Source organism: Silene latifolia, chromosome 8, assembly GCF_048544455.1.
Source record: "Silene latifolia isolate original U9 population chromosome 8, ASM4854445v1, whole genome shotgun sequence".
Taxonomy (NCBI): domain Eukaryota; kingdom Viridiplantae; phylum Streptophyta; class Magnoliopsida; order Caryophyllales; family Caryophyllaceae; genus Silene; species Silene latifolia.
Window position 1 is genome coordinate 112089477 of NC_133533.1, and position 67661 is coordinate 112157137.

Consider the following 67661-nt stretch of genomic DNA (forward strand, 5'->3'; position numbering starts at 1 on the left):
TGCCAGTAGAAGGAAAAGGTATTGTTGCTATCAAAACTGTACAAGGGGATGTGAAGCTTATTAATAATGTGCAATATGTGCCTGATCTTGCTCATAACCTATTAAGTATCGGTCAATTGATGAGTAGTGGTTATAAGGTTGTGTTTGATGATAATACGTGTGCCATAGTCAATAAAAAATTTGGCCATAGAATTGCAAATGTTCATATGACTCACAATAACATGTTTCCGCTGTATGTGTCAAATATAGAAAGTAAGGCATTGATTGTCAAAGAGAAAAATGAATCAAAGTTATGGCATTTACGATATGGTCACTTGAATGCTCGAAGTCTGAAACTTTTGAGTAATAAAGGAATGGTTATAGGCTTACCCAAAATTGGTGACCTTAATTTCTGTGAAGGATGTGTGTATGGTAAACAAAGTAGAGCGTCTTTTCCCAATGGAAAAGCATGGAGGGCTTTTAAGTCGCTAGAACTTGTTCATGCTGATTTGTGTGGACCTATGAAAACCGAGTCACTAGGTGGTAGTCGGTACTTCTTGTTATTAACTGATGATTATACGCGAATGAGTTGGGTTTATTTCTTAAAATCAAAATCTGAAGCCTTTGAGAATTTTAAGAAATTCAAGGCGCTGGTAGAAAATCAGAGTGGAAACCATATCATTGCTCTCCGAACTGATAGAGGGGGTGAATTTGTGTCCAACGAGTTTAACAGTTTTTGCGATGAGCATGGCATTCGTAGAGACCTTACAGCCCCATATACACCCGAACAAAATGGGATTGCAGAACGAAAAAACCGAACCGTGGTAGAAATGGCCAGAAGTATGTTGAAATCAAAAGGGCTTCCGAACAAGTTTTGTGGGGAAGCTGTAGCCACATCTGTATATCTTCTAAATATATCCCCAACAAGGGCGGTGTTCAATCAAACACCATTTGAAGCATGGAGAGGAAATAAACCGGGAGTAAGTCACTTAAAAGTCTTTGGTTGTATATGTTATGCTTTGATTAATAACCGTTCAAAATTAGATGAAAAATCTGAAAAATGCATCTTTATTGGTTATTGTCTCCATTCCAAAGCATATCGTCTATATAACCTTGTTAGTGGCAAAGTAATAATTAGCAGAAATGTGGTATTCAACGAGGAAGCGTGTTCGCGGTGGAACGTTGTCAAAGATGGCACTGATCATTGTATTTCAGTGGGTGAAGGAGATGGTGACTTAGAGACAGACCGAACAGAAGACGTTACACCAACAAATACTCCACCGTCAACACCAAGACACAATAACGAGTCACAAAATGACTCTCCCATCGACAGTGATTCTCCTGTGAGAAAATATAAGTCCCTGGCAGAAATTTACAATTCATGCAATTATGCTTTACAAGTCACTGATCCTATTTTATTTGAAGAAGCCGATGAGAAACCAGAATGGCAGACTGCTATGAAAACGGAAATGGTTGCTATTGAGAAAAATAAGACATGGGAGTTGGTTGATGCTCCGGAGAACAAAAATGTTATAGGGCTCAAATGGGTATTCCGAACAAAATATAATTCTGATGGAAGTATTCAAAAACATAAGGCTCGTCTCGTAGCAAAAGGATATTCTCAACAGCAAGGTATTGATTTTGAAGAAACATTCTCTCCGGTTGCTCGATTTGAAACAGTGAGAATTATGTTAGCACTTGCTTCCCAACAAAGTTTACCGGTATATCAACTTGATGTGAAATCGGCATTCTTAAATGGTGACTTGGAAGAGGAAGTATATGTGTCGCAACCACAAGGTTTTATTGTAAATAATCAAGAAGATAAAGTATACAGATTAAGAAAGGCGCTTTACGGATTGAAGCAAGCACCACGGGCGTGGTATAGCAAAATTGATATGTTTTTTCGGGAAAAAGGATTTATGAAAAGTGAAAATGAACCAACCCTCTACACCAAACGTAAAGGTAACAATGATTTCTTAATAGTATGCCTTTACGTAGATGATATGATTTATATGGGTTCTTCCGAATCTCTAGTTGTTGAATTCAAGTCTAGTATGATGAAGACGTTTGAGATGACGGACTTGGGATTATTACAATATTTTTTGGGTCTTGAAGTGAAACAAGACATAGATGGAATGTTTGTGTGTCAAAAGAAGTATGCGGTGGATTTACTTAAACGGTTTAATATGTTAGACGGCGAGGTTGCATCGACACCAATGAATGTGAATGAAAAATTACAGCATGAAGATGGAACACATGAGGCTAACTCAAAGTATTTCAGAAGTTTAGTAGGTGGTTTGAATTATTTAACACACACTAGACCCGACATTGCCTTTTCCGTCAGTTTGGTGTCTCGATTTCTCCACAAGCCTACCAAACAACATTATGGAGCAGCGAAAAGGATTCTTCGTTACGTGGCAGGAACAATAGAGTTTGGCATCTGGTATTCGAAAAAATCAAGTCTCAAATTGATTGGCTTTACCGACAGTGATTGGGCAGGAAGTTTGGATGATCGTAAAAGCACGTCGGGTAGTATTTTTAGCCTTGGTTCTGGAGCAGTAACTTGGAGTTCAAAGAAGCAAGAAACAGTGGCGTTATCTTCTTCGGAAGCAGAATATGCAGCAATGCTTGGTTGCGCACGACAAGCTTTATGGCTTAGAAAGTTACTAGCCGATGTTGGTTATGTACAAACAGAGGCTACTGAAGTTTTTTGTGACAATAGGGCTGCTATTGCAATGAGTAAAAATCCAGCCTTTCACGCAAGAACGAAGCATGTGGACATTAAGCATCACTTCATTCGACAACTCGTAACCGATGGAAAAGTGGTTCTAAAATTCTGTGGTACTAACGAGCAAGTGGCAGATATTTTCACAAAAGCACTCCCACAAGCTAAGCATGATTTCTTCAAAATGCAATTAGGAGTGTGTGATTTTGAATCAAGGGGAAGTGTTGAATAATGTGATTCAAAGTATATATGAAACAATGTATCTATAAGTGAAAGGTTGTGACTCTTCATAATATGTATAGTCTACATGTATCCTATGTAGTATAAATATGTAGCATTAGTTTGTTGTAAACAAAAAAAAGAAAACATCAAATAATTATTCATATTACCCCACAACTTCACTAATTATTGATTAGTAATTTTTTCTCATTAATTTCTTCGTCTATATGTTCCTTTTCCAGGGCGTCTATCACTGCTGTCTTTTTTCAGCACCACTTCGAAGCGAATCTCTACTACCGTTTTCATGCAATGCCAAAGTGATCGAAGTGAATGACTTTTGTGGTTATGACGGTTCATCGTTATTACTTTTAGGGCATCTTCTTAGAAATGCGAAAGTCCTGAAGAAGTTGATCGTTCGTAAATGTCATAGCTTTGATGACATGAAGGAAGCACGGCAGTTAAACAAGGATTTGTTGATGCTTCCAAGAGCTTCAAGTGACTGTTCTATGCTTGTATTGAACTACAATGGCGTAACAAGTTCATGAATTTATTTTCCAAGGCATTTTTTTTTTTTCTCTAATGATCTGAGAGACGATCTCTCAATAACGTTATTGAGAGACCTCTCACATGATGGGGTGAGGAAGTTATTGGATTTTTTTTTTCCTGTTATGTCTCCCACTAATTTAATGGAAAACGGTCTCTCATGAGAGCTACTGCTTTATTTATGATGGAGGATTTGATTTCATTAGTTTTGATTATGGTGATTTTTAGAAAATGTTGTCTAAACCTAACAATTTTTTGTCCTTAAACTCAAATATTGTCGTTAGAATTCTGTATTAGTTACCGACCACCGATTTATTTATTTTCCGCATCTCCTTATAAAATTCCTAAAGATGCGTTTTTTTGTCAAATGAGACCCAAATAAAGTCAGCATAATATAAGGCAGAGGATTTGAACCACGCGACTAAGACGTTTTCGGTTACAATGGAATTTGGAGGTTTGCATATATATCACCATTAGTGTCCTAATCATAGTCAACTTCAGTAACCATTAAAATAGGAATAACATATCACCATTAGTGTCCTAATCATAATCATAATCATATCACTATATTTAATCATATAATTTGAGAGATATTGTATGTCTCGAAATATGAGAAAGTCATATATAGAAAATAGAGGGAGTAGTATATCAAAAAAATAAATTGGAAAGTGCACTAAATTTTTTTTGGGTACGCTGGAAAGAAAGTGTACTATAATAGGACTTTGATTCCGACAATAATTCAGTCTTTACTCTTTAGCCCTAAATTAAGATCGCATTAGTCCAAACCAGGAATGCACGATACAAAAAGGTATGCTCTCAATTGCTCGGTTACCGGATTCGCTTAATTGCCTAATGAACTAATGAACAGTGAATGGATTCGGGTGAATTACGAATTCGAATTACATCAATCGTATTATGGTTTATGGTTATTAATTATTATTTGATACGCATAGTACTGCCTTAATTTAGCCTCCAATAATTTTCAGGTTGAGTCCTCTCTAAAGGCTATGGAGTCATCTATGAAACTTGGTAACAATGTTAAAGGACAAAGAAATAAGCGTCGTTTGGATAAAATCAGTAATTTACCAGATGAATTGCTCGTTCTCATAATTTCGTTTCTACCTACATGGTATGCTGTGAGAACAAGTATTATATCGAGGAGATGGCGATACCTCTTTACATTTTCAGATAGTCTCTCTTTTGATGATGTACCATGTTTCAAACACCGGGGAGCAATTACGACAGTCGATACGGCTGGTACTAGAAGGTTTGAAAATTTTGTTTATAAAGTCTTGGAATTGCACCAAATGTCACCCATCAATAAATTTAGTCTACTTTGTATAGCCACCTACGATAAATCACATTTGAATGCGTGGGTTAAATATGCGATACAAAAGGGAGTTCAGGAGCTTCAATATAAGGTTTATGAATGCGAGTTACCTTATGATCTTGTGATGTGCAAAACGCTAGTGAAACTGGAAATGAGATTGTGTATGTACCGTTATATCCAAATTCCTCCATCATCATGGTTGCCGAGCCTTAAGATTCTTCACCTAAATTTTGTTAGATTTGGTGATTATCATTCAATAGAAAGATTGTTATCAAGCTGTAAATTTCTCGAAGAATTAACTCTCAAAAATTGTGCATTGTATACTAGGGGTCATGTAACTATTTCTTTAGGACAACTCAAAGTGCTAATAATAAAAAATTGTAATGTTAGCAATGGTTTCTTTGAGATTGAAGCCCCTAATTTGGCATATTTAACATACGATAGCATTGCTGGTGTGAAAATTGTTCCTTTGTGGAAATATTCATGCTCTCTTGTCGAGGCAAAACTACACTTTGACTGCCACGCAGATGACGACCGTTCACTTGAGGAGCACCGCGGTATTTTAAGAGCTGCTGCCTTTAAGACCACAGAATTACATCTTCGACCTAACTCAGTGCAGGTTTGTGTGTGTACTTTAAATGAAGTATTTGACTTCATTGAAAATGATATTAACATATTTTTCATATTGTCTTTCATGGTACAGCGTCTTTTTATGATAGGCAATATGGAGCAAGTGCCTGATTTTCCTAGACTAACAAGATTACACCTTTCCTACTTCCCTTATGATTCATGGAAATACGTGACAAACGTGCTTGACAAATCTCCGCAACTGAAAACTCTCGTCTTTGTAGCGGTATCATCAACTAAATATACCCTTGTCATTAACATTAACACTTAACTAGTGATTTTTTCTCACTTCATTCATATTTTCTTTTTCCAGGGCCTTCTTAGCTGCCGTTATTTATCAGCGTCACTTCCAAATGAATCTCAAATACTCGTACCGTTTTTGTGCCACGTCAAAGTGATTGAAGTGCATGACTTTTGTGGTCATAAGGGTTCGTTATTACTTCTAGGACATCTTCTTAGTAGTGCGAGATTCTTGAAAAAGTTGATCATTCGTAAATGTCTCTGCTTTGATCAGAGGGAGGAAGCACTGCAGATAAGCAAGGATTTATTGATGCTTCCAAGAGCTTCAAGTGACTGTTCAATTACTTTAGAAACAAAGAAAAAACCATTGTAGACAATATTTACACTTTGTTTTTTCTAACTTTAAACGATAAATAAATAATTAGGACAACTACGAAGGAGTACATTAACTTTGAGTTGGTTTTAGAAAGAGCACATGAGTAAAACGTACATTACTCCTTAACTTTTATTATATTTAGATTGCCTGATTACGATTGAATCCTAACAAATTTTTGTTTTAAAACACGAGTCTTAGGAGATTCACCAAAATTGTTAAGATACGTGCATGATCACTCTATATAGTCCATAACATTTAGTTTAGTACCACTACACCAAGTTCGCATTGACTATTTTTTTTCCATACGTGCATGTTGATACTTATCACATGTAATGAATATTTTATTGCCATAATAAAATTTATTCACAAATTGTTCTATAAGACAATATTTAGATAGGAAAATGAAAAGGCGTCACCGGGTGACACCCAATTTGGCGCCACCCTCTCACATGGGGTGAGTGGGGACCTCTTCAATTAAGAATGGTTGTGAGAGGGTGACACTCAATTTGGGCGTCACCTGGTGACGCCCTATCACTATCGAGATTTAGATAAGACTATCCTAATAACATAAGGTCCAACAAAATTACTTAATAAAAATATTAAACTACTACTCCCTCCTATTCATTTTAACTCTCTCCTTTCCTTTTTCATCTATTCATATAACTCCCCCTTTCCTTGTTTAGTAAAGTTTTATACTTATTTTATCACCTTACCCCAAAACAATACCCCACAATACTCATACTTTATCTTATTTTAATCACCTTACCACATAACAATACTTATTTTAATCATCTTACCCCACAATAATATCTCCCCTCTCTCGAATTACCTTACACCACCACAATACTTTAAAATAAAATAATCTTACACTTAATTTGCGTGCCCTTTTGAAAGGAGAGAGTTAAAATGAATAAGAGGGAGTATTATTTTAATAACCTAATATTTTAAATTAATAACTTACATATTTACATATGTTAATTTTCATTATAAAGTACTCAAATAAAATCAAAAAATTAATATCTAAATGTTTTTATTTGGGCTTTTTCTTCTATTAAGCCAGTATTATGCTATATGGCGGTCCGTTAGGAGAATTACTGAAATTTATTTAATACCAAAAAATAAATTGGAGCACGCGCTATAATAATAGGAATATATGTTTCCAACTGTTAAGCCCTAAATCAACATTGCATTCGTCCAATGTACCCAAAAATAAAAAAACACTAGGTTGAAAGCCCGTGCGTTGCAACGGGTTAATTAACTTGGTTATAATGAAAAAAATGTTATAAAACATTAATGTTTACATCTAATCATTTGTTTAGATATGATTAAAATATCTCTTTCAAAGAAAAAAATTGATAAATACATACACATCTACCGTTTATTAATTATGCGAGAAAAATAAATAATAAATAAATTTTGCTATTAAAGAGATAATAATAGAAACTCTAATAAGAGATCTCTAACAAGACAATACTTAAAAGACTCGAAAAAAATTTGGTTGATATTAAAGTTCCAAAGATGACTCCTATTTATAATCATAGGTTCACCCTACCTTATAGTAATTTTCCGATTTGGGACAATTCGACTATTTATACATTATATATTAACAACACCTACATTATTTTTCAATATGGAACAAATAACATTGTCAGAAATACACTATCTTTTTCGCACCCAGTTCGACATCCAACCCGATTAATAATGAGAAAATACTATACTATGTTCGTACGATTTTTATATACTTATATATATGATATGATGTTTTTTTTCTAAGTATATTATTTGTCCCACATTGAAAAATAATGTAGGTGTGGTGAATATACTACATATAAATAATTGAGTTATCCCACATCAGATGATTATCAAGGTGGAGTTTCCTAAAAATTAATTTAGGAAAGTATTATAAATAATACTTTTGGATGCAAAAAATAAAGTGTGGAATCTTTTATAGATTATAATTATAATTTATTATATTTATTATATTTATTATATTGTATTGTATTCAAGTGATGTTTCTAACTTTTATATAAAAACTTATACATTTCATTTGGTAAAAAAAATATCGTTAAAAAAATATGAAAATAATATAATTTGATTTGTGGCAACAAATGCTATCATTAGAGTATAGATTTCATATAATTTGTTAATATAAAAGATTGTGTACTTCTTAGTAAGTTATATGTCCCACATTGAAACATAATCTAGTGTGATGAATATATTACATATAAATAATAAAATTGTCCCACATCGAAAGATTAGCATAAGGTGAGGTGATCCTATGATTATGAATAGGAGTCATCCTGGAACTTAGATTATATATAATGTATAAATATGTGCAAATGATAAGAAATCTATACTCTAATGGTAACATTTTTTTTTACCACGAATCTAATTATATAATCTTCATAGTTTTTTTAAAGATACTTTTTTGTCAAATGAAATGTAAAAGTTTTTATATAAAAATTATAAACTATCACTTGAGTATAATATAGGAAATATGTGTTATAATAATTAAAACATTCTCCACATTATTTTAATACCATATTAGGGAGATAATGATATAAACTCTTAAGAACTCTCTAAGATAATATTTGAGAGATTCAAAAGATTTTAGATTGATATCTAAGTTCAAAGGATACCTTCTATTTATAATCATATGTTCACCCCACCTTTTACTAATCTTTCGATATGGGACAATTCTATTATTTATATGTTCAATGTGCGACATATAACATACTAATAGTTTCGATATGGGACAATTTTATTATTTATATGTTCAATGTGAAACATATAACATACTGATGGGTGCCTGGTTGGCTAATTTGGAATAAAATGGAATGGATTGAATCTATTCAAGTGTTTGGTTGGGTGATTTTGGAGGAGTTAGATACTCAATAGATTATAACTCCATCTCAACCCCTTGAAACTCACACCCACCTTCTCACCTCCAATAAACTTCATTCCTTCCCCTTATTTAAATTAAACCAAACAACTCTGAGATGGAATGGAGTTAGAATCTCTCTCATACATCTATGATATCATACTCCGTTCCATTCCTTCATCTCGAACCAAACGACTCCTAAGAAGTATATCATCTTTAATATATGCAAATAATATGAAATCTATACTCCAATAATAACATTTTTTTACCATGAATCTAATTATATTATTTTCATAATTCTTTTAACCATATCATAGGATCACCCCGTTTTATGGTAATTTTCCGATGCGGGACATTTTTACTATTTATACATTATATATTAACACCACTAAATTATTAATGTGAGACAAAAAAAACATACTAAGAAGTACAAAGTACACCATCTTTTTTCACACCTTGTTCGACATCCAACCCGATTAATACTATACTATGTTCATACGTTTTTTTTTCTTTTTTTTTTTTATCATAATTAAAATATTTGCAAATGATAAGAAATCTATACTCTAATTATAGCATTTTTTTACCACGAATCTAATTATATAATTTTTATAATTTTTTTTAACGATACTTTTGCAAATGAAATGTAAAAGTTTTTATAAATATCACTGAATATAATATAGAAAATATATATTATAATAATTAAAACATCCTCCACATTAATTTTTTATATCATATTATAGAGATAATGATACAAACTCTTAACTCTTAAGAACTCTCTAAGATAATACTTGAGAGATTCAAAAGATTTTGGGTTGATATCTGAGATCCAAGGATGTCTTCTATTTATAATCATAGGATCAGCTCACCTCATGTTAATCTTTCGATGTGGGAGAATTCTAATATTTATACGTTCAATGTAGAACATATAACATATTAAGAAGTAAATCATCTTAAATATGTACAAATTGTATGAAATTTATACTCTAATGATAGCATTTCTTACCACGAATCTAATTATATTATTTTCATAATTTTTTTAGCGACATTATTTTGCCAAATGAAATGTAAAAGTTTTTATTAAAGATTAGAAACATCGCTTGACTATAAAATAGGAAATATATATTATTATAGTAATTAAAAGATTTACCACTTTATTTTTTTCATCAAAAATATTATTTATAAAACTTTCCTAAATTAATTTGTGATGATGTGAACAGCCTAGAATCGCTCGAAAAAACTCTATTTTATATATATAGATAGATTGAATTCGTCCAAACCAAGATACTAAAGGTAACTAATATTATCAAGATAACCTTCAATTACATCCCCTAATCAAATCACATTACTAATTTAACAAAAACCCCAATTTCTAACCCTAACTCAAATTAATTAACAAAAATGCTAATTAAATTACAACTACATACACTAATAAGCATCACTAATGTATAAATTACAACTAGATACTAAATAAGCATCACAACTTAAACAAAATATGAAGGATTGAAGTAATTAAATCAATTTGAGTCGAAAACAAACCTTTATTAAAAAGAAAAACAAAGGGTCGGTAGTGATGTGGTGATGTGGTGTGCGGATGGCGGCGGCGAGTGGTGGCGTCCGGTGGTCGTTGTAGTTGGTGGTGGCGTCGGGTTTCTTGGCGATTTTTTTTTTTTGGTTGATGATAGAATGAATGAAGGGGGACGGGGTTAGGGATGTCAATGGATCGGGTTCGGGTCGGGTGAAGCCTCATCCGTCATCCATCCGTCCCTTTAAAATCTCATCCAACCCGTCCGTCATCCGTGAAACATATCATCCGTCATCCATCCATCCATCATCCATGGATGAAACGGGTGGATCGGGTGATAAACGGGTGTTGTGTATTTATATGTTTCAAGTTACAAAAATTGATGATTTTTTTTATTCTATACAAAAATAATGATAGATAATTATTTTAGTTTAACTTTTTAATGGGTAGTTTCACAAAATATATATTTTAAAAGTAGAAAATTTTGAATATTTTATATATTAATAATGTATTATATGTTAAAAAAATTAAATAAAAAGTAATTAAATCGGGTGATGGATGGATGACGGGTGGAATTTCTTCATCCAACCCATCCGTCATCCGTCATCCATTACATCCGTCATCCATCCATCATCCATTTAAGTCGGGTTTTCATCCGCCTTTTAAAATCGGGTGGATCGGTTTTTGATCGGGTGCGGGTGAAATTGACATCCCTAGACGGGGTGAAGAAACTGGCAAAAAAAAAATTAATAGGCAATTAGCGACCGTTTTTGGTCGCCAATTTGGCGACGGGTATTGGTCGCTAAATTTGGCGACTGTTTTCGGTCGCCAAATTGGATAATATTCGGTCGCCCTTGGATTTCATACGGATTTTTGGATAAAAAGCTACAGTCGCCAAATTGGCGACTGTTTTCCGTCGCCCGAGTTTTTTTATCTGTCGCCAAATTGGGGACTGTAGCTTCTCTGTCGCCTTTGTCTTGTTTTCTTGTAGTGTAAGCCTGCTTTGTCTAACACGAGAAATTCTCCGCTTGATTTACAAACATTTTTGTTCTGTGACCTCAGATTCACAAAAACGTGTATTATACACTTCTTTTTGAGTCGCTGGTTATTTTCCACGTGTTCGGGGTCGCTTCGTGAGTTACATTATTCATTTTCAGCTCCAAATAAATAATTTTAATCCATTTTCAATGGGTATGCGATTTCCTTCTCTTACTTAATTATAGCATACTGACAACCTGAAATATAATTTACTATTCCTCAAACTTTGTGAAGCTGCTTTATCTGACCCTAGAAACCGTTTATCTGATTTACAGATATTTTTACTACGGGACCCTCTAATACTGAAAACCGTGTATTAGAGACTTCAATATAAACTTCAATTTGAGCCGTTCAGGACGCTCTAACACGAAGTGTTTCTATATCTCCCTGTTTTTCTACCGCGTGTCCAGGGTCGCTTCAGGAGTTATCTTATTTAATTTTAACACCAAATAACAAGTAATAAACCAATTCAACGAGTATCCGATTTCGCTCGACACTAGTTTAACGCACAGCGACAGAAGCCTCAAATGTCATTTGTGGCCGTTTTATTTGACACGATAACCATCCGTGTAATCTACAGACATTTTGGTTTCGGGAACCTGAAATCCAAAAACGTGCATTATACACTTCATTCTGAGCCGTTCGGGAGGCCGTATCGTGCCGTGTTTCTTTTTCTGCCGGTTTTTCTAGCATGTTTCTGGGGTCACTTCAGAAGTTACTCTATTCAATTTCAGTCCAAACAACAAGTATTAAACCATTTTTTAACGATTATCTGATTTTCGCCCGAGACTTGTTTTTTACACATTGGCAGCCTCAAATGACCATTATTCTTTCGCAAATTTGCGAGGTCGGTTACACTGACCGAGAAATCGTCCATGTGATTTATAGACATTTTTGTTCCGATGAGACCCTAAAATCCCGAAAACCGTATATTATACATATCAATTATACAATAATTCAATCTGAGGCGTTCGGAAGGCCGTACCAGGCCGTGTTTTTCTTACTCCCGGTTTTCCTACCACGTGTGATGTGTCAAAGATTGCTTAACGAGTCTCTGATTTTCGCTCATGACTGGTTTATCGCACACCGACAGTCTCAAATATCCTCGAATTTTGTAAGGCCGCATTGTCTGACGAGAGAAATTCTTCGTGTGATTGTTCAGTTAAATATTACCGCAAACATACGGCTCAATTGTAGTGCTTACGGGTCAATCTCAGGAAGGTCAGGGACTAAGTACCAGTCTGTCTTAAATTACGAGTCAACTACGCCGAACAAATATCATGTGATGAATTACTAAAAAAGCAGTAGTAACATATAAAGACAAGCTTACTTAATAATAAAAAGGCATAGGGTTCATATCATTGCTAAACAAGCTTATAATAGTGACACGATTGCTTAATCTATCTATATATCTATATATATATATATATATATATATATAAAAGAGAGTTTTTTTCGAGCGATTCTAGAGCGTCCACATCATCAAAAATTAATTTAGGAAAGTTTCATAAATAATATTTTCCACATAAAAAATAAAGTGGAGAATCTTTTAATTATTATAATATCTATATTTCCTATTTTATATTCATGAGAGGTTTCTAATTTTTATATAAAAACTTTGACATTTCATTTGGCAAAAAAATATTGTTATAAAAATTATGAAGATAATGTAATTAGATTCGTGGTAAAAAATGTTTTCATTAGAGTATAGATTTCATATGATTTGCACATACGAGTATTAAAGATGGTGTACTTCTTTTAATATGTTGTATGTCCCACATCGAAAAACAATGTTAGTGTGGTAATTATAACAAGTATATAAATTATAAAATTGTCCCACATCGAAAGATTAACATAAGGTGGGTGATCCTATGATTATAAATATGAGTCACAATGGAACCTATATATCAACCAAAAACCTTTTGAGTCTCTTAATGATCTCTTAAGTATTGTTTTGGAGAGCTCTTAAGAGTTTATATCATTATCTTCACAGTATGATATATACATATTCTTTCTATAAAAAGTATTATAAAAAAATGTACGAATATTAATAAATAGTATTCCTTCCATTCAAGACCAAATACAACATTTTCATTTACACACTTGCCAAGACACAAATTACAACGTAAATAAAATTACAACGTAAATATCTTTTAAGTTTACATTATAAAAAATTTAAAAATTTGATATTCTCATTGTACTTTATAGGTGAATCAAATAAGATCCCACATGACCATATTTTGTCTTACATATTGCAAAAAATCGTAAAGATTCTATTCGTTCATGAATAGTGTAAAAAAGGAATGTTGTATTTGGTCTTGAATTGAGGGAGTATAGTATTTGCTCATTATTATTAACCCGGGTTAGATGTTGAATTATGTGCGAAACAGATGGTCTATTTCTAAGTATGTTATTTGTCCCACATTGAAAAATATGTTGGTGTGGTGAATATATTACGTATAAATAATTGAATTGTCCCACATCGAAAGTTTAGCATAAGGTGAGTGATCATATGATTATAAATCGAAGGCATCCTTAGAACCTAAAGACCAACCCAAAACCTTCTGAGTCTCTTAAGCATTGTCTTGGAGAGCTCTTAAGAGTTTAATATCATTAACTCCACGATAAGATATATATATGTTTTATATTATGTCAAAGTGATGTTTATAATTTTTGTATAAAAACTTATACATCTCATTTAGCAAAAAAGTAACATAATTTTATTTTTTTTTTGAAAAAATATATAATTAAACTCGTGGTAAATAAATGCTAGCATTAGAACATAGTATCATATTATTTGCACATATTTGTTTGTCCCACATTGAAAAATAATGTAGATGTGGTAATTATACTACATATAAATAGTTGAATTGTCCCACATTAGTTTGTTTGTCCCACATTGAAAAATAATGTAGATGTGGTAAATATACTACATATAAATAGTTGAATTGTCCCACATTAGAAGATTATCATGAGGTGAGGTATCACATGATTATAAATATGAGTCATATTTGAAACTTAGGGGTATCAACTCAAAATCTTTTGAATCGCTTACAAATTATCTTAGAGAGTTCTTATAGGAGTTTGTATTAATGACAAACCTTAGTTACAACAATATCATACAAGCATTAATCACGTAAATATTTATAAAAGCGATTATATATTACTATATTTGTGATATTATAATGTTTATTTTAAGACAATCGATAATATAATAACTTTACTTAAGATAAAATCATAATAAAAAAATAAAATGGGTCCTAAATATACATAAATTGGTTATTAATGTGTCATATAATGGTAATCTCTGCACTAAAATAGAAAATTTAAGAATTATAACACAATCAAGTGCGGCATAAAAAGATTTTGAATCCACAAACAAATCAATAATGAGCTTTTTTACTTTGATAAATAGTATAATTAAATCTTTTTACCTTTCAAATATAGGTAATATTATGCCTCATTACATTTGAGTAACTATAACACATCATAATTTTTAACCATTAATAATAATCGCACAAGAAAAAAAAATTGCATTTGTTTATACATTTTATTGCTCCTCAATTAATCTTAAAAGTCGTGTTAGGAAAAAAAAATGTAATTTAAATCATGTCATTTGTACATATTTTAATTGTGACAAAAAATGGAAAAGAACGTACGAATATAAATAAATAGTATAGTATTTTCTCATTATTAAATCGGGTTGGATATCGAAATAGGTGCAAAAAAGATGGTGTACTTTTGTGTGTGTTATTTGTCCCACATTGAAAAATAATGCAGGTGTGGTAAATATACTACATATAAATTTTTGAACTATCCCACATCAGAAAATTATCATAAGGTGAGGTGATCTTAAAAATTAATTTAGGAAAGTATCATAAATAATATTTTTTGATGTAAAAAATAAAGTAGAGAGTCTTTTAATTATTATAATATATATTTCCTATATTATATTCAAGTGATGTTTCTAATTTTTATATAAAAAATTTTACATTTCATTTGGCAAAAAAATATCGTTAAGAAAATTATGAAAATAACATAATTTGATTTGTGGTAAAAATGATAACATTAGCGTATAAATTTCATATAATTTGTATATATATAAAATTGTGTATTTCTTAGTATGTTATATGTCCACATTGAAAAATAATGTAGGATTATATAAAAATAATAGAATTGTCCCACATTGAAAGATTAACATAAGATGTAGTGGTCTTATGATTATAAATATGAGGCATCCTTGGAACTTAGTTATCAACCTAACATCTTTTGCGTCTCTTAAATAAGATGTTTTGACTTTTGATCTATCTATATAAATGATAAGACATAATATGTAAATATTAAGACCTTATAACTAATTTTCGTTTACTAAGTTAATTACCCCGTTGCAACGCACGGGCATCCAAACTAGTTGTTATTAAAGTGAGGCTACTACGCCTCTAGCATATTAACGATCTCTTCCGAGTAACGATAACTCTTCCTAAATATGTCTAATCCCCGCTCCCGCATGTAAATTAGACACATAGAAGCCGTAGTTTTATCCCATTTTTATATATCCAAAAAATAAATTGGAAAGTGACTATAATAGGAGTTTGTTTCTGGAAATAATTAAGTCTTTAGCCCTAAATTAAGATCGCTTGGCTTTGATGACATGGAGAAGTTCATTGTTCGTAAATTAGACACATAGAAGCCGTAGTTTTATCCCATTTTCATGAGGGTTTGTCATTCTTATCAATGCGAGAGTCCTGAAGAAGTTCATTGTTCGTAAATCTCTTTATTTCTTTGGAAAAAAAAGGTCATTTAAGTGTTCTAATAAGGCTTCTAGCATAGAGACCAATAAAGCTTGAATATTTAACATCATTAGTTCAATCGCCGGCGTCTTATAGTAAACTGAGGTTCTGTGCTCCAAACAAAAAAAAAAAAAAAAAAAAAAAATTAGTACTTTGATTAAAGGTTTGGATTGAATTCTATCAATAAAGCTTAGTTCGCTCACTCATGACAGAACACGGCCTTTAACACGCCTGAGTTCACTACGTGTGACAAGTATAATTAACACTCCTTCCATTCCTTTTACCTTAGTTTTGTCAAAAATACATCATTACGTTACCGGTTGCCGCCCTCGTACTCATGTGCTCAAAGTATATCAAAGTTTGTCGGTGGGCAGCGAAACTTGTAATTAACTTGGATGTAGATTCGAGGGGTAATTATTTTTAGAGTATTATTGAAGACAACTTAATGAGTGAAGCGTTTTAAGTTTGATTTCTTTTCTCGCAATACATTTAGTCGATTTAGATACTCCGTTTACTAAGCTCATATCCTTAGGGAGGACAGTTTTGTTTAGTTATTCCCCGTGTAATAGTTAACAATTAGTTTTCGGGACTTTGTCCCTCTTTCGCACCCAAAAAAAAAAAAAGTCTTACAAAGTTCACCGAAATTATTTGTCATATCCTTAGGGAGGACATTTTTTGGGTAGTTATTCCCCGTGTAATAGTTAACAATTAGTATTTTATTTAAATACATGACCAAGTTTATTGCCATAATAAAATTTATTTAATACCAAAAAATAATTTGGTGATCGCACACTATAATAGAAATAATATGTTTCTGATTTCAGTCTTTAGCCCTAAATCAAATTTGCATTCGTCCAACAATCAGGATCAAAAGGTAACGTAATTTCTTTCTATTTTTTTTTTCAAAATATTTTTATGCTCTCTATTGAAAATTCGATACCCTTAATTTTACTGGAATTTAATGTAATTCACCCTGTATCGTAATTCTGTAATGTTTCTCTTATTACCCTTTTTGTGGTTAAATTTTTCCTGCGGTATTAGGTGATTAAGAATGAAATTGTTGAGGAAGGGGGCGAGTATTTTAATTAGGGCGCGGATACGGTTTTTAATACGGAGTATAAAATTTCAGTGATTTAATTGCACATTGAGAAGGAGGAACATCAAGGGTGATACGGTTTTTAGGGTTAGAACTTAAACGTCTTACACAAGCACTTGTTAGAGAAGATTATACTGTAATCTTCTCTAACAAGTACTTGCGTAATTTAAAATAAATATTTTTACCGATCTGTCACCTCTTTTTATTTCCTTAAGAACGATGTAACAAAAAATTACATGAGATTATTAATGTTATTTGAATTTGTGGGTATTTTACTTCAATCATAAAAATCAAAAATCAAAAATCAAATAATTTTATTGCTTAGTTGTTTTGCTGATTATTTGCATGACATTCCCTTAATTTTGCCACCATTACGTTTCAGATAGTCTTATAAAGGCTATGATGAAGTCATCCATGAAACTTGGTAACGGTGTTGAAAGCCGAAGAAATAAGCGTTGTTTGGATAAAATTAATACCTTACCAGATGAATTACTCGTTCTCATACTTTCGTTTCTACCAACATGGTATGCTGTGAGAACAAGTATTCTATCGAGGAGATGGCGATACCTCTTTACATTGACTGATTGTCTCTATTTTGACGATGAACCATTCAAACGCCGGGGTGATAGAAGAAGGTTTGAAAATTTTGTTTATAAAGTCTTGGAATTGCACAAAATATCACCCATCATGAAATTTAGTCTAGTCCGTCGAGCCACTTATAGTAAATTACATTTGAATGCGTGGGTTAAGCATGCGATACAAAAGGGAGTTCAGGAGATTCACTATCAGTATGATATTGATGAACGCGAGTTACCATATGATCTTATAACGTCCAAAACATTGATGAAATTGTCAGTGATAGGGCATAAACGTCATGGTATCAAGATTCCTAAATCGTCATGGTTGCCGAACCTTAAGATTTTGCACCTGAATTCTGTTAGATTTGGCGATGATTATCATTCAACAGAAAGTGGTTATCATTCAACAGAAAGATTGTTATCTAGCTGTGAATTTCTTGAAGAATTAACTCTCGATAATTGTGTATTGTCTACTAAGGGTCATGTAACTATTTCTTTAGGACAACTCAAAGTTCTAAAAATAATAAAATGTTCTGTTGATAATATTTTCTTTGAAATTGAAGCTCCTAAGTTGGCATATTTAACATATTATAGCATTGTTGGTGTGAAAATTGTTCCTTTGTGGAAATATTCATGCTCTCTTGTCAAGGCAGAATTACACTTATACTCTTCTGCAGATGACCGTGATATTTTAAGAGATGTTGCCTATAAAACCACAGAATTACATCTTGTATTCAACTCAGTACAGGTATATATATATATGTGATTTTTGTTCCTCACATTTTTATCTTCTTATTATAACGACATTATCCCGGGTCCTAAACTCTCAAATGGTCGCACCACATAAGAGTTTTGGAGCTGAAATGAAAATAATATATTTTCTATATTGTCTTTCATGGTACAGTGTCTTCTTACGATAGACCATATGGGGCAAGTGCCTGATTTTCCTTGCCTTTCAAGATTACATTCTTTCTACTTCTCTTATGATTCATGGAAATATGTGACAAGCGTGCTTGACAAATCTCCTCACCTTGAAACAATCGTTTTTCAAGCGGTACATACCATCAACTAAATATGCCCTTGTTATAAACTTTTAACTAATTGATTAGTAATTTTTTCTAATTAATTTCTTCGTCTATATGTTCCTTTTCCAGGGCGTCTATCACTGCTGTCTATTTTCAAAACCACCTCAAAACGAATCTCTACTACCGTTTTCATGCAATGCCAAAGTGATCGAAGTGAATGACTTTTGTGGTTATGACGGTTCATCGTTATTACTTCTAGGGCATCTTCTTAGAAATGCGAGAGTCCTGAAGAAGTTGATCGTTCGTAAATGTCATGGCTTTGATGACATGGAGAAAGCACGGCAGTTAAGCAAGGATTTGTTGATGCTTCCAAGAGCTTCAAGTGACTGTTCTATGCTTGTATTGAACTATAATGGCGTAACAAGTTCATGAATTTATTTTCCAAGGCATTTCTTTTTTTTCTTTAATGATCTAAGAGACGGTGTCTCAATAATGTTATTGAGAGACCTCTCACATGATAGGGTGAGGAAGTTATTGGATTTCATTTTTTTCCTGTTATGTCTCCCATTAATTTAGTGGAAAACGGTTTTTCATGAGACCTACTGATTTATTTAGATGGAGGATTTGATTTCATTAGTTTTGATTATGGTGATTTTTAGAAAATGTTGTCTAAGCCTAACAATCTTTTGTCTTAAACTCAAATTTTGTCGTCAGAATTCTATATTAGTTACGACCACCGATTATTTATTTTCCACATCTCCTTATAAAAATTCCTAAAGCTACGTTTTTTTTGTCAAATAAGACGCAAATAAAGTCAGCATAATATAAGGGAGAGGATTCGAACCATAGGACTAAGACTTTTTCGGTTAATATCGACATTGGAATTTGGAGGGTTACATATATGTCACCATCATAGTCAACTTCATTAACCATTAAAATAGGAATAACATATTACTCCATATTAAATTTCCTATTATTATATATCAAAAAAATAAATTGGAAAGTGCACTATTTTTTTTTTGGTACGCTGGAAAGTGCACTATAATAGGAGTTTGTTTCCGACAATAATTCAGTGTTTAGCCCTAAATTAAGATCGCATTAGTCCAAATCAGGAATCCACGATACAAAAAGGTACGTACCGTAATCTCTTTCGATGTTTTTCCCTAAAATTTTGTTATGCTCTCAATTGCTCAGTTACCGGATTCGGTTAATTGCCTAATGAACAGCGAATGGATTCGTGTGAATTATGAATTCAAATTGCATCAATTGTATTATGGTGTATGGTTATTAATTATTATTTGATACGCATGATCACTGAAATTTAATTCACTAGTCAATAGGGTACTACGTGGTTAAAAGGTAATTGTTGTGCAATAACTAGTCAATTGGGTACTACGTGGTTGCCAATGAAATTGTGCGATAGTGTAAACTAGAAACCAAAAAATTATAACTTTTGATATAAAATTTTAAGGAACATTAAGCTTGATACAATTTCTCGTGTAAGAAGCCTTCTTGTCTTAGTTTTGCCTTAGTTTTGCCTCCAATAATTTTCAGGTTGAGTCTTCTAAAGGCTATGGAGTCATCTATGAAACTTGGTAACGATGTTGAAGGACAAAGAAATAAGCGTCGTTTGAATAACATCAGTAATTTACCAGATGAATTGCTCGTTCTCATAATTTCGTTTCTACCTACATGGTATGCTGTGAGAACAAGTATTATATCCAGGAGATGGCGATACCTCTTTACATTTTCTGATTGTCTCTCTTTTGATGATGCACCATGTTTCAAACACCGGGGAGCAATTACGACAGTCGATACCGCTGGTACTAGAAGGTTTGAAAATTTTGTTTATAAAGTCTTGGAATTGCACCAAATATCACCCATCAAGAAATTTAGTCTAGTTTGTATAGCCACCTACGATAAATCACATTTGAATGCGTGGGTTAAATATGCGATACAAAAGGGAGTTCAGGAGCTTCAATATAAGGTTTATGAATGCGAGTTACCTTATGATCTTGTGATGTGCAAAACGCTAGTGAAACTGGAAATGAGATTGTGTATGTACCGTTATATCCAAATTCCTCCATCATCATGGTTGCCGAGCCTTAAGATTCTTCACCTAAATTTTGTTAGATTTGGTGATTATCATTCAACAGAAAGATTGTTATCAAGCTGTGAATTTCTCGAAGAATTAACTCTCAAAAATTGTGTATTGTATACTAGGGGTCATGTAACTATTTCTTTAGGACAACTCAAAGTGCTAATAATAAAAAATTGTTATGTTAACAATGGTTTCTTTGAGATTGAAGCTCCTAATTTGGCATATTTAACATACGATAGCATTGCTGGTGTGAAAATTGTTCCTTTGTGGAAATATTCATGCTCTCTTGTCGAGGCAAAACTACACTTTGACTGTCACGCAGATGACGACCGTTCACTTGAGGAGCACCGTGATATCTTAAGAGCTGCTGCCTTTAAGACCACAGAATTACATCTTCGACCCAACTCAGTCGAGGTTTGTGTGTATATAGATATAGCTCAAAATTGTTTCCCACATTTTTATTTTCTTTTAATGAAGTATTTGACTTCATTGAAAATGAAATTAACATATTTTTCATATTGTCTTTCATGGTACAGTGTCTTTTTATGATAGGCAATATGGAGCAAGTGCCTGATTTTCCTAGCCTGACAAGATTACACCTTTCCTACTTCTCTTATGATTCATGGAAAAATGTGAAAAGCGTGCTTGACAAATCTCCTCAACTTGAAACTGTCGTCTTTACCGCGGTAGCAGCAATTAAATATACCCTTGTTATTAACACTTAACTACTCGTAATTAATTAGTGATTTTTTCTCACTTGTTCGTTCATATGGTTCTTTTTCAGGACCTCCATGACTGCGATCGTCGTTCTTCAGCGCCACCTCCAAGTGAATCTCTACTACCGTTTTCATGCCATGCCAAAGTGATCGACGAAGTGAATCACCTTTGTGGGCATGAGCGTTCGTCATTATTACTTCTAGGGCATCTTCTTAGAAATGCGAGAGTCCTGAAGAAGTTGATCGTTCGCAAATGTCATGGCTTTGATGACAATGGTGTAACAACTTCATGAATTTACTACCCATGCCATTCGTTTTTTCTTTAATAGAGGACATAGGCGTCGAAGCTAATTGATCACGAAGATCAATTAATTTAGAGACCGTTTGTTGGTTCTAAACGATTTTTCTATCATTTGCCCAATAGGCACATGATAAGGAGCCAATTAAGAAAACACAAATTCTCATTGAAGACATGACATATCCGTCACAAGCTGAAGACGGATACCATTTTACCTCACAATGTACCCACTTTTTCTCTCTCTGCAACACTATTCATGTGGTCCCCTTTCTCCACTAACTCATTTTGTTACCATTTTATTTCACAAAATATCCGTCACAAATGGTAACCCGTCACAAGGGAGACCAATTGTTAAGAAAAATATTACACCAATATATGATGAGATATTGAATTATGTTGTTTTTATTTGTCTAACGAAGTGCGCACTTAGTCCCATTACATTGGAGGGGAGTTGAATTCGAACCTGGGACCTATTATTTACAATATCTTCATGGCGGAGCCAGGATTTCAAGCCAGCGGGGGCGAAAAATTTCAGCGGGGGCGAAAGTGTAATATTAAAAGGGGACCTCGAAAAAATTCGAAAATTTTAACTAAAAAATTCGAAATTTTCAAACGCCAACGAGGACGAGGCCCCTGCTAGCCCCCCTCCCCCCATTGGCCTCCGTCCTAACTCTTAACCACTAGATTAAGACGTCTTAGAATATGTTGTCTTATGTCTTAAGCCTAAAATTTTTTTGTCCTTAATTAAACTAATCTTGTCGTTAGAATTCTGTATTAGTTACTGACCACCAATTTGTTTCTTTTCCGCACGCTTCTTATTAAATTCCTAAAATCGTAGAGTATGTGGTAGCAAGTACTTAGAATTTTTATAACAAAAATCCTATCTTTATTAATTCAGGAGCATTTACTGAATTAATAAAGATAGGATTTTTTTTTTAGGAAATTCAGTTTTTGGTGGGTCCCACTGGTGTGCAAAAGAATTTATTTCTTAAAAATGTTCTGTCAATACAAAAATGCTACAATATCTGGCTTAGAGATAATTTTATGAAATAATTATATAAAATCAGAATAAATAAATTAATTATATATAATCGGAATGAATTACATAATTAATAATAAAAGTACATAATTACAAATGGGAATGCAAAAAAAAAATATTCATAAAAAAACATTCATTCCGACCCAAATACATACCCGTGCAATTTTGCACGGGTTTAAAACTAGTATTTATTTATAAAAAAAAAAAAAAAAAAAAAACTAGGTAAATTCAGTCATTAACCCCTAAATTAAGATCGCATTCGTCCGAAGTCCGAACTCCAAACGAGGTCATAAAAAGGTAAATTAATCTCTTTGGATTTTATCAAAAATTTGTTTATGCTCTCTATTTATAATTCGATTGCGCTGGAATTTGTTTCAATCTGTACTTTAATACGGTAATGTTTCTCTTACGACTTTTTTCACCGTAGTACTCGTAGTTCAATAACTATTCATCAATAGGGTACTACGTGATTGCCCATAACCGATATTGATTGTTGTCGAGGAAGAAGCCGTGGTGGAACTAGAATTTAAAATTAGGACGGGGGTATACGAGAGTGTAAACTAGAAAAAGTAAAAATCGAAACTTTTGATGTAGGATTTCAATAATTCAATGTTGTTTGGAGAAATATTAAGTGTGATACAATTACTTGTGTGAGACGTCTTGTACAAGAACTTGTTTACCATAATTAAAATTATTCAATGTTCTCCTCCTTTTTTTTTTTCCTTCTTAGTAAAGAATTTTATTGCTTAGGTACTTTGCTGATGGTAGTCCTTAAGTTTGCCTCCAATAATTTCAGGTAGAGATCCTGTAAAGGCTATGACGTCATCTATGAAATTAGGTAATTTGCCTGATGAGTTGCTCGTTCTCATACTTTCGTTTCTACCAACATGGTATGCTGTGAGGACAAGTATTCTATCGAGAAGATGGCAGTACCTCTTTACATTGACTGATTGTCTCTCTTTTGATGATGCACCATGGTATGCTAGTAAAAGAAGTTTTGAGAAATTTGTTAATAAAGTCTTGGAATTGCATCAAATGTCGCCTATTAGAAAATTTAGTTTAGTCTGTAGAGGCAGCTTTGATGAATCACATTTGAATGCGTGGGTTAAACATGCGATACAAAAGGGTGTTGAGGAGTTTCATTATCAGGTTAATAAATACAAGTTGCCAGATGTCTTTGCAATGTGCAAAACATTGGTAAAACTGAAAGTGATAGGTTCTCCGTGGGATGTTCCCACGTTTTCTCTGTCATCAGGGTTGCCGAGCCTCAAGGTTCTTCACCTAAAATATGTCAGATTTGATAATACAGAAAGATTGTTATCTAACTGTGAATTTATCGAAGAATTAACTCTCGATTATTGTCTATTGCACAATAGGGGTCATTTAACTATTTCTATAGGATTACTCAAAGTGCTAAGAATAAAACATTGTCATGTTAGGGATGGATTTTTAGAGATTGAAGCTCCTAATTTGGCATATTTAACATACTATAGCAGTGTTGGTGTGAAAATTGTTTCGTTGCGGAAAAATTCATGCTCTCTTGTCAAGGCAAACCTACACTTTAACGGTTGTTCAAATGACCGTTTATCCGAGGATGACGGTAATATTTTAAGAGCTATTGCCTATAAAACCACAGAATTACATCTTCTATCCGATTCTGTACAGGTATATATAAGATTTCTTGCAAAATTTAATCGTGTTATAAGATTTATGTTTCCCGCATTTTAGTTTGGGTGTATTTGTTTTCATTAAAAATGAAAATAACATCTTTTTCGTATTTTCTTTCATGGTACAGTGTCTTCTTATGAAAGACGATTTGGAGCAAGTATCTGATTTTCATAACTTGTCAAGATTACACCTTTCCTACTTGTCTTATTATTCATGGAAATACGTGACAAAAGTGCTTGACAAATCTCCACGACTTGAAATTGTCGTCTTTGAAAAGGTGAGTATCGACTAGACTAGATATACCCTTTTTAACCAACACTTAACTAACTTAATACTTGATTTTTCCTCACTTGTTCGTTCATATGTTCTTTTTTCAGAGCCTTCATGGCTGCTGTTATTTTCCAATAGAGTCACCTCCAAATGAATGTCCAATACCGTTTTCATGCCAAGTCAAAGTGATTGAAGTGCATAACTATTGTGGTCATGAGGCTTTGTTATTATTCTTAAGGTATTTTCTTAGAAACGCGAGAATCCTGAAGAAGTTGATCCTTCGTAAATGTCATGATTGTGACAATATAGAGGAAGAACGACAGATACGCAATGATTTGTTGATGCTTCCGAGGGCTTCAAGTGACTGTTGTATTGAATTCAAGTAGTGTAACAACTTCATAAATTTATTTTTCTTTAATAACTGTGGAAGATAGAAGTGGAAGCGAAGTGATCATATATATGGCAGGAGCTTTTTGAGACGTTTCTCGAAATTTCTTGACATATTTTGAAAACGTAAACGGCCTATCGAAGTGCAAGAGTCTTGAAGAAATCGCTTGTGCTTAACCTGATGCTGATCTGAGTGCTTCAAGAGACTGTTTATAGAACTTTAATAGGGTAGGATTTTTACAAATAAAACCCTAAATATAAGTTACAACGTATTTTTTCGAGGCAATTTCAGACAAAGCATTCGCCTATAGACCATAGTCGTCTAACAACAGTATATGGTTCGACATGAGCTAAGATATGAATTACCACCTTATTAGAGTTTCTACCTACGAAAGAGTAAATAACCGAAATAAAAGAACAAACAAAAGAGGTAATATCGTCCAAAAAAGAAAGAAATGGTTTTGTCCCTCGTTGCCACTTATTAAAGCTTCAACGACCTGCAAACATCCTTAACCACATTATCATAGCCCGCTTCCTTCGCTTCTATCAGTCCTTCGGGTAATGGCTTGAAGAGTTGTTATTGCACAGGCTCCCCCTTACCGTGGCTTGAAGAGTAGTTATTGCACAGGCTCCCCGTACTGTGTGCTGAAATTCCAATTAATGTATTATACAACTGGTTGTATATACAATTTATTCAATATTGTTGAGCTCTGTTACAATGTTGTCGAGCTCTATTAACAAAATTATCGAGTTATGGTACAAAGTTGTTGAACTAAACAAAATAATTATCAAGCTCAATAACTTTGTAAAATAGCTCAATAACTTGTAAAAAAACTCAACAAGCAGTTGTATAATGCTATTATACAACTAGCATTATACAACCGGTTGTAGGATAGTATTTGTGCTGAAATTCCACTTTGTGAGTTTTTGAGGTGAACCATGGATAATTATTCAATAATTATCCATGATAGATGAACCATGGATAATTATTCAGTTTGGATTTTGGAAGTTAGATACGGAGTATTTCATAAATCTTGTAAAGCATTTAAATTGATAAACTCATTTGCCAATTTAATTACGTACTATTGTACTTATATTATTTATCTACCTTTAATTTATGGAATAAAATAAGAATTAAGATGGCTATATAATAATTTGCTATTTGATTAAATTCCTAAATATAACCTATATTCCTAATTTCCTATAATCTTATTTCCTACCCTATTTTTCTACTCGACATCTGATTCTTTGACAATTGAAGTCTCTGTTTTCGGAAACTCTAATTACGGCGGAGGTGCAGTAGTGAAGAGCGACAGTGCACGGCGACTCGACTATCAACCACGCTTGCCTAGACCTACAAGTCTTTGTATGTACTTTTTCTATACCCTGTTGTTACCGTTTCAGTCTGTAACGTTTCTCTTACGACTTTTTTCGTGGTTAAATTTTTCCTGATAAGGTTAAAAGTTTCCCGTAGTAAAAAAAAAAAAAAAAAAGTCAATAGCGTATTATGTGATTGCCAATGAAATTGTATGACATTGAATCAATGTCATTGATTGTTATAAGGAGCCGTGGTGGAAACAAATAAAATTTGAAATTAGGGTAGGAACATACGAGAGCGAGCGAGCATAAACTAGAAAAAAAAAATCAAAAATTTTAATATAAAATTTCAATGATTTAATTGCACACGGAGACGGAGGAATATTAGAGGTGATACCGTTTCTAGGATAAGACGTCTTGCACAAGAACTTGTGTGATGCAAAACAATTTTTTTTACCGATTGTTCACTTTTTTTTCTCTGAAAAACGATCTTACATAAAACTGACTTGAAATTAGTGTCTTTCATCTTGCATGAAATTATTATTGTTGTTTGAAATTATCAACAAATTATATAGCTTAGATGTTTTGCTGATTCTTAGCATGGTAGTCCCTTAATTTTGCCCGCAATTCATTTCAGATAGTCTTGTAAAGGCAATGAAGTCATCTAGAAAACGTGGTAAACTTGTAGAAGACCAAAGAAATAAGCGTCATTTGGATAAAATAAGTAATTTACCTGATGAATTGCTCGTTAACATACTTTTATTTCTACCAACAAGTTATGCTGTGAGAACAAGTATTCTATCGAGGAGATGGCGGTACCTCTTTACGTTCCTCTTTACATTGACTGATTGTCTCATTTTGAACGATGCATGTTTCAAACCCCCGCGACGAAAGAGAAAGTTTAAGAAATTTGTTTATAAAGTCTTGAAACTGCACCAAATGTCACCGCCTATCAGGAAATTTAGTCTCGACTGTCGAGGAACCTATAATAAATCACATTTGAATGAGTGGGTTGAGCATGCGGCACAAAAGGGTGTTCAGGAGCTTTATTATTCGGTTAATGAAAACGAGTTGCCAGATGCCTTTGTAATGTGCAAAACATTGGTAAAACTGAAAGTGATAGGTTATCCGTGCAGTGTTCCCAAGTTTTCTCTATCATCAGGATTGCCGAACCTCAAGATTCTTCACCTAAAACACATTAGATTTGATGATAATCATGAAACAGAAAAATTGTTATCTAAGTGTGAATTTCTCGAAGAATTAACTCTCGATAATTGTGGATTGTATGCTAGAGGTCATGTAACTATTTCCATAGGACTACTCAAAGTGCTAAGAATAAAACATTGTTATGTTAGGAATGGGATCTTAGAGATTGAAGCGCCTAATTTGGCGTATTTAACATACTATAGCGTTGTTGGTGTGAAAATTGTTCCTTTGTGGAAAAATTCATGTTCCCTTGTCGAGGCAAAGCTACAGTTTAGCTGGCCTTCAGATGACTATCGTTCATTCGAGGATGACCGTGATCTTTTAAGAGATGCTGCCTATAAAACCACAGAACTACATCTTCTATCTGACTCAGTCCAGGTATATGTATAATTTGGGCTTCTCACATTTTTATCATCTTATAACGACATTACCATAGATCCTCGTACTCCCAATTGCTTCCGCCAGAGCAGGATTTGGAAGTAATTGAGAGTTTTTTGAGCGAGTATTTGACTTCGTTGAAAATGAAAATCTTAACATATTTTTCATTTTTTTTCCATGGCACACAGTGTCTTGTTATGACGGGCGATAAGAGGCAAGTGCCCGTTTTTCCTAGCCTATCAAGATTACGCCTTCCCCCCTTGTCTTATAATTCATTGAAATCTATGACAAGTGTGCTTGACAAATCTCCTCGGCTTGAAGTTGTCGTCTTTGAACCGGTTAGCATCAATTAGATATACTCTTTTTAACAGTTAACTAATTGATTAATGATTTTTTTTCTCACTTGTTCGCTCATATTTTTCTTTCAGAGTTTTCGTCGCTGCTGTAATAATTTACCAGTAATGTCACGTCCAAGTGAATCTCTAATACCGTTTTCATGCCATGTCAAAGTGATCGAAGTGCATGACTTTTGTGGTTATGATGAGGGTATGTTATTACTTCTAGGACATCTTCTTAGAAATACGAGATTCTTAAAGAAATTGATCGTACGTAGAGGTTATTACTGTGATGATAAAGAGGACGAATTGCCAATAAGCAAGGATTTGTTTATGCTTCCGAGGGCTTCAAGTGACTGTTGTATTAAACTAACTCATCATTAAGATCATGTGGTGATTTCTCATTCTATGTCATTAAGGAAAACTTGGTTACATCGACGGTACCGTAACTATGATTCTTATTCTATGTCATTAGTTCCTATTTCTGGCTTCTATGTCAGCAGTTTAATGGGAGGCCATCGATTTCATTAGTTTTGATTGTGGATAAGTCAGGTGGAACTAAGAGTAGTTGAAAAAACAACATTTTTTTACAATCGATCCACACCGGTGTCTTTGATTAAAATACTCCACCAAAGATTAAAAAGGCAAAATAATTGGAATAAAGGAAGTACTCCTTCTGTCCCGGTCATTTGCTGTCCTTTTCCTTTTTGGGGTGTCTCAGTCATTTGTTGTCATTTCTATTTTAAGAATGAACTTGATGAGTAATTTGATCATTCTCATTTAATTTGTTCCACTTGTCATTTAGTTATTGGTCTTTTCCTCATTCCTTGGTCTTTGTGCCAAAACGAAAGGACAACAATTGACCGGGACGGAGGGAGTATATGCTTAATACTCTCCGACACTCCCACTATTGCTTCATTCGGTGATACTCCCGTCGTTTGTTACGTTTCGTTAAAATATCTTTCCCAATAAATTTAAAAGGTAAATAAATAATTGAGACGGAAGAATCTGGTTTATGTGACAACTCTAGCAGCCAACTCCCCAACTTTAACCGTAATATTATTATGGCTATATTAGGGGCAGTAGATTATTGTTGCAGGCATGGTAATTCTAACGAGTAAGGATCCTCTCCATTTCCTTCTCTCCATTTCTTGTCCATTTCCTCTCACAATCCTATATTATATTAATATTCCACATTTATCTCATCATTCACTTTCACCGTTTGATCGTTTTAAAATCTAATCTGGACCATTAAAAGGAAATGGAAGGAAATGGAGAGGGGAAGAAATGGAGAGAATCTAAATTCAATTCTAACAAAGGGGCTTTAGATTCCATATTTCGGAGCAATCTGACAGCACCGTAATTGTCTTGTCGGATAAGAGAAAGTCTCGTATAAAACCGTTTTAATAAATGAAAAGTAATATAAGTACTTTTGCATGTAAGTAATTTCCGTCGGAGAAAGGTCGTGTACCTATATACTTTAACGAGCAAGTGTGAAAGACAGTCTCGTATCAATATGATTACGTATTATTTTACTATTCTGTATTAAAAAACAAAAGAAAAATATTATATTATCAATATGAAATTTCATCTAAAAATAGAGCGGTTACACTTATTATGCATTTTTTGAACCCCCTTGGCCCTTTACTTTGTTTGATCGTGAGATTTTTGAGCTCGTAAATACGAATTACGGTCATTTAAAGTTTTTGGGTTCAAAAAATTGGGTATTTCGTGCAAACCGTCAAATCTCAGGAGGTACTGTGTGAATTTTGCAAAAACATTTACCTAAATGGAGAATAATCTAGTGAAAGTGGTGTGTTGTAAAATGGAAACAAACTAGAAAAATTATTGGTTTTAGACGGAACATTAAAACTTTGGAGAGTTGTACCCTTTTATATATATTTGGTGACCATTTTGTTGATCGTGACATTCGTGTCTATTTACATAATAAATGTACTTATTTTATCTTTAATCACGATTTGTAACTATTTTATTACCGTTATTGAGAGACCATCTTCTCAGGAGACCTACTCGAAACGAAAAGGTAATTTTAACTTGTTGATTAAAAAAAAAAAAAAACCAAAAAAAGAATAAACAGCTTTTCAACCGAACTCAAAAAACACTACTCTCTTCCCTCAAAAAAAAAAAAAAAAAAAAAAAAAATCACTACACTCGGGGAGTGAAGGCGAAAAGGTAGAGTAATTTCTGTCGATTTTTTCACTTTAATAAATATATTGTTCTGGATTTATCGTTTATGCTTCATTTCTGTTATTAATTACTCTGGAATCTGTTCAACTTAGTACTGTTATCTAATCAAGAGCTCAATTACAACATTTACTGCTATGTAATTGTAATTGTAATATTAACTGTAGCATCAAGTACAAATGAAGTTCAAAAACTAGGCAAATATCGCAAAAAAAATTCCATTTTACTGTAAATTTGATTTTGGGTTCAACATTTTGCATAGATTTTTAGTAAAAAAAATTCGATATTGGGTGTTATTGCTGTTCTTTCATCTTGCCTGACATTATTACTGATACTATTATTGATATGAGTTTGTGGGTAGTGGCGGATTTAGGAGGGCTAACAGGGACGGTCGCGCCCTGGTGCACCTTATGGAGTATTGCCCCCTAAATGCTACTGTTTGTGAGTATTTTACCCGAAGCATGAAGAATTTAATTTACTCCCTCCATCCCAATCATTTTTTTACCTTTGATTAAATTACCCCTCATAAAGAATAAAAAAGGTAAACAAATTACTGGGACGGAGGGAGTAATTGATTATGAGTAGGTATTTTGCATAAGGAGGTCAAATTAGTGTGCTTTCATCCCTTAATTTTGCCTACATTGCAGTTCAGGTTGAGTCCTGTAAAGGCCATGAAGTCGTCTAAGAAGCTTGGTAAGCATGTAAAAGGCCCTAGAGGTAAAAGTCGTATTGATAGGATCAGTGGTTTACCTGATGAACTACTTGGTCACATTCTTTCGTTTCTACCAACAAGGTGTGCTGTGAGTACAAGTATTCTGTCGACGAGATGGCGGTATCTTTTTACTTTGACTGATTGTCTTTCTTTTGATGATGCACCATGTTTTGCTAATTCCGGAGGAAATAAGAAAATTGAGATAATTCGAAAAAGAAGGTTTAAGAAGTTTGTCTATAATGTTTTGGAATTGCACCAAATCTCACTAATCAAGAAATTTAGTCTCGTTTGTCGAGGTACCTATAGTAAATCACATTTGAATGCTTGGGTTAGTAATATAGTAAAAAAGGGTGTTCAAGAGATTCATTATTCGGTTGATGTGCCAAAAGATGGGCTGCCTGATGACCTCTTAGTATGCGAAACACTAGTGAGATTGAATATGACAGAGAATGGGTTACATGCTATCAAAACTCCTCTATCACCAAGGTTGCCGAGTCTCAAGATTCTTTGTCTAGATCATGTTAGCTTTGCTGATTATGATTCAATGCAAAGATTGTTTTCTAGCTGTGAATTGCTTGAAGAATTGACTCTCAAATTGTGTGATTTATATGTTAGTGGTCATGCTATTATTTCTACCGGAGTACTCAAAGTGCTAACAATAGATGATTGCGCTTTTCATGAAGGTTTGTTTGAGATTGACGCCCCTAATTTGGCATATTTAACTTACAAATGTAATACTGGTGTTAAAATTGTTCCTTCGTGGAAATACTCATGCTCTCTTGTCAAGGCAGAGCTACACTTCAACTCCCGTTATGAAGTTTTATTTCACGGTTCACTCGAGCATGACCATGCAATATTTGAAGATGCTGCCTATAAAACTACAGAGTTACGACTTTTACCTGACTCAATAAAGGTATATATATATATATATGATGTGTGATTTCCCCATATTTTTGTTGTTCAATGACATTGCCCAACGGCCTCGAACTCTCAAAGATTCCTTAAAATGATATGCTAGAGGGTTGTATTTAAGCAGCCTTAACCCTGGTTTTAACGTCAGAGAGAGGTTGTGAGCGATTTTGGTGTGTTCCATCATAATAATAATCAACCAAAGAATAGCTAGTCTTTGGTTTCATTGAAAGTGAAAACTATATAGTTTATATTTTTAAAATATTGCTTTTGGTACAGTTTCTTCTAACGCGAGAAGATGACGAGGTAATGCCTGATTTTCCTAACCTGACAAGATTACACCTTTGCTACTTCCCTTATGATTCTTGGAAATATGTGACAAGCTTGCTCGACAAATCTCCTCAATTAAAAACTGTCATCTTTGAACAGGTTAGCAATAACTATGTATACCCTTTTGTTAACTTCTTAACCAGTTGATTACGGATTTTTTCTCACTTTTTCACATGTTATTTGACTATTTCTTCAGGGCCTTCATCGCTACTGTCGCCCAGTGTCACCTCCGATTGAATCTCTAACACCCTTTTTGTGCCATGCGAAAGTGATTGTAGTGCGTAACTTTTGTGGTCATGAGGTTTCACTCGTACTTCTTGGGCATCTTCTTAGAAATGCAAGTGTCCTGAAGAAATTGACTGTTCATAAACGTCGTTCTGATAAAGTGGAGAAACTACTGCAGATAAGGAGGGATTTGTTGATGCTACCAAAAGCTTCAAGTGACTGTTGTATTGAACTCAAATAGTTTCACAACTCTAAATTTCCATGGCATTCAATTTTCCGCTAATAGCAGAATCTAAAAGATTATCTTCGAGAAAGAATACTGGATGCTATTTTTGAAAGGGTATATTTTTCTGATCATTAATATAAATTAAATTAGGAAAAAAAAATCCGCCATCAGTGACCAGTCTGATGGCAGAGAGATTAGAGAGAATCTGATCATGCTCTTTTGTTGGCTGATTTGAACTGTGCGGGTTTTTTTTTGTATCAAGTATTTGACTTGTATGAAAAATCGGCTGGAATCTTTTGAGGCATTGAGGTAGTATTGTGCTTGTACTCTGCGGAAAATAAATTCAAGGCGGATGCGTCAGCAATTTCTTTTAGTCAAGTGATTAAGAGAGCTGCTGATAGATTACTGCATATGAAGGTGAGGTATGCTTTCTCAAATAAATATTGAATACTTCTACTGTGAATGGGTTGTTTCAACCAAGTATATACTTATTTTACTCGCTGTAACTAATTGGTTAGCGATTTTTCGCATTATTGATTGCTTCTGCTGTAAGCCAGTGTCATCTCCAGTTGTACCCGAGATCTCTGTTTCATGTCATATGAAACTGATTGAAGTAATTTTGAATTTCATGCGTGGATTGGATTGGTACTGTCATTAAACACGTAGTTTAACAGCTTCATCTTTACATTTATTTTGAGAATAATTTGTCGCTCCGTCAAGTCTTTTATAATCAAATTAAAGACAATTTTAAGGTCGGGTTACTTCTTGATTGGTACTGACAAAATTGGTGCTAAATAATACGGAGTAATTAACAAAATTGACAGATGAAGACCCTTTAGGTCCGGTTTTTTTCCGGGTTTGGACCCGACCAGTTCTATTTTTAAAGGTAATTTGAGGTGATTTTTTTTTGTTTGGACCGGACCAGAGACTAGTCACAATATTTATATGGACCCGGAGATCGGACTGGATTGTATTCGGTCCAGACCGGATCGGCCCGGGGCTCGGTCCGGTTTACCGGCCCGGTCTACTTTATGTGCAGCCCATGCACACTTTATTTTTACTACTCCGAGCGCTTTATTTTGAAATCAAGACGGGTCTGAGTCAGGTCTAATAAAGTCAATTTGAGTTTCCGTTCACATATTTATTATGCAAATTCCGGTCGGGTCAGTTTAACCAAGTCCGGTAATTCAAGCTTACCCCAAAAGGCATTGATCAAGCCATCAAGGTCGCATTATTCCCAATCAGTTTTCAACTATTCACAAGGTAATCTAATTTCTTGCCAAATTTCACTTTGTTTACGCCCTTTTGTTAATAATGTTTTGTTTTTATCGTTTATGTTTTTTGCTCAAATTTTGTTTATTGATTGATTGATTCCCTGGAATTTGTTTCACCTTATCAGTTATCACTGTAACTTAATCAAGAACTTAATTGTTTTTTTAAATTTGAATAATTAGAATAAGGGTTTTTCTAATATGTGCCCTAATTACAGAAAGTTTGTTGAGAATAAATTATGAAAGATAGATGTACAAACTCACATCTACCATAATTAGTGAAATATTGTCAACAATTTTTCTCTAATTAACTTATAAACATGTGCCCTAAAGGTTTTATGTGATTATGAAATTGTATGTTATTGGCTATTCATCATTTGATTTTAGGTTGAATATTCAAAATTTCATTAGAGTGACAGTTTAATTGATGAAATAAAGTTGGGAAAGGAGGGGTGGTGGAACCGGAATTTGAAGTTAGAGGGACGAATACTTTCAGGAGAATTAAGTAAATCAATAGACTAGACTAGGAAAAGTCGTAAATTTTGAGTTAAAATATTGAAAGTTTTATAATTCAGCAGTTGCTTGACTGTAGTTAGGAAGGGGTTGTGGTATAACTAGGATTTGAAGTTAGAGGTGCGAGTAATTTCAGTATAATTAAGTGATGCAATAGAGTAGGCTAGGAAAAGTCGAAAACTTTATGTTAGAATTTCAAAATTTCGAAAACTTTACCTCTTGTTCCACCACTGGTATGGAGGAAAATTAAGCATGAACAAATTTAACTTATTAGGTATTTTGTCGGTTTCGTAGAGGTAATTAATGAAAATTCTACGATTCTTTTCCCTCAAGAAAAAAAAAAGAAAAAGAAAAAGAAAAAATTCCTTGATTCCACAAAATCAAAGTACTGCACATTGTACAAGGACGTATATCCTGTAATTGGTAATTTTACCTGCATGAAATTTTGCCTTTCAGGTTTACCTGATAAAGTCGTCCGTGAAACTTGGTGAACATGTTGAAGACCCAAAAGGTAAGTATTGTTTTGGATTTATCGTTTATGCTTGATTCTGTTATTAATTACTCTGTAATTTGTTCACTTCAGTACTGTAATGTAATCAAGAGCTCAAAAACAACATTTACTACTATCTAATTGTGAAATCGTATGATTAATTTTTGCATCAAGTAGAAATATACTCCTAGTTCAATAACTAGGCAAATTTACTACCATGTAATTGTGAAATTGTACTATGTTATTGTGAATTTGATTTTTGGGTTTCAACTTCTGTATAGATTGATAATTTAATCCCTCAACTATGACAATTTGTGTAAGGCGGTTTTATCTAAAGGATTGTGTAAAAAATGATCCAAATTGCGATAATATCGTGCCCAAATGCCCAATTTAATGTACAAGTGGTTTTCAAAGAACCCATTTTATAATATAATTGGGTAAGGTATGCCTTTTACACACCAGATAGTCTTACTTGTGACCGTCACAAGCTTGTGACGTCTCACAGCCCTTCTCCCACTTGCCCTTTCAGTTGCTCTCCCACTTGATTTTTGTGAGAGGTCACAAGCTTGTGACGGAATAGTGCCGTCACAAATGAGAATTTGTGTTTACCCAAATAGTAATATTTTTGATTGAAGCAAAAGGTGGTGGTGAAATTATTGTGCTTTCATCTTTTATTATTGTACTCGAAGCAAGAAAAATATTTAATTGATTAGGAATTTTGCAAAACGAGGTGAAATCGGTGTGCTTTTATCCGATCCCTTAATTTTGCTTGCATTACATTTCAGGTTGAGTCCTGTAAACTGTGAAAGTCATGAAGTCATCTAGGAAACTTGGTGAACATGTAGAAGACCGTAGAGGTATAAGAAGTTGTATTGATAGGATCAGTGGTTTACCAGATGAACTACTCGGTCACATGCTTTCATTTCTACCAACAAAGTGTGCTGTGAGTACAAGTATTCTGTCGACAAGATGGCGGTATCTTTTTACTTTGACTGATCGTCTTTCTTTTGATGATGATGATGCATCAAGTTTTGCTAATCCCGAAGGAAGTTGGGAAATTGAACTAGCTCGGAAAAAATGTTTTAAGAAGTTTGTTTATAAAGTCTTGGAATTGCACCAAGTCTCATTCATCAAGAAATTTAGTTTGATCCGTCAACGCACCTATAATAAATCACATTTGAATGCATGGATTAGTAATGTGGTACAAAAGGGTGTTGAAGAGATTCATTATCGGGTTTCTATTCCAGAAGACGGACTGCCAGATGCTCTCTTACTGTGCGAAACACTGGTGAGATTAAAAATAAAGGGGCAGAGGGGGTATGGGATCCTTCATATCAAAATTCCTTTATCAGCGTCGTTGCCAAGTCTCAAGATTCTTTATCTGGGTCATGTTACATTTGCTGGTTATGATTCAATACGAAGATTGTTTTCTAGCTGTGAATTGCTTGAAGATTTGACTCTCAATTCGTGTGATTTAGATCGTACAGGTCATGTTATTATTTCTTTTGGAGTACTGAAAGTGCTAACAATATATGATTGCTCTTTTAATTATGGTTTGTTTGAGATCGACGCCCCTAATTTGGCATATTTAACTTACAAATGCAATACTGGTGTTAAAATTATTCCTTCATGGAAATACTCATGCTCTCTTGTCAAAGCAGAGCTACACTTCATCTACTTTGTTCAGGCATTTGTTAAACCTTCACGCAAGTATGACCGTGCAATATTTGAAGATGCTGCCTATAAAACTACAGAGTTACGTCTTTTACACGATTCAATAGAGGTATTTATATAATGTGTGTTTTCCACATATTTTTTTTGTTCAACAATGATATCAATCATATACTGATGTTAAAATATTGTTTATGGTACAGTGTCTTCTAAAGCAGGGGTATGTCAAGAAAATGCCTGATTTTCCAAACCTGTCAAGATTACACCTTTGCCGCTTCCCTTATGAATCATGGAAATATGTGACAAGCCTGCTCGACAAATCTCCTCAACTAAAAACCGTCATCTTTGAACAGGTTAGCATTAACTATGTATACCCTTTTGTAAACTTCTCAACTAATTGACTAGGATTTTTTTCCTCAGTTCTTCATATATTTTTTTTTCAGGGCCTTCATCGCAACTGTCGTCCAGTGTCACCTCCAAGTGAATCTCTAACACCCTTTTCATGTCACGTTGAAGTGATTGAAGTGCGCAACTTTTGTGGTCACGGGGTTTCACTATTACTTCTAGGGCATCTTCTCAGAAATGCAGGAGCCCTAAAGAAGTTGATCGTTCATAGATATTACTCTGCGAAACTACTGCAGATGAGGGATTTGTTGATACTACCAAGGGCTTCAAGTGACTGTTGTATTGAACTTAAATAGTGTCACGCCTCCGGCCTCTATAAATTTCTTTTCCGTGGCATTCAATTTTCCGCTGATAAGAAGTAGAAGCTAACGGATTATCAATCTTTTTGAAAGCGTATGTGGTTCTGATCAGGACTGCTGTGATGGAGGATAATTTATTTTGAGAATAATTTGTCGCCCCATCGAGTTTTTAATTATCAAATTTTGTTGTCGTTAAGGAGTGATATTTATAATCAGGACTGAAATCCGTCAGCATCAAATTTTTGAGTGGTTTTCGTCTACACCAAGAGAGCTGGCATTCTTTTCTGGTAGTGTTTCCTTCTTCCTCGGCAAAGAATGTTGAATTCAAGAACGGTCTGACGGAGATTCAATTTGAAAAATGATATCACCAAAATCAAAGTGCCAAATAGTTTCAAGAAGCCATCAATCAATAACCTATTTTTGAGGAATTATGTTCAAGCAGTCGAGTCGAGCCTTCTCATGAACAATCCTCTGAGGGATTTATGACCTAGGACTAGACGTGGCTAATGAGTCAAAAGAGTCGTGTGTATGAGATAAGTCACTTTGCATCGACTCTTTTAAGGTCGGGTGGTGACTTCTTGATGACTATGGGACGCCTTGAATAGTTGAATATAAAGAGTGCCAATTTTGGAAATTTACTTGCATATAACACAAATTCTCATTGAATACGGACACTATCCGTCACAAGCTGTAGACGGATAGTGCCCCTCTCAAAATATGCCATAAGCAAAAGCAATGCAAGCTTTATTTTTAATATATTTTGTTTTTTAAAATCACGACTATTTATTTTAATGTATTGAAGTATACATAACTCAAAGTTAATCAGCTGATCAAATGGCCCAAGCACATTGACCCTACCTGACTCAACCCGCGTTTTTAAAGGGCTTGAGCCTTTTGTTTTGGCCCAAAAAATCCCATGGGCCGGCCCAAAAAGGCCCAGCATATTTTTGGGCCAGGTGTTCTGCCCAAATTTTGGCCTGACCAGACCCATATTTATTAATAAATGAATATTTTTTTCATATAAAACCTATTAAAATAGTGTTAAGGTTATAAACAACTTTTTAAAAATTCAAGTATATATTTTTAGAATTATAAAACAATGTGTATATAACATAAATTATATCACGAATGCATGATTAAGCATTATAAAGTAGCGGTATTTGTCTTTATTTTATTTTGGAAAGCAATTCATAAGCATTTCATCATCCCCTTAAACTAAAAGAATAAGAGATCTTCTAAATTTTCCCGCCTAAATGAATTTGGCTATAATTAGGCTTTCATTATTATCATATCTGTAATTGAGCTTTTATTATAACATATCTGTAATTAGGCCTTCATTATATTATTTTTACATATATAATATACTAAACTTTCCCTTTTTCCACCGACTAATACAAAACATTAATAATAATAAATTTTAGAATTAAATTTCAAATTGAATTAAATATCAGTTGTATAATTGTTATTTTCTTTAATATTCCTATCTAAAAAATCGCGCGAATGCGCGGGATCTATACTAGTATTTGTATAATTTTATAAACTACGTGTGTTTTTGAAGTAGTGATTCAAGGTATTATGCTAATTATTTTCTAGGGTAAGTTGTAAATTTTAGGGTCCGAAAAGCCCAATTAGGCCCAAAAGCTCTAATTAGCCCATAAGGACCGGGTTTGGGCTTGCCAAATAAGTCCACACATTTGGTTCGACACACACAAATGGGGCCGTTTTTGTTAAAAAGGCCCGACCCAAGCCCACATTAGCCCGGCCTATGATCACCTCTAGTACTTTCAGGTCATAAGATCACGATAAAAACTACAAGCCCGTTTTCGGTCAAATTATTTCTCAACACAATCAGGTTTAAGACGGGTTGAGTTTCGGGTCACATATATATTACTCAAATTCATTAATCTATTTGTATACACAAATTCTCATTTAATTATCGGTCTTGAGTTTAGGAGACTAGCAAAAGGTTTGTCTCATCTATGCAAGTGGGGTGTTATTTGACCCGTTTTATTCTTAAAACGGATAATTAAATAGGGACAAACTTAAATTGAACGAGAGGAACTAATACGAACCGTGATACACTGATACATCATAATTCATAGCCATAATGAAATAGTGGAAACTAGTATAGATCCCGCACAAATGCGCGGTTTTTTAGATAGAGATATTTGAGAATTAAACTATTTTACCACTGTAATAACTCCATTTGAAATTTAAATATGAAATTTACTTTTAGATAGAGATATTAGAGAATTTAAAATTTTTACCACTATAATAACTCCATTTGAAATTTAATTAAGAAATATATTATTAAGAGGTAGAAAAAAGGAGGTTCAACACTTATACTCCGCATAAGAGTAACTTTATTTTAAAAAATATTGTTATTGTATCATTTTGTTCACTAAAGGCGTAATATAAACGTGAAGGAATGACATTGAGAATACAATCAGATAAAAAATAAAAAAATATTTTACATCATAGATCGGGTGCTGGTTTTTCTTTTCAAATGAAGGGCTTCTTAAAAAAACCAGAGTTAGGCGAGTAGCTCGAGCAGGAGTGTTTACGAAAAGCTGAAAAATGGAAGGATATGTGTTGTAATAAATATATTTATGTATATGTTAAATTAAAAAATTTAAAAAATTAACCAAAGTTTAAATGTTCACATAGTATGGAGCAGAGATAGATATTAAGTTAAATGGTAATAAAACAAATATTATTCATAAGTTTTCCTTTTAGAAGTAAAAAACAAAAACAATTTATGAATACTCTCAACTTGCAATACGTCTGTTTCAAAAGACAAAAAAATAGAATTAATTAGAATGTATTTGCTTAAAAAATGTTCGTGGCCATCATGTTTAGTTTCAAAAAATAATAATAATGAAATATTTCTATCAGATCGTACTTATAATTAGTGCAATTTCATTTATGTAACAAAATTAAAAAAATCGTTTCAATATGTTCATACAAATTGAAAAAACATTACCCTTTTTAAACGGAATAAAATTATCTATTGCATAGAATAGTTGCCTCAATTGTAGATATAATATAATTTATAATTTATAATGAATATATTTATGGCAAGTCATTTAGGCGGGAAAGTTTTAAGAAACTCTTATTCTTTTAGTATAAGGGGGATGCTCACATTTACGCCGAATAAACTACAAGCCCGTTTTCGGTCAAATTATTTCTCAACACAATCAGGTTTAAGACGGGTTGAGTTTCGGGTCACATATATATTACTCAAATTTCGGCCGTGTCAGTTTAGCCAAGTCTTACTTATAATTCAAGCTTACCCCAAGAGGCATTGATCAAGTCATCAAGGTCGCACTTCTTCCAATCCGTATTCAACTATTCATAAGGTTATATCTAATTTCTTGCGTATTTTCACTTTGTTTATACTCTTTTTGTTGATAATATATCTAGTTTATTGGTTGATTTCCCTGGAATTTGTTTCACCTTATCACTGTAATTTAACCAAGAATTTAATTGTTTTTTAATTTGAATAATTAGAATTAATTAGGGTTTTATGTGATTACGAAACTGTATAGTATGGCTATTCATCCTTTGATATTGGGTTGAATATCGCAAACTCCAAGAGATTGACAATTTAATTGCTAGACTATAGTTGGGGAAGGAGGGGTGGTGGAACCGGAGAAGTTAGAGGGACGAATAATTCAGGAGAATTAAGTAAATCAATAGACTAGACTAGGAAAAGTCGTAAATTTTGAGTTAAAATTATGGAAGTTTTATGAATCAGCGGTAATGGACTAATGGTCCTTGCTTGACTTTAGTTGGGGGGTAAGTCTTTGTTGTTCGGACTCTTCAATATTACCTTGTGTAATTTCAGGATAATTAAGTGCTAGTTGAAGGTAGAGGCGCGAGTAATTTCAGGATAATTAAGTGATACACAAGAGTAGACTAGGAAAAGTCGAAAACTTTATAAGTTAAAATTTCGAAATTTTTATTGGTAGCCCTCTTGTTCTGCCGCTGGTATGAAGGAAAATTAAGCATGAACAAATTTAGTTAAGTAGGTATTTTGTCGGTTTCTTAGAGGTAATTAGTGGAAATTCTACGATTCTTTTCCCTCAAAAAAAAAAACTTGATTCTACAAAATCAATGTACTGTACAAGGACATGTATCCCGTAATAAGTAATTTTACCTGCATGACATTTCAGGTTTATCTGATGAAGTCATTCGTGAAGCTTGGTAAACATGTTGAAGACCCAAGAGGTAAAGGTTGTTTGGATAGGATTAGTAGTTTGCCTGATGAACTTCTCGGTCACGTACTGTCATTTCTACCAACAAGGTGTGCGGTTAGAACAAGTATATTATCCAAAAGCTGGCGGCGTATATTTACATTGACTAGTTGTCTTTCTTTTAATGATTTTGATGGTCCAACTGAATGTTTTACGGAGTTTGTTTATAATGTCTTGGAATTGCACCAAATCTCACCGATCAAGAAATTTAGTTTAGTTTGTCAAGCCACTTATGATAAATCAGATTTGAATACATGGTTTAGTAAAGTGGTACAAAAGGGAGTCCAGGAGATTTATTATTGGGTTTTTGACCAGGAACATGTGCCAGATGCCATCGTAATGTGCGAAACTCTGGTGACTTTGGAAATTGTAAATGTTGAGAACTTTGAAATTCCTCTATCAGCCTGGTTGCCGAACCTCAAGAGTCTTAATCTGGGATGTGTTCAATTTGTTGATTACGATTCAATGCAAAGATTGTTTTCTGCTTGTAAATTGCTTGAAGAGTTGACTCTCGACAATTGTGTGTGTTCTGATTTGGGTTATGTTATTATTTCTGCTGGGTCACTCAAAGTCTTAACTATAAAAAAATGCACTTTTGAGGATGGTTACTTTGCGATTGATGCCCCTAATTTGTCATATTTCACGTACAATTGCAATATTGGGATGAAAATTGTTCATTCGTGGAAACAATCCTACTCTCTTGTCAAGTTAGAGCTAAAGTTTAAGCACTGCAGAGAGGTTTCAAATTACCCTTCAAATGAGTATGACCGTGAAGTTTTTGAAGCCGCTGCCTACCGTGAAGTTTTTAAAGCCGCTGCCTACAATACGACAGAGTTACGTCTTTTATCGGACACAATGAAGGTACAGTTTTTAGTATTTGATGTTTTTGGACAGATTTAGTGTTTTTTTATTTAATTTAAAGAAATTAATTTATTTATTTTTCTCTCCTTTATTACCCTTTTTAACCAACCACTTTCTTATAGATTTTACGTGGTTCATTCCGGATCCTTAACTCTATTTCGGTTTTTAAAAATCGTTTTAATCTTTTCTCTCGATTTAAATTTTAAGTTTTTATAAAAGAAAGACGGAATTCGATTTTAAAACCCCTAAGTTCACCTTGACTTTCCATTACATTTTCGTTCTTCCTTTTTGTTTTTCATCTTCCCTTTTTTTATTCGCATTTTGAGGCGTGCGTTCACCCATGAACGGTTCGAAAAGATGATTCATGTCAGCCGACCCCAAATCATTTTGGGATTAAGGCTCTGATGTTGTTGTTGTTGTTGTTGTTGTTGTAATGAAGGTACAGTTTTGAGTATTAGGCTTCATTCAAAATGAAAATTACATATTTTTCATATTTTTATTTTTGTTTTTTCCATGGTACAGTTTCTTGTTATGCTTGCTGATCAAGAGCAAATGCCTGACTTCCGTAGCCTGACAAGATTACACCTTGGCTACATTCCTTATGATTCATGGAAATATGTGACGGACTTGCTGGACAAATCTCCTCAACTTAAAATGGTCACCTTTGAAGTGGTTAGCATCAATTACTTATACCCTTTTTAACTCTCTACAAGTATTTGGGGAAGAATTTTCTTTATTTTATAATATGTTCTTTTTTTTCAGGGTCTTCATCGCTGCTTCAGGGATCACGCCTCTCCTCCATGTGAACCTCTATTCCCTTTTTCATGTCATGCTCAAATGATCGAAGTACGTAGATTTTGTGGTCATAAGGGTTCACTACTACATCTAGGGCATCTTCTTAAAAACGCCAGCCTCCTGAAGAAGCTGATCATTCATACAAGCCACCTTAATAGTTGGGAGGACGAGCTGCCGACAAGCAAGGATGATTTGTTGATTCTTCCGAGGGCTTCACGTGACTGTTGTATAGAACTAATTGATCCTTAATTAAAATAGATTAATTCATAAACAAAAAAACCAACAATCACCAGTCTCTGACAGAGGATTTATTCTTATCATGCTTTTCGTTGGTTGATTTGTACCTATTCAGTTTGTTTGATTATTAGACACTGAAAATTTGGCGGGAGCCTTTTGAGGCGTTGAGGTAATGTTGTGTTTGAAGTCTTTGAAGAATTAATTCAAGGCTATATGCATCAGCGATTCTGTGAAGTAAATACTAAGAATTACTGATTTTCGTGCTTCTGTTCATTTGTAGATTCTATTTTAGCCGGCTTGGCAAGCATCAGGATCCTTCATCTGAAGAGTGTCGAATTTGAAAATGGTTCTTGTTCATGGACCATTGATTATTATGTGCACATGTAACAGTTCACTTCTTGGATCACTCTCTTTAGGTATGCTGCTTTTTTTCTTTCTTGCTTGTGTTCATTTTGTCGACCTATAAACCTTCCTTTCTGTGAAACTTCTGAAAAACAGACTTTCGGAATGATCGATAAGCAGTTAAGCACTGTGCTTATAGCCCATGGAATTACAAGACATGTGTTCGTTTTTCTTTCCTTACGTTGTAAAGGGAGTCACGACTAACGAGCTTAGTTTCAATATTGGTTGGTTTAGAATCCAGGTCATGAGTAAAATCACTTTATGACTTTACAGTTAGATTAGCTCAAATCGATGACACCTTGGCTCGTAAGCTCACTTCAGGTCAATACTCTCGTCATTGAAAAGGTTAGGAACTGACTATATAAGCATTCTATCGTTGCCCGATGACTGTTCTGTTTTGTAAAACCTGTTGAATTGTATCCCTTGCAAAGAGAGTGCTGCAATTCCCTCTCCAATCTTGCAGAAATGTGTACTGGAACAAATAAGGTAAATGAAACATTTCCTTAAGAACAAATAGGGAGGTCCCTAAACTATATAACTAACTGACGACTCTCTTGGCCATGACACTCGTAAAGCGGCGTCTCTTAATGTAACTTTGTTGGAGAATATTCAAGTAAGACTCTGATCTTGTGAGATTCCGTTTATGGTGAAACTCTGCTTCACCTTACTAAAACGAATTTAAAATTTGCAGAGTACCATTTAGCGATGTGTATTGTGTAGTACCCTTTATTTAAATTCAAGTGTTTGAGGGTTCGTCCACGTTTTTGTGAGGTATTTTAAAGTTGCAGGCACCTTGTAATTAAAACAGATCATTTATTTAAGCAAATAATAATATTGAAATTTCTAAATGTTGATTCTGTTTTTGGATTATATCATAGGTGACTTTAGGTTGATAATTGGTGTTATTTTCTAGAATTTTGTCACGGTCGACGACATGTATGTTATCACTGTTTATTTTCCGTATCATTCATTTTCTCTTGATTCAAGTAGAATGAAACTAACTGACCATTAAAATAAATTAATTCAGAAACAAACAAAAAAACCAACATTCACCAGTCTGATAGAGAATTTATTCTGATCCTGCTTTTTGTTGGTTGATTTGTACTCTTCGGTTAATTTGATTATTATTAGACACTGAAAAATTGACGGGAGCCTTTTGAGGCGTTGAGGTACTGGATGAATCAGCTAGAGAGCTTATAGATTGATACATATGATGGTGAAGGAGGCATGGTTTGCCAAAACAATAATATTGTGCTGATTTCTGATGGAAATAAATATTCAATACTTTCAGGTTTTGGATTACAATTTATATTGTTAAACTGTATTTGCTTCCGGTTATTCTGAAGAAATTGTTCTTTGATGCAATTTTTGGTATTAGTTAGTCGGAAACCGCCTATTTGTATAGTTCATATGGATGATGTCAACCGGATAGACTGGCAAATGTTTCTACCGGATCGGGTTGGGTCAATTTCAGGTTAGCAAGAGTTCAGGTCGGGTCATGTCATTTTCGAGTCAACTACTATTAAGTTATTTATGGATAATAATTAGTTTGCAACAATACGTGTTTGGGTCTAGTCATGGGTCAAACTCAGGTTTTGAGGTCAGGTGTCGGGTCAGGGTTATTCGAGGCAAGCCAGCTTTGCCAGGTCTATGTCCGATTCGCCAGCCTTTTTTGAATGTTTGCTTTGACTTATGTATCAACAAACTGTGATTAGGACGGTAGCTATTTGATAATTTTATCACAAATAGAAAGTTTGTATGGTGGTAAATGGACTTGAAGTTATTGGACAGTAGACGATTATACACATTTCAATTTTTTATTTTTTTCTTCTTTAAAAGTGGTGTGAATTAACGGTAGCATGATATATTTATAAAGAAGGATTCAACTATTCATAAGGTAAATTAATTTCTGAATTTTTCACTCTATTTATGTTTTTTGTTTGAATTATTTTGGATTTTTCGTTTATGCTTTTTGCTCAATTTAGTTTATTGATTGATTCCCCCGGAATTTGTTTCACCTTATTACTGTATGTAATCAAGAGCTCAATTGATTTTAAATTTGAATAATTAGAAAAATTAGGCAATAGGTTGAATATTCGAAATTCCAATAGATTGACAATTTAATTGCTTGACTAAAGTTTTGGGGAAGAAGCGCTGGTGGAATCGGGATTTGAACTTAGAGGGACGGAAAATTTCTATAGAATTAAGTAATGCAATAGAGTAGACTAGGAAAAGTCGAAAACTTTAAATTATATAGTTCAGTGGTCGATGGCTCTTGCTTGACGACTATTGTTTGGGAAGGGGCGGTGGTGGAACTGGGATTTGTAATTTTTACAGAATTAAGTAATGCAATAAAGTAGACTGGGACAAGTCGTAAACTTTAGAGTTAAAATTACAAATAAAATTATTGATCAGCTGTCGATGGCCCTTGTTCTGCCACTGGGATGGAGGAACATTAAGCATGAACAAATTTAGTTGAATAAGTATTTAGTTGATTCATTAGAGTAATCATGCAAATTCTATAATTCTACAGAATCAATGTACCGTACAAGGATGTGTATCTCATAATCGGTAATTCTACCTGCATTACATTTCAGGTTTATCTGATGGAGTCATTGAAACTTGGTAATCATATTGAAGACCCAAGAGGTGAAGGTTGTTTGGATAGGATCAGTAGTTTACCCGATGAACTTCTCGGTCACGTGCTTTCATTTCTACCAACAAAGTTTGCTGTGAGGACAAGTATTCTATCGACGAGATGGCGGTACATTTTTACATTGACTAGTTGTCTTTCTTTTGATGATGAACCTTGTTTTGGTAGTCCAAATGGATTTAGGCAAATTGATACAGCTTGAAAAAGAAGTTTTAGGGAGTTTGTCTATAATATCTTGGAATTGCACCAAATCTTACCCATCAAGAAATTTAGTTTAGTTTGTGGAGGCACCTATGATAAATCAGATTTGACTGCATGGGTTAGTAACGCGGTACAAAAAGGAGTCCAAGAGATTCATTACGAGGTTGCTGAGATGGTGGATGTGCCTGATTGCCTCGTAATGAGCGAAACTCTGGTCTCGTTGAAAATTATAAGCGATGGGAACTATGATATTGAAATTCCTCTATCAGTCTGGTTGCCGAATCTCAAGATTCTTCATCTGAATTATGTTAGATTTGTTGATTGTGATTCAATGCAAAGATTGTTTTCTGACTGTAAGGTTCTTGAAGAATTGACTCTCGATCGTTGTCAGTGTTTTGGATCGTATACTGGTGATCATGTTATTATTTTTGCTAGGTTACTCAAAGTGCTAACTATAGAAGATTGCACGTTCGTGAAAGGTTTGTTTGAGATTGATGCCCCTAATTTGGCATATTTAAGATACAGTGGCAATTTTGGTATAAAAATTGTTCCTTCGTGGAAATATTCCTGCTCTCTTGTTGAGGCAGAGCTGAAGTTTCATTACTGCACAGAAATTTCAGATTACTCTTCACTTGAATGCCTGTACGACCGTGAAATTTTTAAAGCCGCTGCCTATAAAACCACAAAATTATGTCTCTTAGGGCGCTCAGTAGAGGTATACATGATTTGTGTTTGCCCGTTTTTATCATTCAAAATGAAAATTACATATTTTACGTATTTTTAAGTTCTTTTTGTTCATGGTACAGGGTATTCTTAAGCTAGGTGACGATCAGGAGCAAATGCCTGATTTTCATTGCCTGTCAAGATTACACCTTTGCAACTTTCCTTATGATTCATGGAAATACGTGACAAGCTTGCTCGACAAATCTCCTCAGCTTGAAACGGTCGTCTTTGAATGGGTTAGCATCAATTAAGTGTGCCTTATTAACTCTATAAGTTATGTGGTGTTGGATTTTTGTCACTTCACCATTTATTCTTTTATTTTTTTCAGGGTCTTCATCGGTGTAACCTCGATCCCGCGTCTCCATCATATGAACCTATCTTCCCTTTCTCATGCCATGCTCAAGTGATCGAAGTACGTAGCTTTTGTGGTCATAAGGGTTCACTACTACATCTAGAGCATCTTCTTAAAAACGCGAGAGTCCTGAAGAAGCTGATCCTTCATAAATGCCGCTTTTCTAATTTGGAGCTCGAGCTGCAGTTCCTGCAGTTAAGGAAGAATGATTTGTTGATGCTTCCAAGGGCTTCGAGCGACTGTTGTATAGAACTAAAATAGTGTAACAACTTCATTCCATGAATATTCAATACTTTCATGTATTGTATTACCAATAACATTGTAAGCATTACATGATTTTGAAGGGAGTGACTAGATTGAGTCGGGTCTAAGACAAGTCACTTTGCATCGACCCATTTAAGGTCGTCTTAACGGATTAATTAATCTAGACAAATTTAAGGGTCGTTTTGATTTTTCTTTTTTAAACTCGGTTTGTTTTACGTCGATTAGTTTAAACTTGTTTTACTAAGTAATTCGTTGTTTTCATTCTAGAAACAACGATTTAGTTTACCGTCGGTTAGTTTGAAGTTTTTTTATTCGTGAATCAAATCTAAAATTCTTCAATGGTTTGTTATTCGATATTAGTTGTTAGTTTCGATTCGTCGATAGTTTGATTGAAGTAATGTTTGGGTTAGGAGGGGCAATTTGAGAAGCTCATTAAATATTGTCGATAATTCAGAGTAATATATCTAGACGAATAAGGATTGAGTTTAGAAATATATGAGAAAAAGGATTACGATCGATCCGAGTACTCGCCACTTGTAGTTTTGAAAGATATATACATTTTTTCCGAAAGATATTACCATTTATAAATATAGTTTTTGAGCAATATTATATTTTTTTAGTGTAATGTTTTAGTAAATGTGCTCAAAAACTTTATACTAAAGCAGAACTCAAAAACTTTAAAATAAAACTCAAAAAATAAACAATAAGAGGTACTACCTCAGATGTATATTCTATGAACTGGAAATATATTGGTTTCCTAAACAAAAACAATTAGGAAATAAATTTAATAATTTCGAAAACAAAACAAAACAAAGCAAGTCAAATCCAGTAATTTAATACGGTTCGATTTTAGTCCAGTAATTCAAGTTTACCCCTTTGTTTATGTCAAGTCCGGTAGTTCAGGACTTCAGGCATAGATCAAACATCGCATTGGCTTCCAATCATTATTCACAGGTAATCTAATTTTTTCGAATTCTAACTTTGTTTATGCTTTTTGATCTAATTCATTTATTGATTCCCCTTGAATTTGTCACCTTACTACTGTATAACTGTATTGTAATCAAGAGTTCAATTGATTTTGAATTTTGATAATTAGGCATTAGGGTTCTATGTTATTGTGAAATTGTATAATATTGGCTATTCGTCACTTGATTTTGGGTTGAGTATCCCAAATTCCTAATAGATTGACATTTTAATTATTGCTTGTCTATAGTTGGGGAGGAGACGGTGGTGGAACCGGGATTTGAAGTTAGAGGGACGAATAATTTCAAGAGAATTAAGTAATGCAATAGAGTAGATTAGGAAAAGTCGAAAACTTTTGAGTTAAAATTTAAAAAAATTCATAGTTCCGCGGTCCATGGCCCTTGCTTGCCTATAGTTGGGGAAGGGGCGGTGGTAAAACCGGGATTATTTGAAGTTAGTGGGTGAATAATTTCAAGAGAATTAAGTAATGCAATAGAGTAGAGTACTGTAGACTAGAAAAAGTCGAAAACTTTTGAGTTAAAATTTCAAAAAATTCATAGTTCAGCTGTCCATCGCCCTTGCTTGACTATAGTTGCAGAAAGGGCGGTGGGAAAACCGGGATTATTTGAAGTTAGTGGGTGAATATTTCAAAAGAATTAAGTAATGCAATAGAGTAAGATTAGAAAAAGTCGAAAACTTTTGAGTTAAAATTTTAAAAAATTCATAGTTCAGCGGTCCATGGCCCTTGCTTGACTATAGTTGGGGAAGGGGCGGTGGTAAAACCAGGATTATTTGAAGTTAGAGGGTGAATAATTTCAAGAGAATTAAGTAATGCAATAGAGTAGAGTACTCTAGTAGACTAGAAAAAGTCAAAAACTTTCGAGTTAAAATTTCAAAAAATTCATAGTTCAGCGGTCCATGTCCCTTGCTTGACTATAGTTGCGGAAAGGGCGGTGGGAAAACCGGGATTATTTGAAGTTAGAGGGTGAATAATTTCAAGAGAATTAAGTAATGCAATAGAGTAGAGTAAAAGTCGAAAACTTTTGAGTTAAAATTTCAAAAAATTCATAGTTCAGCGTTCTATGGCCCTTGCTTGACTATAGTTGCGGAAAGGGCGGTGGGAAAACCGGGATTATTTGAAGTTAGAGGGTGAATAATTTCAAGAGTAGACTTGAAAACTGAAAAGGTCGAAAACTTTTGAGGTAGACTTGAAAAGGTCGAAAACTTTTGAGGGTGAATAATTAAGTAATGCAATAGAGTAGACTTGAAAAGGTCGAAAACTTTTGAGGTAAAATTTCTAAAAATTCATAGTTCAGCGATCGATGGCCATTGCTTGACTATAGTTGCGGAAGGGACGGTGGTAAAACCAGGATTATTAGAAGTTAGAGGGTGAATAATTTCAAGAGAATTAAGTAATGCAATAGAGTAGACTAGAAAAAGTCGAAAACTTTCAAGCAACAATTTAAAAAAAAAAATTGAGCAGCGGTCGTTGATCTGCCACTGTGTTGGAGGAACATTATGCATGAACAAATTTTAGTTGAATAAGTATTTAGTTGATTTCTTAGAGTAATCAAGCAAATTTGATGATTCTACAGAATCAATGTACCGTATAAGGATGTGTATCTCATAATCGGCAATTCTACCTGTATTGCATTTCAGGTTTATCTAGATGGAGTCATCTGTGAAACTTGGTAAACATGTTGAAGACCCAAGAGGGAAAGGTTGTTTGGATAGGATCGGTAGCTTGCCTGATGAACTTCTCGGTCACATGCTTTCATTTCTACCAACAAGGTCTGCTGTGAGAACTAGTATTCTATCAACGAGATGGCGGTACATTTTTACATTGACTAGTTGTCTTTCTTTTGATGATGCACTATGTTTTCGTGGTATAGGATCACGTAGGCATATTGATCCAGATCGAAAAAGAAGTTTTGAGGAGTTTGTTTATAATGTTTTGGAATTGCACCAAACCTCACCCATCAAGATTTTTAGTCTAGTTTGTAAAAGCAATTATGATATATCAGATTTGAATGCATGGGTTAGTAATGCGGTACAAAAGAGAGTACAAGAGATTTATTATTATGTTAATTTGGTGACAGATGTGCCTGATGCCCTTGTAATGTGCGAAACGCTGGTGACTTTGAAAATATTAAGTGATGGGTACTATGGTTTTATTGAAATTCCCCTATTAGTCTGGAGGTTGCCGAACCTCAAGTTTCTATATCTGGCTCATGTTAAATTTGCTGATTGTGAATCCATGCAAAGATTGTTTTCTGGCTGTAAGTTGCTTGAAAAATTGAATCTCGAGTGTTGTCGGGGTTTTGAATCGGATACAGATACGGATACGGACACGGACACGGGTGATCATGTTATTATTTCTGCGCGGTTACTCAAAGTGCTAACTATAGAAGATTGCACTTTTGAGGATGGTTTGTTTGAGATTGATGCCCCGAATTTGGCTTATTTAACATACACTGGCAATACTGGTGTAAAAATTGTTCCTTCGTGGAAATACTCCCGCTCTCTTGTCAAGGCAGAGCTGATGTTCCATTACTACGCAAAGTTATCAGATTACTCTTCACTTGAGTACAACCGTGAAGTTTTTAAAGCCGCTGCCTACAATACGACAGAGTTACGTCTTTTATCGGACACAGTAGAGGTATATATGATTTGTGTTTCCCGCATTTTTATCGTTCCATAACAGCATTACTCAATACCCGCAAATGCCTGATTTTCATAATTTTTGTTTTCCATGATACAGTTGCTTCTTACGCTTGCTGATCAAGAGCAAATGCCTGATTTTCATAGCCTGTCAAGATTACACCTTGGCTACATTCCTTATGATTCATGGAAATATGTGACAGACTTGCTAGACAAATCTCCGCAACTTGAAATGGTCACCTTTGTAGAGGTTAGCATCAATTACATATAATACCCTTTTTAACTCAACATGTATTTCGGTAAGAATTTTCTTTATTTTATAATTTTTTTTTCAGGGTCTTCATCACTGCTACTCCTGTCGCGCGCCACCTCCATGTGAACCTCTATTCCCTTTCTCATGCCATGCTCAAGTGATCGAAGTACGTGACTTTTGTGGTCATATGGGTGCACTACTACATCTAGGGCATCTTCTTAAAAACGCAAAACTCCTGAAGAAGCTGATCATTCATAAATGCCGCTTTAAAAAGTTCGAGGACGAGCTCCAGATAAGCAAGGATGATTTGCTGATGCTTCCAAGGGCTTCAAAAGACTGCTATATAGAACTAAATTAGTGTAACTCCGTTCCATGAATATATAATTAAACCGCCTATTTGTATTGTTCACCTGGATCATGTTACATTGTTACATACATCTGCCTCTCGAATCCCGATGAACTGAATACTCTTATCTATGCATCTTTACAGTATGTTGAGTGTTAACAGTCTAATTTGCTGCTATTTTGTGTCTGATCTTCCGTAATCAAAAGTAGATGTTACGAAGAATTATTGATTTTCATGCTTCTGGTCATTTGAAGAATCTATTTCAGCCGGCTTGCCAAGAATCTATTATACTACTGGTTTATAAGAAGAGTATTGTACAGTTATATCAAATTTAATTGATTATATGCATTTTTATTGAACTGTTATAAATTTTTCACTACAATCTTAACAAAACTTAATTTTTTATTGATATTATTATTACTCCCTCCATCCTAGTTTTATTGTCTCCTCTTCCTTAAATTTCTATTCCTAAAACAATTATTATCCTTCCAAATTTAGTTAGGAAAATTTGCAATTATACATACCCTAAACCGGAAAATTCACGCGGTACTTTGAACTTTGACATTTTGTATGAAATAGTGAAATACCCAATTTTCGAAAAACTTTGAGAGATCATAACTCGAATATGATTTTCAGAAAACCATATTATATATACGGAAATTGGTATTGTACACCCGAAAATTCGTGTAATTAAAACCATATACTGTATCGTATCCGCATATTAAAATTATATCGTATATTTTTGCTCAACCCTTAATTATACAGTATTTCATAACCACGAGTTTGACTTTATTTTAATATACATACCCTAATTATTTCCGGCCATTTTGCGTCACATGGAATCATTTCGGATAAGGTAAACCACGAATCAATTTTAAGTCGAGAGTTATTTCTCAACGGGTCAATCAGGTTCTAAAATCAAGGCAGGCGGGGTCGGGTCAATTATAATTTCTGGTCACATACTCCCTCCAATTCGCTATAATATTCCCTCTTTCCCGAAACGGATTATTCAAGTAATGTTCTCCTTTTCTTTTTTTGGTAACTTTTACTCTTATTTTATTCATCCATCTCTTCTATTACCAAACCCTACACAACTCTTTTACTCTTATTTTATTACTTTCCTTAATGTTTTGGCCCCACAACTCCTTATTTAACTCCTAATAATTCATCTCTCTCCCATCAACAAACAATTCTTATATCCTACACCCATGTGTAGGATACTACATACTCCCTCCAAGTCTCAAACCCCCCCACTCTCCACTCATCCTCAACTTCCTCCTTTTTTTTTTCTTTTTTTTTTTCTTTTTTTTTTCCTTTTAAAATTTTAAAACAAAAAATTAACTTCCTCTTTTAAGAAAAGTTACCACAGTCATATTCACTTTAAGTGTTACGTAATGTTACATTCACGATATGACACTATTATATTCATTTTAAGTTTAGTGAATATGAAAATATTGTTTAATGAATATGTGCTTTAAAGTGCGATATTCACAATAGGACACTATCATATTCACTTTCAGTTTAGTGAATATGACAGTGTAGTTTGATGAATATGTATTATGTGGTGTGATATTCATCTCATGGTTATATTATATTCACTTTCACTTTAGTGAATATGACATTTATAGTTTAGTGAATATGACATTTATAGTTTAGTGAATATGTCTTTATTTGTTCAAATATATTGAACAATAATCATGAACATTTAATTTCATTCCAAAACCGTATAATACAAAATAATTTAAGGAAAAAAAAATTATGTGATACTTCGTATGATATGAATATGTCAATTACGTTATGTGAATATGTGAGGAAAAATAAAATAAATAACAAAATATATAAAATATGATCTCTATTTGTAGAGGAATAAAAATTATGAATAATAACATATTTTTTATTATTTTCTAATTTATTAAATTTATAATTTATTTATTATAAGAAAAAAGTTAAGAAAAGGGAGTACCATGCACCATACTCCTGGGTGCATGATATAATTTACCATCAACAAACCCTAAACCTCCGCGTGATTAGTATAAATAGGAGCCTTCGTTCCTCATATTCCTCACGCGAGTGTCCGCCCTTCTCTTCTCCCTTTGCATTCTAGACTTTGTTCTTACTAATTGGCGCCTACGTGCTTGAACCTTCGACCACGTAAGCTCGGATCCTTCCGGTACCCGACCTCTCCCGTTGCATGACCGACCAATTTGACCACTACACTCAATCAATCTAATTAATCAACTTGTTAAATCGTTTTCCTCTTTCGAGGGCACTCTTTCCTTACGTTCGCGTCGAGCATTCACTAATCGATCTTCTTAGTTCATCTCGTTCCGTCAACATGTAAGTCTGAGGGTGTAATAATCCTTGTTTATTTATTGTTATTTATTTTATCGTATCACCATTGTAAGATTCACGTCGAAAACACCATTAAAACCGATTTCTAAAACCGTGCTTTAAAACTCTGTTTTTGCGGATTTCCGATGAGATGAGACGAAGAGAAAGGACGCAAAGAATCGCTGCGCCTCTTCGAAGGAGCGCGCACTGCTTTGCGCCTCTTCGTGAGGCCGCCAGCCTCTCGCTTCTTTTCTTCTTCCTCGTCCTCTGTAATTCGTTCTTGTTTTGTTTATATTCGTTTGTTCTGTATTTCTTCGCCATGTTAGCATATAATTCACATGTATATTGTATATTTATTATTCATCATTAACATGTTTAGTTCATCCATCAATCCGACTTAAATCCCAAATAATCCAATATTTGCGGGTTTTCGTCATTAATATTCAATCCGAGTTTTAGAAGTTCAATTTCATCATATTGAGTTTCTGGAATTTATCTTTGATATATTTGCATCCATATTCATCATTAATCCGTCATATTCATCATGTTTAGTTATTAATTAGTTCGTTTAGTTTTATTAATTGTTTATTAACATCGACCCTTCACATAATTAATCCGCTAATTTCCGTCTCATTCATGTCTTACTGTTTTTACGACCCATTCATATGTTAAATAATCCGTTAATTACTTTCATCCGAGTCAAATATTTAATCAATTCTTTAAAATTACCAATTAACATTAACGATTTGCAGTTCCGGCTTCACAGCCAGAACTCACCCTTGGAACAGACGCAGCAACTGCTGCGCCTCTTCCAAAGGGCGCAGTGCCTGCTGCGCCTGTTCCAGGATGAGTTCTGTCTCTGAACTCCTTTTCTGCCTAGACGTAGTTTAATTAGCCTGCGTATTAACTGACTAATACTCGTATTCACGCTAATTCCTGTTCGTAATTTATTTCTTTTATTTCTTTTATTCCTTTTTATCAAATTATCCGTTTTTAAAGGTATTTTCGACATAAATCGCCTTATCCTTTGTAATTATTGTAATTTTCTTTATTGTAATTCATAATTATTGTATTTCTTTCATTGTTTGTATGCTTTCACACGTAAATGAACATTAATTCCAACTTCGACTCAATTGTGTGCTAACTTAATTGTTCACCGACTTAGCCTAATATTCACATGTTAGGATTAATTCAATGGATGTTGCATTGCATGCATATAGCCGACGATATATCAAGTACGAATAAACTCCCTAATCATTAGTAGAGGCCGCTATCGAGGCGGGCGGGATTAGGTGTTCGATCAAAAGAGCTTCCTAATACGTACCCTCACCCCTTACTCCAGATCTCCGTGAGCACCCGTGTTCATTGGCATCCACGAGAGTCATTCTAGACATAGAATGCTAAGGGTAACGATTGCTTAGTGTTCATGTCACTACTTTGTGTCTTGACATGACACGAGGTATTCGAACGGTTCCAATTTCCCATAAAAATTGGTGGCGACTCCATACAAAATGCAAACGCTTGTTTTCGAGCCCCTTCACCAAGCGCCCCCGTGGGCGGCCCGCTGTCCACACATACTAAAGTTCGAGACCTTCTTAAAGCAAGAGATGAACAGTTCGAAACTTCTGATAAGGCTTTGGCAAGCACCTTAATTATGAAATTTACTTCTTTGAAGCTCAATGCCACTAAAGGAGTGCGTGATTTCATCATGCGCATGAGGGATATTGCAGCCCAACTTAAGGTATTGGAAGTTACTATGTCTGACTCTTTCCTGGTACATTTCATTTTATGTTCTCTCCCAGCACAATATGCCCCCTTTAAGATCTCTTACAACACACATAAGGACAAATGGTCTCTTAATGAATTAATGACCATGTGTGTTCAAGAGGAGGGTAGGTTGTTGTTGGAGGAGGGCGAAAAGGTGAACCTAACTACTAGTACTAATAAAGAATCATCTAGTACTAAGAAGGGTCACTATAAGGATAAAAGAAAGGGTAAGATGTCTGTTGAGCCGACCATTAAGAAGGAGTCTTCATGTTTCTTCTGTAAAAAGAAGGGACATATGAAGAAAGACTGCATAAAGTTCAAGGCTTGGCTTAAAAAGAAAGGTAATTTTCATGCGTTTGTTTGTTATGAATCTAATATGGTTAATGTTATTCATAATACTTGGTGGATTGACTCGGTACTACAATCCATGTTTCAATACCTTGCAACAGTATGACAAACCTGCGGAAACCAAAGGACAAGTGAAAGCTCTATCTATTCAGAAACCGGATAGGCTCGAACGTGGAGGCCGTAGGGACATGCAGTTTAGTTTTGAGTAGTGGTTTTGTTTTGGTTTTGGAAAAGACATTTTATGTTCCGAATTTTGCTCGGAATTTAATTTCAATTTCAAGGCTTGTACCGTTTGGATTTACCTTTAATTTTTCGAATTCTGGTTTCGGTATTTGCAGAAATTCTAAAGTTATTGGTTATGGTATTTTGTCTGATAATTTATATCGTCTTTATTTAGAAAATGATACCACTCAAAATACTATGCATGTTAATACTGGTTTAAAAAGAAGTATTATGAATGAGGAGTCCTCTATGTTATGGCACCGGAGATTGGGACACATCTCCATTGAGAGGGTTAAGAGATTGGTAAAGGAAGGGGTACTTGGTACTTTAGACTTTACCGATTTTGATACTTGTGTTAGTTGCATTAAGGGAAAGCAAACTAACAAATCTAAGAAAGGTGCTAAGAGGAGTTCTGACCTATTAGAAATCATACACACGGATATTTGTTGTCCGGACATGAACGCTAATGATCCGAAATACTTTATTACCTTTATTGACGATTATTCACGATATATGTACATCTACTTACTTCGTTCCAAAGACGAGGCTTTTGATGCCTTTAAATTGTTTAAGGCTGAAGTAGAGAAACAATGTGGTAAGCACATTAAAATCGTGAGATCAGATAGAGGTGGTGAGTACTATGGTAGATATACTGAGGATGGACAAGCACCTGGTCCTTTTGCTAAATTCCTTCAAGAGCATGGGATTGTTGCCCAATACACTATGCCCTGTTCTCCGGATCAGAATGGTGTAGCAGAAAGAAGGAATCGAACATTAATTGAAATGGTGCGTAGTATGAGAAGTAATATTAAACTTCCTTCATTTTTGTGGGTTGATGCACTAAAGACGGCTGCGTATATATTAAATCGGGTTCCTTCCAAGGCCGTCTCAAAGACGCCTTTTGAGTTATTCAAAGGTTGAAAACCGAGTTTGCAACATATACGCGTTTGGGGATGTCCGTCTGAGGTGAGAATTTACAACCCACAAGAAAAGAAACTAGACCCAAGGACTATTAGTGGGAATTTCATTGGATATGCCGAAAAGTCCAAAGGTTATAGGTTCTATTGTCCGTCTCATAGTACCAGGATTGTGGAATCTAGAAATGCGAAATTTCTAGAGAATGACTTAATCAGTGGGAGTACTATAGAAGTTGAACCTGAAAAGGATCAACATGAAGCTTCACCCTCTGTTTCAAGTGATAGGTTGGTTATTGTTCGCGGTCCTGAAGTTCGACCGCAAGTTCAACAACCAAATACAGAAATTCCACAAAATGTCGATCAAAATAGGGTGGATCATAATGAGGAAGAAGTTCACCGTGAGGTTGAACAAATTCCATTAAGAAGATCTATTCGAGAAAGGAAATCGGCTATTCCTGACGACTATGAAGTATATCTACAAGAATCGGATTGCAATGTTGGAGCTGATAATGATCCTATGTCATTTTCACAAGCCATAAGTTCTACAGATTCAAACTTATGGTTGGATGCTATGAAAGATGAGATGAACTCTATGGCGTCTAATCGAGTTTGGGATCTCGTCGAGTTGCCTGATGGTGTAAAAACCATCGGATGTAAGTGGGTTTTTAAGACTAAAAGAGACTCACTTGGCAACATCGAGAGACATAAAGCAAGGCTCGTTGCTAAAGGGTTCACTCAAAAGGAAGGAATCGACTACACGGAGACATTTTCTCCTGTATCAAAGAAAGATTCTCTTCGAGTTGTCATGGCATTAGTAGCTCATTTTGATTTCGAGTTACATCAAATGGATGTGAAAACGGCATTTCTCAATGGCAATTTAGAGGAAGAGGTTTACATGAAACAACCTGAAGGATTCTCCTCTAAAGATGGTGAGCATTTGGTTTGTAAGCTAAATAAATCCATATACGGTTTGAAACAAGCCTCCCGCCAATGGTATAAGAAGTTCCATGAAGTAATTTCTTCATTCGGTTTTGAAGAAAATATCATGGACCAATGCATATACCTTAAGGTCAGTGGGAGTAAGATTTGTTTCCTTGTGTTATACGTAGATGACATTTTGCTAGCAACCAATGATAAGGGGTTACTATATGAGGTGAAACAATTTCTTTCAAATAACTTTGATATGAAAGATATGGGCGAGGCATCTTATGTCATTGGCATTAAGATCCATAGAGATAGATCCCGAGGCATTTTAGGCTTGTCTCAGGAGGCCTATATCAACAAAGTGCTTGAAAGGTTCAGAATGAAAGATTGTTCACCAAGTGTAGCACCTATTGTGAAAGGTGACCGATTCGGTTTAGACCAAAGTGCCACTTTAACGATTTAGAAAAGGAACAAATGAAAAATGTTCCATATGCTTCAAATTGTTGGTAGCATTATGTATGCTCAAGTCTGTACCAGACCTGATATTGCATATGTTGTTGGAGTATTAGGCAGATATCAGAGTAACCCAGGCATCGATCACTGGAAGGCTGCAAAGAAAGTGTTGAGATACCTTCAGGGTACTAAAGATTTCATGCTTATATATAGACGAACTGATAGTCTTGAAGTGGTGGGGTACTCCGACTCAGACTTTGCTGGCTGCATTGATTCACGAAAATCCACATCAGGATATGTGTTTATGCTAGCTGACGGAGTTGTATCCTGGGGGAGTACTAAGCAGACATTGACAGCCACTTCTACTATGGAGGCCGAGTTCGTTTCTTGTTTTGAGGCTACCTCACATGGTGTATGGCTGAAAGGCTTCATATCTGGGTTAAGAGTCGTTGACTCTATTAGTAGACCGATTCGAATGTATTGTGATAATTCAGCTGCAGTGTTTATGGCTAAGAATAATAGAAGTGGAAGTCAAAGCAAACACATTGACATTAAGTATTTGGCCATAAAAGAGCGTGTTCAAGAAAAGAAAGTGATCATAGAACACATTAGCACTGAATCGATGATTGCTGATCCCTTGACTAAAGGCATGCCACCTAAAGGTTTCAAGGGTCATGTAGTAAGTATGGGACTTGGTCCCGTAATGTGATACATTCATTTTATATTGTTTTTTAAACCTTTCATTTAGTTGAATATTTCTGATTTTGGATTATGTACGTACAGTCGTACATTATTTGGTTATTCATTTTATTGAGAAATATCATTATATTTTGACCTAGAGTAAACATATGGTTTATTCATTAAGTTAAGTGTGAGTGGTGAGACACCGAGTATATCGTAATACATGGAAGATTAATTCTCGCTCTAGAGAATTCGTCGCTATGATTCGTGTGTGAAGTTTCTCTTGCTTAAATGGGCCAAGTGGGAGAATGTTGGATTTTTATAAATAATTAAGTAAATAATATTAATCCTAATATTAATTTCAGTTTTGTAAAAATTCTATTTTGTGGCCCATTTTTTTGGCAGTCAACCCATGACTAAAACTGCCCTTCATTCACTGCCCATTTACAGTATCCACTCCACCATTCTAGTATCACGTTTAACTGCTCTTTGATGGCAAGAGCAGTATATAAGAGAACTATCCTTCATTGATAAAGGTCACCAAATTTACTCTCTCTTAAGCATTCTATACACCATCTAAATTAGTGAGAAAGGAGGGTTTGGAACCGAAATCAGTCAGAAAAGCATACGTTGTTTTACGGCGACGGGTTTACATCGGAGACGGGTTATATAATCGGGTTTTTAAAGCTGTTCAGGAATCCATAAGCAATGGTTGGAGGTTCTAATTCTCGATCTTAATTTATCGCTTCCGCTTTCAGTTTATTGTATGTTTGTTTCAGTAATTTAAACATGCATATTAAGTATAAAGAACTTACATTATATATTCCGTTTACTAAGCTGCGTCATATCCTTAGGGAGGACATTTTTGGGGTAGTTATTCCCCGTGTAATAGCTAACAATTAGTTTTCGGGACTTTGTCCCTCTTTCGCACCAAAAACAAAAAACAAAAAAAAAAGTCCTAGAAAGTTCACAGAAATTGTCATGTATTTTTTTGGGGTAGTTATTCATGTATTTTTTTTTTAAATACATGACCAAGTTTATTGCCATAAGTAAAATTTATTTAATACCAAAAAATAATTTGGAGATCGCACACTATAATAGAAATAATATGTTTCTGATTTCAGTCTTTAGCCCTAAATCGCATTCGTCCAACAACCAGGATACAAAAGGTAACGTAATTTCTTTCTTTTTTCTTTTTAAAATTTTTTTATGCTCTCTATTGATAATTCGACACCCTTAATTTTACTGGAATATAATGTAATTTCTGTAATTTCTGTAATGTTTCTCTTATTACCCTTTTTGTGCTTAAATTTTTCCTGCGGTATTAAGTAATGTTGAGGAAGGGGGCGAATTTTGAAATTAGGGCTCGGATAAGGAGGAACATCAAGGGTGAAACGGTTTTTAGCGTTAGACGGTCTTACACAAGTACTTGTTAGAAAAGATTATACCGTAATCTTCTTTAAAAACAAGTACTTGCGTAATTTAAAATAAATATTTTTTACCGATCTTTCGCCTCTTTTTATTTCTTTAACAAAAATTTAAATCTTGCATGAAATTATTAATGTTATTTGAGTTTGTTGGTATTTTACTTCCATTAAAAATCAAATAATTTTATTGCTTAGGTGTTTTGCTAATTATTAGCATGACATTCCGTTAATTTTGCCACCGTTACATTTCAGATAAAGTCTTGTAAAGGCTATGATGAAGTCATCCATGAAACTTGGTAACCGTGTTGAAAGCCGGAGAAATAAGCATCGTTTGGATAAAATCAGTAATTTACCAGATGAATTACTCGTTATCATACTATCGTTTCTACCAACATGGTATGGTGTGAGAACAAGTATTCTATCGAGGAGATGGCGATACCTTTTTACATTGACTGACTGTCTCTATTTTGATGATGAACCATTCAAACACCGGGGACCAATTATGAGAATCGAAATGGTTGATAGTAGAAGGTTTGAAAATTTTGTTTATAAAGTTTTGGAATTGCACAAAATATCACCCATAAGGAAATTTAGTCTAGTCTGTCGAGCCATCTATAGTTACGTACATTTGAATGCGTGGGTTAAGCATGCGATACAAAAGGAAGTTCAGGAGATTCACTATCATTATGATATTTATGAAGGCGAGTTACCATATGATCTTATAACGTGCAAAACATTGGTGAAATTGTCAGTGATAGGGTATAAACATCATGGTATCAAGATTCCTAAATCGTCATGGTTGCCGAACCTTAAGATTTTGCACCTGAATTCTGTTAGATTTGGCGATGATTATCGGTCAACAAAAAGTGATTATCATTCAACAGAAAGATTGTTATCTAGCTGTGAATTTCTTGAAGAATTAACTCTCGATAATTGTGTATTGTCTACTAAGGGCCATGTAACTATTTCTTTAGGACAACTCAAAGTGTTAAAAATTAAACAATGTTCTGTTGAGAATGGTTTCTTTGAAATTGAAGCCCCTAAATTGGCATATTTAACATATTATAGCACTGTTGGTGTGAAAATTGTTCCTTTGTGGAAATATTCATGCTCTCTTGTCAAGACAGAACTACACTTATACTCTTCTGCAGATGATCGTGATATTTTAAGAGATGTTGCCTATAAGACTACAGAATTACATTTTGTAGCCGACTACATAAGAGAGGTATATATGTGATTTGTGTTTCTTACATTTTTACCTTCTTATAACAACATTATCGTGGAAATAGAGGTCCTAAACTCTCACATTTTTACCTTCTCATATTATCTTTCATGGTACAGTGTCTTCTTACGATAGACCATATGGGGCATGTGCCTGATTTTCCTTGCCTTTCAAAACTACGTTCTTTCTACTTCTCTTATGATTCATGGAAATATGTGACAAGCGTGCTTGACAAATCTCCTCAACTTGAAACTATCGTCTTTCAAGCGGTACATACCATCAACTAAATATGCCCTTGTTATAAACTTTTAACTAATTGATTAGTAATTTTTTCTAATTAATTTCTTCGTCTATATGTTCTTTTTCCAGGGCCTCTATCACCGCTGTCTATTTTCAAAACCACCTCAAAACGAATCTCTACTACCGTTTTCATGCAATGCCAAAGTGATCGAAGTGAATGACTTTTGTGGTTATGACGGTTCATCGTTATTACTTTTAGGGCATCTTCTTAGAAATGCGAGAGTCCTGAAGAAGTTGATCGTTCGTAAATGTCATGGCTTTGATGACATGGAGAAAGCACGACAGTTAAGCAAGGATTTGTTGATGCTTCCAAGAGCTTCAAGTGACTGTTCTATGCTTGTATTGAACTATAATGGCGTAACAAGTTCATGAATTTATTTTCCAAGGCATTTCTTTTTTTTTTCCTTTAATGATCTCAATAACATTATGACCTCTCACATGATGGGGTGAGAAAGTTATTGAATTTCTTTTTTTTCTTCCTGTTATGTCTTCCACTAATTTAATGAGAAACGGTCTCTCATGAAACCTACTATTTTATTTATGATGGAGATTTGATTTCATTAGTTTTGATTATTGCGATTTTTAGAAAATGCTATCTTTTTTTTTTGGTCGAAGGGAACATAATATTAAAAAAGAAGCAAAGAGTTCAAGTACATCATGGAGGGGGATCGGGGTTAAGAGGCGTGCAAGCCTCTAAAAAGTCAAGAAAACATAAGTTCGTAACAAAAGATGGGGCAAGTTCCCAAATAAAACATCCATTAGCAAGGCTTGTGTCCGCCGCGGAGAATTTGGCGACAGCATCCGCAACCCTATTAGCCGATCTCGTCTCAAACACAAGCTCCAGTCTTGGTGAAGCTTTTAATAGTTCCCTACACTCAATGAAGATGTTAGCAAAGGGACCGCACGGATGGTCCGAGCTAAGAATAGTCTTTACAGCATTAATACAGTCAGAAGCAATCACAAAATTATCCGTGGACAAAATGGCAAATCGGATCTCTTCTCTAATGGCAAGGACCTCACTAAGAAAGGGGGTAGTAGCAAAACACCGACTGGACCACCCATGAACCCAAGAACCAAAGGAGTCCCTAACAACACACCCAAAACAAGCAACCGAGGAGGAGGGGGAGAAGGCCGCATCTACATTGATCTTACACCAATGTTGCGGAGGAGGGGCCCAGCTACGAGGGAAGCGAAAGGCAGATAAGGAAGAGCAGGGGGGGCAGAAGGAGGGGGCACGTGTTGGCAGCGCTCCAAGAGGCAGCCAGGGAGCTAATAGAGTTGCAAAAAAACAGAGGAGCAGGGGGAGGGATAAGGGAGTAGATAGTATCACAGCGTCTTGTCCAAAGACGCCACACAATGAAGGAAAAGAGGGTGGGCCACTTACCGCACGCAGTACAGTTATCAAAAATCCACGATTGGAGATCAAGAAGGAAAAAGGAATGACTTACTTTAAAATGTGACCAAGTAGCTGCTGCAAGGTCACAATCCCGGAGGGCGTGGAGGGTGGACTCGGGGAGGGAAGGGCTAGCACAAATGGTACACCTAGGCGAGGGAAAATGCTATCTAAGCCTAACAATCTTTTGTCCTTAAACACGAATTTTGTCGTTAGAATTCTATTTGTTAGCGACCACCGATTTATTTATTTCCCGCATCTTCTTATTAAATTTCTAAAGATACGTTTTTTTTTTGTCAAATGAGACGTAAATAAAGTCAGCATAATATAAGGGAGAGGATTCCAACCATCCGACTAAGACTTTTTCGGTTAATATCGACATTGAAATTTGGAGGGTTACATATATGTCACCATTAGTGTCCTAATTAGGCTTCCATCATAGTCAACTTCCTTAACCATTAAAATAGGAATAACATATCGGTTTTTCTAACCTATGCCCACTAGGCATAGGATAAGAAGGGTAAAATAGGAAAGAATTAAATGTGCTTATTGTAAATAAAAGTAAAAGTGATGAGATATTACAATTTCCCATAAAAATAGCATTTAATTTTTTTCCTATTTTAGTTTCTTATCCTATGCCTAGTGGGCATGGCCGCATAGGTTAGAAAAACCCATAACATATTACTCTATATAAAATTTAAATTGGAAAGTACACTATTAATTTTTTTTTTTTTTTTTTTGGTACATACTATTATTTTTTTTTTTGGTACGCTGGAAAGTGCACTATAATAGGAATTTGTTTCCGACAATAATTCAGTATTTACTCTTTAGCCATAAATTAAGATCGCATTAGTTTAAACCAGGAATCCAGGATACAAAAAGGTACGTACTAGGCGTACTACGTACTCTCTTTAACCCTAAATTAAGATCGCATTAGTTCAAACCAGGAAATACACGATACAAAAGGTACGTACAGCAATGTCTTTCGATTTTTTTCCTTAAATTTGATTAAATTTGGATTCGTGTGAATTATGAATTTGAATTACATCAATCGTATTATGGTGTATGGTTACTATTTGATATGCATGGATCACTAAAATTTAATTTACTCTCTACTGTAATTGTAAATTTGTTCTTGAGGTTAAAAGGTAATTGTTGTGCAATAACTAGTCAATAGGGTACTACGTGGTTGCCAATTTCTAGTGTAAGACGCAAAGTACTGCCGTAATTTTGCCACCATTATATTTCAGATAGAGTCTTGTAAAGGCTATGATGAAGTCATCCATGAAACTTGGTAACGGTGTTGAAAGCCGAAGAAATAAGCGTCGTTTGGATAAAATCAGTAATTTACCAGATGAATTGCTCTTTCTCATAATGTCGTTTCTACCAACATGGTATGCTGTGAGAACAAGTATTCTATCAAGGAGATGGCGATACCTCTTTACATTGACCGATTGTCTCTCTTTTGATGATGCACCATGTTTCCGGGGAGCAATTACCACAGTCGATACGGCTCGTACTAGAAGGTTTGAAAATTTTGTTTATAAAGTCTTGGAATTGCACCAAATGTCACCCATCAAGAAATTTAGTCTAGTTTGTATAGCCACCTACGATAAATCACATTTGAATGCGTGGGTTAAATATGCGATACAAAAGGGAGTTCAGGAGCTTCAATATAAGGTTTATGAATACGAGTTACCTTCTGATCTTGTGATGTGCAAAACACTGGTGAAATTGGAAATAAGATTGGGTTAAATATCTTGTACCGTTATATCCAAATTCCTTTATCATTATGGTTGCCGAGCCTTAAGATTCTTCACCTAAATTTTGTTAGATTTGGTGATTATCATTCAACAGAAAGATTGTTATCAAGCTGTGAATTTCTCGAAGAATTAACTCTCAAAAATTGTGTATTGTATACTAGGGGTCATGTAACTATTTCTTTCGGACAACTCAAAGTGCTAATAATAAAAAATTGTAATGTTAGCAATGGTTTCTTTGAGATTGAAGCCCCTAATTTGGCATATTTAACATACGATAGCATTGCTGGTGTGAAAATTGTTCCTTTGTGGAAATATTCATGCTCTCTTGTCGAGGCAAAACTACACTTTGACTGTCACGCAGATGACGACCGTTCACTCGAGGAGCACCGCGAAATTTTAAGAGCTACTGCCTTTAAGACCACGGAATTACATCTTCGACCCAACTCAGTGGAGGTTTGTGTGTATATAGATATAGCTCAAAATTGTTTCCCACATTTTTATTTTTTTTAATGAAGTATTTGACTTCATTGAAAATGAAATTAACATATTTTTCATATTGTCTTTCATGGTACAGTGTCTTTTTATGATAGGCAATATGGAGCAAGTGCCTGATTTTCCTAGCCTGACAAGATTACACCTTTCCTACTTCTCTTATGATTCATGGAAAAATGTGAAAAGCGTGCTTGACAAATCTCCTCAACTTGAAACTGTCGTCTTTACCGCGGTAGCAGCAATTAAATATACCCTTGTTATTAACACTTAACTACTCGTAATTAATTAGTGATTTTTTCTCACTTGTTCGTTCATATGGTTCTTTTTCAGGACCTCCATGACTGCGATCGTCGTTCTTCAGCACCACCTCCAAGTGAATCTCTACTACCGTTTTCATGCCATGCCAAAGTGATCGACGAAGTGAATCACCTTTGTGGGCATGACCGTTCGTCATTATTACTTCTAGGGCATTTTCTTAAAAATGCGAGAGTCATGAAGAAGTTGATCGTTCGTA

General features: G+C 34.4%; 12 protein-coding genes across 24 annotated transcripts in view; 11 read left to right on the top strand and 1 right to left on the bottom strand.

Annotated features, from left to right (window-relative positions):
- Window positions 1-17099: 17099 nt before the first annotated feature.
- LOC141595876 (putative F-box protein At3g44060) lies at window positions 17100-19559 on the top strand. Of its 2 annotated transcripts, XM_074415824.1 has the most exons (5): window positions 17100-17144; window positions 17749-18001; window positions 18622-18692; window positions 18849-18998; window positions 19099-19559. In XM_074415824.1, exons 2-5 carry the CDS (start codon window positions 17968-17970, stop codon window positions 19399-19401), a joined length of 558 nt encoding a protein of 185 aa, XP_074271925.1. In that variant the 5' UTR covers window positions 17100-17144; window positions 17749-17967; the 3' UTR covers window positions 19402-19559. The 2 variants fall into 2 exon arrangements, with proteins under 2 accessions (XP_074271925.1, XP_074271924.1); XM_074415823.1 differs by lacking the exon at window positions 17100-17144 and having other exon boundaries at window positions 17771-18692.
- A 456-nt stretch (window positions 19560-20015) lies between these two features.
- On the top strand, window positions 20016-22408 carry LOC141595877 (F-box protein At4g22280-like). Its single transcript, XM_074415825.1, has 4 exons — window positions 20016-20100; window positions 20524-21484; window positions 21607-21756; window positions 21855-22408. The coding sequence occupies exons 2-4, from the start codon at window positions 20543-20545 to the stop codon at window positions 22077-22079; spliced, it is 1317 nt and encodes a 438-aa protein (XP_074271926.1). The 5' UTR covers window positions 20016-20100; window positions 20524-20542; the 3' UTR covers window positions 22080-22408.
- A 946-nt stretch (window positions 22409-23354) lies between these two features.
- LOC141595878 (F-box protein At4g22280-like) lies at window positions 23355-25503 on the top strand. The gene is made up of 4 exons (XM_074415826.1): window positions 23355-23420; window positions 23920-24788; window positions 24919-25068; window positions 25169-25503. The coding sequence occupies exons 2-4, from the start codon at window positions 23940-23942 to the stop codon at window positions 25445-25447; spliced, it is 1278 nt and encodes a 425-aa protein (XP_074271927.1). The 5' UTR covers window positions 23355-23420; window positions 23920-23939; the 3' UTR covers window positions 25448-25503.
- Window positions 25504-26703: 1200 nt separating this feature from the next.
- Window positions 26704-29096, top strand: LOC141597375 (F-box/LRR-repeat protein At3g59190-like). The gene is made up of 4 exons (XM_074417816.1): window positions 26704-26814; window positions 27403-28349; window positions 28538-28687; window positions 28778-29096. The coding sequence occupies exons 2-4, from the start codon at window positions 27420-27422 to the stop codon at window positions 29066-29068; spliced, it is 1371 nt and encodes a 456-aa protein (XP_074273917.1). The 5' UTR covers window positions 26704-26814; window positions 27403-27419; the 3' UTR covers window positions 29069-29096.
- Window positions 29097-30786: 1690 nt separating this feature from the next.
- LOC141597380 (F-box/LRR-repeat protein At3g58900-like) lies at window positions 30787-33420 on the top strand. 5 transcript variants are annotated; one of them, XM_074417826.1, is made up of 6 exons: window positions 30836-30877; window positions 31251-31330; window positions 31537-32284; window positions 32393-32514; window positions 32790-32939; window positions 33037-33420. In XM_074417826.1, exons 2-6 carry the CDS (start codon window positions 31319-31321, stop codon window positions 33304-33306), a joined length of 1302 nt encoding a protein of 433 aa, XP_074273927.1. In that variant the 5' UTR covers window positions 30836-30877; window positions 31251-31318; the 3' UTR covers window positions 33307-33420. The 5 variants fall into 5 exon arrangements, with proteins under 5 accessions (XP_074273923.1, XP_074273922.1, XP_074273924.1 ...); XM_074417821.1 differs by having other exon boundaries at window positions 30816-30877; window positions 31537-32514; XM_074417822.1 differs by lacking the exon at window positions 31251-31330 and having other exon boundaries at window positions 30787-30877; window positions 31542-32514.
- A 305-nt stretch (window positions 33421-33725) lies between these two features.
- Window positions 33726-38121, top strand: LOC141597383 (F-box/LRR-repeat protein At4g14103-like). Its single transcript, XM_074417829.1, has 5 exons — window positions 33726-34554; window positions 35532-35586; window positions 36351-37348; window positions 37440-37589; window positions 37680-38121. Exons 3-5 carry the CDS (start codon window positions 36377-36379, stop codon window positions 37935-37937), a joined length of 1380 nt encoding a protein of 459 aa, XP_074273930.1. The 5' UTR covers window positions 33726-34554; window positions 35532-35586; window positions 36351-36376; the 3' UTR covers window positions 37938-38121.
- Window positions 38122-41146: 3025 nt separating this feature from the next.
- LOC141597385 (F-box/LRR-repeat protein At3g59190-like) lies at window positions 41147-44477 on the top strand. 3 transcript variants are annotated; one of them, XM_074417832.1, is made up of 5 exons: window positions 41147-41299; window positions 42116-42170; window positions 42512-43057; window positions 43580-43729; window positions 43820-44477. In XM_074417832.1, the coding sequence occupies exons 2-5, from the start codon at window positions 42153-42155 to the stop codon at window positions 44099-44101; spliced, it is 996 nt and encodes a 331-aa protein (XP_074273933.1). In that variant the 5' UTR covers window positions 41147-41299; window positions 42116-42152; the 3' UTR covers window positions 44102-44477. The 3 variants fall into 3 exon arrangements, 2 of the variants coding, with proteins under 2 accessions (XP_074273933.1, XP_074273932.1); XR_012522759.1 differs by having other exon boundaries at window positions 41152-41299; window positions 42116-43057; window positions 43820-44258; window positions 44370-44467; XM_074417831.1 differs by having other exon boundaries at window positions 41152-41299; window positions 42116-43057.
- A 35-nt stretch (window positions 44478-44512) lies between these two features.
- Window positions 44513-48861, top strand: LOC141597387 (F-box protein At3g62430-like). Of its 3 annotated transcripts, XM_074417837.1 has the most exons (5): window positions 44513-46388; window positions 47089-47255; window positions 47781-48060; window positions 48152-48304; window positions 48397-48861. In XM_074417837.1, exons 2-5 carry the CDS (start codon window positions 47098-47100, stop codon window positions 48679-48681), a joined length of 876 nt encoding a protein of 291 aa, XP_074273938.1. In that variant the 5' UTR covers window positions 44513-46388; window positions 47089-47097; the 3' UTR covers window positions 48682-48861. The 3 variants fall into 3 exon arrangements, with proteins under 3 accessions (XP_074273938.1, XP_074273939.1, XP_074273937.1); XM_074417838.1 differs by lacking the exons at window positions 44513-46388; window positions 47089-47255 and having other exon boundaries at window positions 47345-47824; window positions 47957-48060; XM_074417836.1 differs by lacking the exons at window positions 44513-46388; window positions 47089-47255 and having other exon boundaries at window positions 47345-48060.
- A 688-nt stretch (window positions 48862-49549) lies between these two features.
- LOC141597376 (F-box/LRR-repeat protein At4g14103-like) lies at window positions 49550-53071 on the top strand. 3 transcript variants are annotated; one of them, XM_074417818.1, is made up of 5 exons: window positions 49550-49638; window positions 51307-51438; window positions 51747-52306; window positions 52409-52558; window positions 52644-53071. In XM_074417818.1, the coding sequence occupies exons 2-5, from the start codon at window positions 51345-51347 to the stop codon at window positions 52917-52919; spliced, it is 1080 nt and encodes a 359-aa protein (XP_074273919.1). In that variant the 5' UTR covers window positions 49550-49638; window positions 51307-51344; the 3' UTR covers window positions 52920-53071. The 3 variants fall into 3 exon arrangements, with proteins under 3 accessions (XP_074273919.1, XP_074273918.1, XP_074273920.1); XM_074417817.1 differs by having other exon boundaries at window positions 51307-52306; XM_074417819.1 differs by lacking the exon at window positions 49550-49638 and having other exon boundaries at window positions 51387-51477.
- Window positions 53072-61612: 8541 nt separating this feature from the next.
- Window positions 61613-64069, top strand: LOC141595879 (F-box/LRR-repeat protein At3g59190-like). Of its 2 annotated transcripts, XM_074415827.1 has the most exons (3): window positions 61613-61719; window positions 62230-63202; window positions 63569-64069. In XM_074415827.1, exons 2-3 carry the CDS (start codon window positions 62249-62251, stop codon window positions 63869-63871), a joined length of 1257 nt encoding a protein of 418 aa, XP_074271928.1. In that variant the 5' UTR covers window positions 61613-61719; window positions 62230-62248; the 3' UTR covers window positions 63872-64069. The 2 variants fall into 2 exon arrangements, 1 of the variants encoding a protein (XP_074271928.1); XR_012522329.1 differs by lacking the exons at window positions 61613-61719; window positions 62230-63202 and adding an exon at window positions 63319-63468.
- An 85-nt stretch (window positions 64070-64154) lies between these two features.
- On the bottom strand, window positions 64155-66132 carry LOC141595778 (uncharacterized). The gene is made up of 2 exons (XM_074415742.1): window positions 66113-66132; window positions 64155-64677 (listed from the first exon to the last, which is right to left on the bottom strand). Exons 1-2 carry the CDS (start codon window positions 66130-66132, stop codon window positions 64155-64157), a joined length of 543 nt encoding a protein of 180 aa, XP_074271843.1.
- A 44-nt stretch (window positions 66133-66176) lies between these two features.
- Window positions 66177-67661, top strand: part of LOC141595779 (F-box/LRR-repeat protein At5g02910-like) — a 1526-nt gene continuing 41 nt past the window's right edge. Inside the window, exons 1-4 of the mRNA XM_074415743.1 lie at window positions 66177-66418; window positions 66880-67108; window positions 67230-67379; window positions 67478-67661. The exon at window positions 67478-67661 is cut by the window's right edge and continues 41 nt beyond it. Coding sequence (XP_074271844.1) covers window positions 66177-66418; window positions 66880-67108; window positions 67230-67379; window positions 67478-67661 — 805 coding nt within the window. The remainder of the gene's footprint in view (window positions 66419-66879; window positions 67109-67229; window positions 67380-67477) is intronic.

Coding starts and splice junctions, on each gene's coding strand:
- LOC141597383 (XM_074417829.1), top strand. CDS start 36,377: ATGAAGTCATCTAGGAAACTTGGTGAACATGTAGAAGACCGTAGAGGT. Junction 37,349..37,439: donor TTTTACACGATTCAATAGAG/GTATTTATATAA, acceptor TTTATGGTACAG/TGTCTTCTAAAGCAGGGGTA. Junction 37,590..37,679: donor AAACCGTCATCTTTGAACAG/GTTAGCATTAAC, acceptor TTTTTTTTTCAG/GGCCTTCATCGCAACTGTCG.
- LOC141597387 (XM_074417836.1), top strand. CDS start 47,518: ATGGTGGATGTGCCTGATTGCCTCGTAATGAGCGAAACTCTGGTCTCG. Junction 48,061..48,151: donor TCTTAGGGCGCTCAGTAGAG/GTATACATGATT, acceptor TTCATGGTACAG/GGTATTCTTAAGCTAGGTGA. Junction 48,305..48,396: donor AAACGGTCGTCTTTGAATGG/GTTAGCATCAAT, acceptor TATTTTTTTCAG/GGTCTTCATCGGTGTAACCT.
- LOC141597380 (XM_074417821.1), top strand. Junction 32,515..32,789: donor TTTTACCTGACTCAATAAAG/GTATATATATAT, acceptor CTTTTGGTACAG/TTTCTTCTAACGCGAGAAGA. Junction 32,940..33,036: donor AAACTGTCATCTTTGAACAG/GTTAGCAATAAC, acceptor CTATTTCTTCAG/GGCCTTCATCGCTACTGTCG.
- LOC141597375 (XM_074417816.1), top strand. CDS start 27,420: ATGAAGTCATCTAGAAAACGTGGTAAACTTGTAGAAGACCAAAGAAAT. Junction 28,350..28,537: donor TTCTATCTGACTCAGTCCAG/GTATATGTATAA, acceptor CATGGCACACAG/TGTCTTGTTATGACGGGCGA. Junction 28,688..28,777: donor AAGTTGTCGTCTTTGAACCG/GTTAGCATCAAT, acceptor TTTTTCTTTCAG/AGTTTTCGTCGCTGCTGTAA.
- LOC141597376 (XM_074417817.1), top strand. CDS start 51,317: ATGGAGTCATCTGTGAAACTTGGTAAACATGTTGAAGACCCAAGAGGG. Junction 52,307..52,408: donor TTTTATCGGACACAGTAGAG/GTATATATGATT, acceptor TCCATGATACAG/TTGCTTCTTACGCTTGCTGA. Junction 52,559..52,643: donor AAATGGTCACCTTTGTAGAG/GTTAGCATCAAT, acceptor TTTTTTTTTCAG/GGTCTTCATCACTGCTACTC.
- LOC141595878 (XM_074415826.1), top strand. CDS start 23,940: ATGACGTCATCTATGAAATTAGGTAATTTGCCTGATGAGTTGCTCGTT. Junction 24,789..24,918: donor TTCTATCCGATTCTGTACAG/GTATATATAAGA, acceptor TTCATGGTACAG/TGTCTTCTTATGAAAGACGA. Junction 25,069..25,168: donor AAATTGTCGTCTTTGAAAAG/GTGAGTATCGAC, acceptor TTCTTTTTTCAG/AGCCTTCATGGCTGCTGTTA.
- LOC141595876 (XM_074415823.1), top strand. CDS start 17,781: ATGAAACTTGGTAACGGTGTTGAAAGCCGAAGAAATAAGCGTTGTTTG. Junction 18,693..18,848: donor TTGTATTCAACTCAGTACAG/GTATATATATAT, acceptor TTCATGGTACAG/TGTCTTCTTACGATAGACCA. Junction 18,999..19,098: donor AAACAATCGTTTTTCAAGCG/GTACATACCATC, acceptor TTCCTTTTCCAG/GGCGTCTATCACTGCTGTCT.
- LOC141595877 (XM_074415825.1), top strand. CDS start 20,543: ATGGAGTCATCTATGAAACTTGGTAACGATGTTGAAGGACAAAGAAAT. Junction 21,485..21,606: donor TTCGACCCAACTCAGTCGAG/GTTTGTGTGTAT, acceptor TTCATGGTACAG/TGTCTTTTTATGATAGGCAA. Junction 21,757..21,854: donor AAACTGTCGTCTTTACCGCG/GTAGCAGCAATT, acceptor GTTCTTTTTCAG/GACCTCCATGACTGCGATCG.
- LOC141597385 (XM_074417831.1), top strand. CDS start 42,125: ATGAAGTCATTCGTGAAGCTTGGTAAACATGTTGAAGACCCAAGAGGT. Junction 43,058..43,579: donor TTTTATCGGACACAATGAAG/GTACAGTTTTTA, acceptor TCCATGGTACAG/TTTCTTGTTATGCTTGCTGA. Junction 43,730..43,819: donor AAATGGTCACCTTTGAAGTG/GTTAGCATCAAT, acceptor CTTTTTTTTCAG/GGTCTTCATCGCTGCTTCAG.
- LOC141595879 (XM_074415827.1), top strand. CDS start 62,249: ATGATGAAGTCATCCATGAAACTTGGTAACCGTGTTGAAAGCCGGAGA. Junction 63,203..63,568: donor TAGCCGACTACATAAGAGAG/GTATATATGTGA, acceptor TTCTTTTTCCAG/GGCCTCTATCACCGCTGTCT.
- LOC141595778 (XM_074415742.1), bottom strand. CDS start 66,132: ATGGTGGCAAAATTACGGCA. Junction 64,678..66,112: donor ATGGTGGCAAAATTACGGCA/GTACTTTGCGTC, acceptor CTTCCCTCGTAG/CTGGGCCCCTCCTCCGCAAC.